The 72,089-nt window shown below is 41.8% G+C and overlaps 2 long non-coding RNA genes across 2 annotated transcripts; one reads left to right on the top strand and one right to left on the bottom strand.

Moving 5' to 3' along the window:
• Positions 1–21,359: 21,359 nt before the first annotated feature.
• On the top strand, positions 21,360–43,217 carry LOC116376255 (uncharacterized). The gene is made up of 4 exons (XR_004211656.1): positions 21,360–21,473; positions 21,575–21,882; positions 42,086–42,285; positions 42,771–43,217. It is a non-coding gene; the product is annotated as an uncharacterized LOC116376255 (long non-coding RNA).
• A 177-nt stretch (positions 43,218–43,394) lies between these two features.
• On the bottom strand, positions 43,395–44,361 carry LOC116376254 (uncharacterized). Its single transcript, XR_004211655.1, has 2 exons — positions 44,161–44,361; positions 43,395–43,774 (listed from the first exon to the last, which is right to left on the bottom strand). It is a non-coding gene; the product is annotated as an uncharacterized LOC116376254 (long non-coding RNA).
• Between the last annotated feature and the right edge of the window lie 27,728 nt (positions 44,362–72,089).

The raw sequence follows: 72,089 nt of genomic DNA, 5'->3' as shown, positions 1-72,089 counted from the left end.
GTGGTTAGAGCGTTGGACTAGTAACCGAAAGGTTGCAAGTTCAAATCCCCGAGCTGACAAGGTACAAATCTGTCGTTCTGCCCCTGAACAAGGCAGTTAACCCACTGTTCCTAGGCCATCATTGAAAATAAGAGTTTGTTCTTAACTGACTTGCCTAGTTAAATAAAGTAAAATATATATATTTTTTAAAATATGGCCATCAGCTCCACCATATATACAGCCAGATTATCTGTAATACATTCCCTGACTGCCACCCCACATTCCTGCATTACAAATGCTAATAGAGTACGTCCTGTCCTTGGATCTTTTGAACCACAAAATCCTGATACACAGTATCCAGACGTCTCTTAAGCAAATCAGATGGATCAACACCCGTCCTATTTTTCCGTAGTCTCTTCCAAAACTTCCAGATCAACTACTGGAGGCAGGAGTAGCCATGGTGGGTTTACAGGAATAGCTACCGGTGGACTAAACTCCCTTCCATACAGTCCCATCTCCCGCTCCTGGGTATTACCCACCCACCTAAAGCTTGTGTTGTTCTGTCCTCGCTCATGTTCCCAGCATGCCTGTAAAATCTCTTTCGCAGGATGAGACACCCCATGTCCCTGTAGGCTGACCCAATAATTAATTGCCAGCTGCTGTCTCCTAATCTGAAATGGCATATCACCATCATCACCTGCAATGCTGACACTGAGGAGGTCCAAAACGTCCCACTACATATTATATTACATAGTCCTTGCTCTTGTATGACATCTACCCTTACCAATGAGGTCTGTGCTGCCGAATCATATGTTATACTGCAATAGGTTATTACAGATCAGATCAATGCAAAATACATGGACCTCAATGAGTGTCATGCCCTGGCCATAGAGAGGCTTTTATTTTCTATTTTGGTTAGGCCAGGGTGTGACTAGGGTGGGCATTCTAGTTTCTTTATTTCTATGTTTTCTGTTTCTATGTTTTGGCTAGGTATGGTTCCCAATCAGGGACAGCTGTCTATCGTTGTCTCTGATTGGGAATCATACTTAGGTAGCCTGTTTTTCCACCTTAGTTGTGGGTAGTTGACTTTGTTAGTGGCCTGTATAGCCCTAGGAAGCTTCATGTTAGTTTTTTATTGTTTCTTGTACGCTCACCACGCTGCACCTTGGTCCGGTCATTTCCCTGACGACGTTTGTGACAATGAGGAAGGTCCATCCCCCCACTCCTTCCCCGTCAGACAGCACATCTCATGAAGCTCCTTATACCTTCCCACCACTCTCTCAATGTGTTCTGCCCAGGTCAGTCTGATGTCAAAGGACACGACAATGAACCTGAAGGCCACCACTCTCTCCATGTTTCTCCCATATAACCTCAAGCGTACCTCTCCCACCTTCCTCCTGGCAAATAAAACCGTCTGAGTTTTCTCTATAGGGAACCCGAATCCCCACATTAATGCCCACAGCTCAATTGCTTCCTGTACCTGCCTGACTATGTATGCCACATTTCTTCCCCTCTTCCATAAGGCCCCATCATCTGTAAATAACAACCTCCCAATATTACATTTTTTATTGAACCTTGATTTAACTAGGTAAGTCAGTTAAGAACAAATTCTTATTTACAATGATGGCTGTGCTTGAGAGTAAACATCATTGATCATGATTGAGAACAACAAGGGACTAATCATGCTCCTGCGGTGTGCCTTTGTCCACCAAGTAGCTTCCTGATAGAGACCTCCCCACCCTCACCTGGAAAATCAGGAAATCCTTTATCCAGTTGTACATTCTTCCTCCTACCCTTATAATATCAAGCTTGATTAACATCCCTTCCTTCCACATCATATCATACACTTTCTCCTCATCAAAAAAGACAGCTACAACAGTCTCTTTGTTCACCTGAGCCTTCTGGACCTCTGCTTGTAAGCAGAGCACTGGGTCCATAGTTCCCCTCCCCTTCCTGAACCCACTCTAATGTGGCGATACTTGCCCCCTGCTCTCCAGTAAGTAAGTCAGCATCTCCGTAATCATACGTTCCATAATCTTACATACATGTGATGTTAAATAAAGCTATTGACCGATAGCTTGTTGGCCTCGTTGGGTCCTTCCCTGGCTTCCGAATTGTTACCACCACTGTCTCCTTCCAGCTGCCAGGAAGTTTTCCCTCCTCCCACTCTCGGTTGTATAACACCAATACCTTATGCATTGACTCATCACTAAGATGGACCAACATAACATAGCACACCTCATCTTTCCCAGGTGAAGTTAACCCAGCCTTACCTTTTTCCCTTTTCATCTTAGCCATGGTAAATTGTGCATTCAACGCATCATTTACATCCTCCCTCCTATTCAGCACTCCAGGGTGCTCCTCTCTAGTTCTCTCTCTCTCTCCCCCACTGCCCCTCCTTTGATAAATTGCAGCCATGCACTTGGACAAAGGCTTTGGCCATCACCTCTGCCTTCTCCTCATCTATTACTGACATATCCTCCCTACTCGTCAACACGAGATAATCCCACTCCCTTCTGACCCCACTTATTCTGTTAATCATCCCCCACACTTCTCCCACAGGTGTTGTCCTTCCAATGGTGTCACAGAACTGATGACAACATGCCCTTTTTGCCTGACGGATAGTTCTCCCCACCAGTGCCTGAGCCTACTTATACTGAATCGGATGTTGGAAGTTATGCGTCCTTTTCACTACTCTAAATGCCCTGTTCCTACTGCCCCGTCCACCATGGGACTGCTTTCCTCCTCCTCCCTGAATTCTTAGGAATAGCCTCAGTAGCTTCCCCCACCTGAGCCATCACCTCCTCACTCAGCTACTGAAACTGATCCCACTTTGCCCACCTGCTTACTCCACTGACACCTCCAGCCTACTGTGCATACTGTGGGGTAATGATCACTTCCTACTGTTGACTTCAACCATACCACCCACTCACAGATTTCTGCCATCACACTAGATACCAGTGTGAGGTCCAAGGCAGACTCTTTCCCTGTGGCTACATCAATCTTGGTCCCTCTGCCATCATTCAGGCACACCAGATCTTTCATTTCTATCAGATTTTATATCACTTGGCCATTTCAATCCATCCGTTTCACCCCCCCAGAGCGTGTTGTGGGCATTTAAAATCCCTTACACCATATTATCTTACTTCTATCCTGGCCCTCCACCCTCTCCAGCACTTCCAGGTCCAATAACTGACAAGGATTATAGTAGTTCACTACCACTAGCAACTAGCAACCCTGTGTTTGAACACCTCCACTACCACATATTCTTGTTCAATACCTTTGCCTATCATCCTGTAAAGAAGTCCTTGCTTTATGAAGGTGGCACATCAGGCTTAGCTGGCATATCCACAATGAACTGCTTGAACTCCTACCCGTTAGACAACAGGCTTCAAGCCTTCCATTGTAGTATTACTACCATAACTAAGATCCAGTAATACATGGCTCCAGCCCTGGCTGATTGAGGCCTTCTCGAACCTCTGCCCATGTCAACCCTGTCATACTCAGATGTCTCCCAGCCGCATTCACTATTAGATGAATCCTCTCTGTTTTAGACTTTACTTTAGCTTTGCTATTGATAGCTTCTGCTATAAATGTCACCAACTTTCTCTTATCTATGTATACCATATCGCCGCCCACCTGCTCCGTAATCCCCGGTCTAGATGATCATACCCATCTCTCCCTTGAACCTGTGTTTTCATGGACCTGGACCACCATCACTGCCTTAGCATATGACAACTTTCTCTCCACTCTCACTGCCTGCTTCATTGCCTCACACCCACCATATACCACACTATGAGCACCCCCACAGCTGCAGAACTTTGGTTGTGCACCATCCCTACACTTCCTATACTCATGGTCCCTTCCACACCTGGCACACCTCTTTTTCTCTTTACAGGCTGTTGCCACATGCCCAAACCTCTGGCAGTTGTAATGTCTTAAAGGCTTAGGTACATAAGCCCTCACATAATAACTCATACAGTGCCTTCGGAAAGTATTCAGACCCCTTGACTTTTCCCACATTTTGTTATGTTACAGCCTTATTCTAAAATTGATTACATTTTCAAAAAAATCCTCAGCAATTGCACTGTCCTTGAAGTGTAAGAGAATAGACGGGCTATCTACCCTAACTCCATCCCTTGTTGCTTGCAACCGCCGCCACACCGAGTAAAGTTTGATTGTTTGCTTATCAACAAATGATACCGGAGCTCCGAGTTTAAGTTTTCAAAGCCCACTTTCAAGGTAGTTTCCCCCACCCAAAAAAACGATCCTTCTAATTTTCTCATTTCAGGTTCTCTTGAAGTCCATCGGGATCCACAATACGAGACAGTTTGGTCAAACATACATACACACACAGTGAAACGAATCCGGCAGCGTAAGCATACACAAAACAGCGGATTGGAACTATTTTCCTGTTTGATCGCTTGATTTTATGGGTATTATGACTCATACTGTGCACTCTAACATCAGCAAACCGCTCACCCACACAAAGCCATACACGTGGTCTGCAGTTGTGAACAGAGTGCACATTTTAGAGTGACCTTTTATTGTCCCCAGCAGAAGGTACACCTGTGTAATGATCATGCTGTTTAATCATCTTTTTGATATGTCCCACCTGTCAGCTGGATGGATTATCTTGGCAAAGGGGAAATGCTCACTAACAGGGATGGAAAGAAATTTCAGAGAAATAAGCTTTTTGTGCAAATGGAACTGGGATTTTTATTTCAGTTCATGTAACATGGGACCAACACTTTACATGCTGTGTTAATATTTTTGCTTTATCCCTTTTCCAATTAGTAGATACAGTCTTATCCATCACTTATCATCACTTGCATGTGCCCCACAAGGAGTCGCTAGAGCGCAATGGTACAAGGAAATCACGGCTGGCCAAATCTTCCTCTAATCCAGACGACGCTGGACCAATTGTGCACCGCCTCATGGGTGTCCTGGTCATGGCCAGCTGTGACACAGCCTGGGATCGAACCCTGGTCTGTAGTGATGCCTTAGACCACTGCACCAAATAGAAGGCCATACATTTATATTTTTGTTCAGTGTAAAATTCCCTATGGGAAAACGATTGGAACCATTTCAGTTTTACCGCTAGGTTTTATGGGTATTATGACACCTCCACTGTGGGGCGCTATAGACGTACAGTCACTGTCCAGAATTCAGTTTCCATTAAAAAAACAACATCTGAACAGTAGGCTACAGTTCCTTAGACATGCCATAGGTCTATTTGAAGTCCCCATATAGCGCCTCACAATAGTCATACATAAAAGCCGGCACAGCTATCATCCTCCTTTACCCTTTCACCAGATCTTTCCCAAACATACATTATCTGGCCCTCCCTTCTTCTCTTTATTTTCAACTCTCCATTTTGCAGCTTTTCTCTTATTGAATTAAATGCAGACATTGTCCTTTTTGCCTCTGTGGATCGTTAACCTTTTCTACTGGTTCCTAAAAGCATTTGGCGATTGACGTGTAGGATATTACAGTTACCCCTCGATCACACCAACAGTGTCATTGCATTTTGGTACACCAGAAGTACATTTGTGATGCTGCACTGTGTGCTGTTCAATATTTTCAGCTGGTGCATTGCATTACCATGCGTGTGCTGGTACAAATTGAATTTCATAAAAGTTCCCCATGGCAGGGGTGGCACCATGGAGAGGCCAAATGATAATGACTAGTGTGTAGTTTGAAATGAGAAGATGCTGTTTGAACAACTGGAAATGTATCTCTGGTAAAAATGACACTGGGACAATTCATCATTACTACACTTGGGTAGTGTGCCCTCTTGGATAGTTTTCACGAAACCATCCAACACAACTGTTCTGTGCATAATATAGCATTGCATCATGCAGGGCAAGCTAGTAATTTGAAAGCTGAAACTCTAGCCTTTAGCTCAGTGAGGATGTTGCCTGTAATCCATGGCTTTTAGTTGGGATATGTACGTACGGTCACTGTGGGGACGATGTCGTCGATATACAGTTGAAGTCGGAAGTTTACATACACCTTAGCCAAATACATTAAACTCAGTTTTTCACAATTCCTGACATTTAATCCTAGTAAAAATTCCCTGTTTTAGGTCATTTATGATCACCACTTTATTTTAAGAATGTGAAATGTCAGAATAATAGTTGAGAAAATAATTAATTTCAGATGTTATTCTTTCATCACATTGGTCAAAAGTTGGTCAAAAGTTTACATACATTCAATTAGTATTTTGTAGCATTGCCTTTAACTTGTAGCCTTCCACAAGCTTCGCACAGTAAGTTGGAGGAATTTTGGCCCATTTCTCCTGACAGAGCTGGTGTAACTGAGTCAGGTTTGTAGGCCTCCTTGCTCACACATGTTTTTCAGTTCTGCCCATACATTTTCTATAGGATTGAGGTCAGGGCTTTGTGATGGCCACTCCAATACCTTGACTTTGTTGTCCTTAAGCCATTCTGCCACAACTTTGGAAGTATGCTTGGTGTCATTGTCCATTTGGAAGACCCATTTGTGACCAAGCTTTAACTTCTTGACTGATGTCTTGAGATGTTGCTTCAATATATCCACATAATTTTCCATCCTCATGATGCCATCTATTTTTTGAAGTGCACCAGTTCCTTATGCAGCAAAGCACCCCCACAACATGATACTGCCACCCCCATGCTTCATGGATGGGATGCTGTTCTTCAACTTGCAAGCCTCCCCCTTTTCCTACAAACATAATGATGGTCATTATGGCCAAACAGTTATATTTTTGTTTCTCTGAAAAGTACGATCTTTGTCCCCATGTGCAGTTGCAAACCGTAGTCTGGCTTTTTATGGCGGTTTTGGAGCAGTGGCTTCAACCTTGCTGAGCGGCCTTTCGGGTTATGTCGATATAGGACTCGTTTTTAACTGTAGATATAGATAATTTTGTACCTGTTTCCTCCAGCATCTTCACAAGGTCCTTTGCTATTGTTCTGGGATTGATTTGCACTTATCGCACCAAAGTACGTTCATCTCTAGGAGACAGAACACGTCTCCTTCCTGAGTGGTTTGACGGCTGCGTGGTCCCATGGTGTTTATAATTGCTTACCATTGTTTGTACAGATGAACATCCACAGGTACACCTCCAATGGACTCAAATGATGTCAATTAGCCTATCAGAAGCTTCTAAATTCATGACATAATTTTCTGGAATTTTCCAAGCTGTTTAAAGGCACAGTCAACTCAGTGTATGTAAACTTCTGACCCACTGGAATTGTGATACAGTGAATAATAAGTGAAATAATCTGTCTGTAAACAATTTCTGGAAAAATGTCTTGTGTCATGCACAAAGTTGATGTCCAAACCGACTTGCAAAAAATATAGTTTGTTAACAAGAAATGTGTGGAGTGGTTGAAAAATCAGTTTTAATGACTCCAACCTAATTGTATGTAAACTTCCGACTTCAACTGTACTTATTAATGCAGCCGGTCACTGGTGTGGTAAACTCCTCAATGCCATCGGATGAATCCCGGGACAAATTCCAGTCTGTGCTAGCGAAACAGTCCTGTAGCTTAACATGCCCTTTATCGGACCACTTCCGTATTGAGTGCTTCACTGGTACTTCCTGTTTGAGTTTTTGCTTGTAAGCAGGAATCAGGAGTTATGGTCAGAATTTCCAAATGAAGGGAGAGGGAGAGCTATGTATGTGCGTGTCTGTGTGTGGAGTAATGGTGATCAATATTTTTTTTGCCATTAGTTTCACAGGTGACATGCTACTAGAAATAAGGTGAGACAGATTTCAGTTTTCCTGCATTTAAATCATCGCCCACTAGGAGCACCGCCACTGGGTGAGCATGGCCTAGTCTCGCATTGCCATACCTCCAAAATCACGTTGTGAAATCTGTGCATCGAGCAGGAGCAGAGGACACAGGGGAAAACATGCTTTTCGACATGTATCACTCAGAGACACCCGGGCACATAAAACTGCACATCAGCGCAGCCTTGAAAGATGAGTCATCTAATCTCAGAGTTGTGATGACTCCTTCAGCACTGGGAATGGTGGTAGACTTTATGGGTGTCCATGTATACATTCAGTTACACAAAACTATGGACCACCACAAGACCTTGAGTCCTACATGCAGGCATATGGAAGAGCAGGGAGGGATGGAACAATCTTACTTATACTGTACAATAGAAGACAGCTTGTTGGAATTTCATATAAAATGAGACTGTATGTGTCAAACAGTACCAGCTGCAGGCGGGTGAAACTGTTACAGCTCTTTGATGAGTTCACACAACCAATATCACCCAAACACGACTGCTGTGACTATTGTGCTACCTAATGCAACTGCATGGACGTATGTTAGGGCAATTAAAGTCCTATGAAGAAGCATGCAGGACAACTATTACAACCAAGACATAGGCTGGCCAGTGAAGAGCATAGGCAATACCTGAGAGAGAAATGATATTACTTTGCACTTGAGAAGGCGCACACAGGTGTTCATGGGAATGTCTCTGTTTATTGCACATCAGCCAATGAGGGTAACCCTAAAAAAAGAATCCAAAACATTCGGAGGGCAATTCCTTTACTTTTCTGAATTGAGGACATTTTTTCTGCTCTGCCCATTACTGACAAGAGACATACAATAGCCCTACTGTCTATCATCACTCTGCACGGTTGCATGCACACAATAATGTGATAATTGTGGATAGGATAATATAAGTTTGCTTAAAATGTTACATGCTTTGCAAGAAGAATGATTTCCCTAATAATCCTGCTTACATGGACACATCTGAAATCAGGCTACAGATGGGACATTTGATACATGCAGAAAATCGGCAATCAAAATAAACGTTCTACCACAGTGACCATGTTATTTTTGCAAGGCTATTTGATTCTGAGTTCGGACATATAAAGTTTACATGTGAACTATTTATAAAATGCATACTTGAACTCACTTCACTCACGCATAAAAGGTGGGTTTACGCTACCCGGTGATGTCAAATGCACATATCAAATACACATCTAGAACATTGATTAAGTTATTTACATGTACTAATACATCGAAAGATTGCGCAGAAAACCAGGTGTTTTAATCGACATATGCTTACGTCGATTATGACCTTACGACAATTAAGATAAGTAGAGTAAGGTGTTTGTATGATTAATACCATACTCATTCTTCTACCACAATCAGTTTAATATTGAATTATTAGTCTGCATGTAAACATACATAGTGTTCATCATCCCCCAAAACCTGAGTGATGATGATTAGGATGATGATTCAGTGTTGGGACAATTTGGGGCTTTTGCAAACATGACCATGTATACATGAGGACTTTTAACATGCTGTGTTGACTAATACTGTTTCATCTTCTTAACAAACAAGACTTACAGTATGTAGTCTAGAGTATTATTGTTGTGGAAACAGGCCCATTTACCATTGAGCTGTATGGAAAAGTATAATGTTTGCCATACTCACTGTAAATAAATAATTTAGCTTAAAGGCTTGTTCTAATAGTCATTTTCAGTTATCTAAAGTATAAAGTGAGCCAAGATGTGACCTGTCACCCATAGTTACTTGTTCATAGTCAATTGACTTCAATAAATTATCCAGATTTGGAAACGTCAATGCTTAGTGGATTGTCTGACTTTATTGTAAATGAACTTGTAGTTGCCATATTTGGATGAAATAGGTAACAAAGTGTACTACTAAAAAAACTTTAAACAATTTTCAAATTAGAACAAGAGTGGGCTTTCCCCTCATTGTTGGCCCAGATAATTGGGAAAAGGCTATAGCAGTTGTGTTACTGCTCATGCACGGTGTACACATCACAGCCAATAAAACGTATTCCTATATAAAGTTTCAGACAGTAAAAACAGGAAGAATGTTAACAGTGCATAACATTGTAAGTAGAGCTGGGGCCACTAACCAAAATGTTGCTGGTTTGAATCCAAGAGCCGGCAAAGTGAAAAATCTGCTGTTCTGCCCTCGAAAAGGCAGTTAACCCCCAACAACAACTGCTCCCCGAGCACCGATGATGTTGATTAAGGCAGCCCTCCACACCTTAAATGCGGAAGACACATTTCGGTTGAATTGCATTCAGTTAAACAAAATTCTAATTCAAACACATAATTACACAAAAAAATGGTATATAGAATATTTTCAGTTTAAAAAAAATCACAAATAAATTAAACAAAGAATGTAACGTTATAAAAGTAAATACACATGTTTTGTGTACATTGTTGACTTCTTTCCTTACTTTTCTAACTATGGCATTTAAGATAACAATTTCCATCCTAGGATCTCAGTACTGCAGCTAAAATGAACTGTCAACGTTTGTGTCTCCGTGAGATTGTTCTTCTCATGGTGTAAGTTCAGTTTGTGGTTGCTGATCCACAAAACTAGTTACTCATAGTTCAATTTGTGAAACAGGTTTATTTGGATGCTCTGGAAGCTTGGGTAGAGCCTGCCAGATGTCAAAGTGAACACCTTCTGATCAAGAAGCACACTGTATGGTTGATGTCCTCATATCCACTTGAGATTGAGTGCTTTCCAGACTCTGCCTTCAGCTCACAGTCTTTATCAAATCGCTACATGAGGTCTGTCTGCTATCCAATGGTCCTGCTGACTTTCTGTGGAATGTCAAACTGGACATGGGCCCCTTGATGTTGGATGAGGTCTTTTGTGAGGCGTACACGTTGTTCACAGTTCTTGCATCAAATACTATTGTTTCTGGGCTTTAAAAAATATATATTTTACCTTTATTTGACTAGGCAAGTCAGTTAAGAACAAACTCTTATTTTCAATGATGGCCTAGGAACAGTGGGTTAACTGCCTGTTCAGGGGCAGAACAGGCAGATTTGTACCTTGTCAGCTCGGGGATTTGAACTTGCAACCTTCTGGTTACTAGTCCAACGCCCTAGCCACTAGGGCGTTGGACTAGGCTACCCTGCAGCCCCAGCTTATTAACTTGAAGATTATTTTCAATGGACCTGTTAGTATCCGTGACTTTGTACCAGAAGTAATGACCTTAAATGAAAAGAAAATAAGGTTTACATATCTGAGACTGCAGTCATACAGTATGCAGCACATTTGCAATGATAAACTTTGTGTGTGTGTAAAACAGAAAGGAAAACGCTGTGCTTTGCTGCTCATGCACCCAGGTGATATTTATTTATAACAACGTTTCGACCCTTAGGTCTTCATCAGGCATCAAACAACTTTGTGTATGTGCCACATAAAATGGGCTTTATCAGTTACTTAATTGTCAAGGGAAAAAACTAACTACAGTATGTATAAATGATCTAGGCTATGGACCTCGTAGGGTAATAGTTGAGTACCCCTGGCCTATTGCATTGACAAAATTTAGCTGTAGATAGCTGTGTTGTTTGAAGGTAGAGCACCTTAACTATGCAGTGATCACTTTCATTACAGTCGATGATACACCAAAACCCGGTGCTTGTAGCAGGTGAATTCATATATCTGGCGGCTCGTCATCTGGAGCTGGGTCCCTGAATAGGCCTCGTTTCGCAAGACTCTTGGTGCTTTCCTGAACAGACACTGCGGTACATCTTTTTGTTCTAGCTGGGACCATACAACATGCCTCAGATACCTCTTTTCCCGCCTCCCACACATGCAGTGACCTCACCCAGCTTAACTAGTGCGTCCAGAGATGCAACCTCTCTTATCGTCACTCAACTCCTAGGTTTACCTCCACTGTACCCGCACCCTACCATACCCGTCAGTACATTATGCCCTGAATCTAATCTACCACTTCCAGAAATCTGCTTCTTATATTCTCTGTTCCCAACGCTCTAGAAGACCAGTTTTGATAGCTTTTAGCCATACCCTCATCCTACTCCTCTATTCCTCAGGTGATGTGGAGGTTAACCTTTTCGGGCTAGGGGGCAGTATTTTCACATCCGGATGAAAAGCGTGCCCAAAGTAAACTGCCTGCTACTCAGGCCCAGAAGCTAGGATATGCATATAATTGCTAGATTTGGATAGAAAATTCTAAACCTGTTTGAATGATGTCTGTGAGTTTAACAGAACTGATATGGCAGGCAAAAACCTGAGAAAAATCCATCCAGGGAAAAAAAATTGAGGTCATTCTCTTTTCATTTACTTTCTATGGGGATCTAGATTTCTGTGGCACTTGCTTGCAGTTCCTATCGCTTCCACTGGATGTCACCAGTCTTTAGAAATTGGTTGATGTTTTTCCTTTGAGAAATGAAGAAGTAGGGCAGTTCAGAACGAGGGTTGAGTGAAGTGTACTAGGGGCGCGCGACCTGAAAGCTTGCACCACTTTGTTTTTATCCGCTATTGAACGCAGTATATTCTGTCTTAAATTGTATTGATTATTTACGTAAAAAAATACCTAAAGTTGTTTGAAATGTTTGGTACAAGTTGTTGCGAGAGTTGGAACCGGTGAGATTCTGGATCAAATAAATTGACATTTTGGAGCTATAATGATGGAATCGAACAAAAGGACAATTTGTGATGTTTATGGGACATATTGGAGTGCCAACAAAAGAAGATCTTCAAAGGTAAGACATTAATTATATCATTATTTCTGCGTTTTGTGTCACGCCTGGCGGGTTGAAATGTGAATGTCATGTGTTTGTTTGGTGGGGTGCTATCCTCAGATAATTGCGTGATTTGCTTTCGCCGTAAAGCCTTTTTGAAATCTGACACGTTGGCTAGGTAAGCTAGTTGAGAACAAGTTCTCATTTACAACTGCGACCTGGCCAAGATAAAGCAAAGCAGTGCGACACAAACAACAACAGAGTTACACATGAGGTGTTGGCTTTGGGGATGATCAGTGAGATACACCTGCTGGAACTTGTGCGTGTTGTTATCGTGACCAGTGAACTGAGATAAGTCGGAGCTTTACCTAGCACAGACTTATAGATGACCAGGAGCCAGTGGGTCTGGCGATGAATATGTAGCAAGGGCCAGCAGACTAGAGCATACAGGGTCGCAGTGGTGGGTGGTATAACGTGATTTGGTAACAAAACAGATGGCACTGTGATAAACTGCATCCAGTTTGCTGAGTAGAGTGTTGGAAGCTATTTTGTAGATGACACCGCCGAAGTCGAGGATCGGTAGGATAGTCAGTTTTACTAGGGTAAGTTTGGCGGCGTGAGTGAAGGTGGTTGGAGTAGCCTGCTATTGCAATCCGCCACAGGATGTTTTTGTGCTGGTCAAGGGCAGTCAGGTCTGGAGTGAACCAAGGGCTAGATCTGTTCTTAGTTCTGCATTTTTTGAATGGGGCATGCTTATCTAAGGTGAGAATTACTTTTAAAGAATGAACAGGCATCCTCTACTGACGGGATGAGGACAATATCCTTCCAGGATACCCGGGCCAGGTCGATTAGAAAGGCCTGCACGCAGAATTGTTTTAGGGAGCGTATGACAGTGATGATGGGTGGTCGTTTGACCGCGGACCCATAGCGGATACAGGCAATGAGGCAGTGATTGCTGAGACCCTGATTGAAAACAGCGGCGGTGTATTTGGAGGGCAAGTTGGTCAGGATAATGTCTGTGAGGGTGCCCATGTTTACGGATTTAGGGTTGTACCTGGTGGGTTCCTTGATGATTTGTGTGAGATTGAGGGCATCTAGCTTAGATTGTAGGACTGCCGGGGTGTTAAACATATCCCAGTTTAGGTCACCTAACAGAACAAACTCTGAAGCTAGATGGGGGGGCGATCAATTCACAAATGGTGTCCAGGGCACAGCTGGGAGCGGAGGGGGGTCAATAGCAGGCGGCAACAGAGAGAGACTTATTTCTGGAGAGGTTAATAGGTTTTAATTAGAAGTTCAAACTGTTTGAGTATAGACCTGGAAAGTATGACAGAACTTTGCAGGCTCTCTCTGCAGTAGATTGCAACTCCTCCCCGTTTGCAATTCTATATTGACGGAAAATGTTGTACCTGGGTATGGAAATCTCAGAATTGTTGGTGGCCTTCCTAAGCTAGGATTCTGACACGGCAAGGACATCAGGGTTGGCGGAGTGTGCAAAAGTAGTGAGTAAAGCAAACTTAGGGAGGAGGCTTTGATGTTGACATGCATGAAACCAAGGTTTTTTCGATCACAGAAGTCAACAAATGAGGGTGCCTGGGGACATGCAGGGCCTGGGTGAAAATACTGCCCCCTAGCACGAAAAGGTTAACCTCCACATCACCCGAGGAACAGAGGAGGAGTAGGATGAGGGTACGGCTAAAGGCTATCAAAACTGGTCACCTAGAGCATTGGGGACAAAGAATAAAAGGTGCAGATTTCTGGGCTTGGTAGAATAGATTCAGGGCATAATGTGCAGACAGGGGTATGGTGGAATGCGGGTACAGCGGCGATAAGCCCAGGCACTGAGTGATGATAAGAGAGGTTGTATCTCTGGATAAGCTGGATATAATGGGTTAGGTCACCGCATGTGTGGGACGTGGGACAAAGGAGGTATCAGAGGTATAATGAGTGGAACTAGGGGCTCCATTGTAAACTAAAACAATGATAACTAACCTAAACAATAGTATACAAGGCATATTGACATATGAGAGAGACATACAGCGAGGCATAAAGTAATCACAGGTGTTGATTTGTAGAGCTGGCTAAGACAACAGCTAATCAGCTAAAACAACAGGTAAAATGGCGATGAATGGGCAGAGGGTCGGTTAACGACACACAGAGACTGAGTTCGCGGCTGGGGCCGGCAGATGAAAAATAAATGAATAAACAGAATGGAGTACTGTGATTAATGGAGGTATTGTAGTTGTAGTAATTTAGTTTTCTATCTGGGAGATGCGCCTGGCTCACGGCTAACTGGTGCTAGCTTCGGGGCAGGGGCGTTAGCCACTATAGCCACTCGGTAGCAGCGGTGATCCAGTGTCAAGGTCCAGAGCTTACGGCAAGGATCCGGTGGAGTAGTGTGTTCTAGCCGTGTTTGGGTGGAGTCCGGGTGAACAACTGAGTAGACCGGGAGGTGGGCCTCGGGGATAGCTTCGATACTGGGTAACTCGGTGGGTGCTAGCTAGCTGTGAATATCAGGAGAATGGTCCAGGGAGAGACAGTCCGTTACTGGTAGGCTGGCGAGTATTATCCAGGCTAAAAAAATAAAAAAAGTTGGTACTGGTACCTGTGCAGAAGGTAAAGGCCGCTAGCAGTGGCTAACAATGACTAAATAGCTTGTAGCTAATTAGCTGGTTAGCTTCTGATGGCTATGTGGTTCTTGCGATAAGGTCTAAAAGTTACAAATAATAGCGGTTCCGTATCACATTGGGTGAGGCAGGTTACCCGAAGGTATAATTGAACTAAAATGGAGAAGAGATGGAAAATAAAATTGAAATATATACAAAAAAGACGAAAAAATACAACAGTACACGAAAGGACGAACAAAACACGTCTGCACTGCTACGCCATCTTGGAGCTGGGGTCTGACTCATTTTACTCACAGCCCTAATATAAAACAATATATAATAGGATTCACACTGAGTGAGTTAATATTCAAAGTACTACGCTGAAGACTCTAATAACAACCAAATATTTATCAGATTCGGCCAAGTGGATAAAGATTGGATTTCTGAGTGTGGTAAATGAGAGAGGGAGGAGAGGGATTTCTTAATGAAAGAAAGAGGAGAAGGAAGGGAGAGAGAATAAGAGAGACTAAAGAGAGAAAGATGAGGAATGAGCGATTAAGGAGAGATAACATAGGGATTTTAAATGATAGAGGAGAGTGGAATGAAATAATGACCAGGAGAAAGAGAAGGTGTAATGAAAGAGAAAAGAGAGCGGAGTGGGATCGATGAGAGGTAAGCTTAGCTTAACTGAGTAGGTATCAGAGCAGACAGTTCAGAGAAGCCTGGGATAGGAAGGGGATTTCACACTACTACACGCACACTCAGACTCATGACCCAATGTGACCTTCTCTGTCAGTCTATATGTTCACAGCAGAAGCGACAATGACAGAACATTGATCCCACATCACCTGTATATTATCTGAGAGTAATAGACTACCACCATGTGAGTGACAATAAAACTGATTGACTATTAGCTATATTGAATTCAGTGTATATAGTCACAGATGGCTGACATTGTTATAGTGTAGCTCTGAGTTATAAAGCTGTCAGAATAATTCAAACAGACAGTTTTGACAATGTGTTACCCTGTTGGCAGTCCATTGCCAAACGAGTAATCGTTTCTAGCAGAGCATTATGTATAAGCGGCATAAACTCCAGTGGATTATGTTCTGACCAGGCGTTATTAGAATGGATTGTCGTTTAATTTCTATTGAAATTTCCAACCGTCCACTAGGGCGTTGCAGATGGAGGTGAGGATAGGCTAAAACCGCGAGCTACAGCTCTGAACATCACAGGTTCAATTGCAGTGCTAGGCACTCATTTTTGTGTGTGAAGTTTTCTGTTTTAACCATAACCAGTAGAAATGAATGTATAAACTTAATCCTAATGTCTAAATTTAAATCATGCTACAGAGTATTGAAAACTCCCTCATTTTTTAAACCACCCATTTTGGACTCAAAGTTTCAATGTATAGTCCAGACATGAACCATCTGTAGTAATCTCCTATCATATAAAGCCACAAAATCCTTTCATACAATTCTTAAAAGATTTTGTTTACACAAGTTCCTTCATTTATATCATAACCGCCATCCATAAAAGTCAGTACTGTGCAGCCGTCTTCATCGATCTGGCCAAGGCTTTCAACTCTGTCAATCACTGTATTCTTATCTGCAGACTCAATAGCCTTATTTTATCAAATGACTGCCTCTCCTGGTTCACCAACTACTTCGCAGACAGAGTACAGTGTGTCAAATCGGAGAGCCTGTTGTCCGGACCTCTGGCAGTCTCTATGGGGATACCACAGGGTTCAATTCTCGAGCTGACGCTTTCTCTGTATATATATCAATGATGTCGCTCTTGCTGCGGGTGATTCCCTGATCCACCTCTACGCAGACGACACCATTCTGTGTCCATCTGGCCCTTCTTTGGACACTGTGTTAACTAACCTCCAAACAAGCTTCAATGCCATACAACACTCCTTCCGTGGCCTCCAACTGCTCTTTAAACACTAGTAAAACCAAATGCATGCTTTTCAACCATTTGCTGCCCACACCCGCTCGCCTGACTAGCAACACTACCCTGGACGGTTCTGACCTAGAATATGTGGACAACTATAAATACCTAGGTGTCTGGCTAGACTGTAAACCCTCCTTCCAGACTCATATTAAAGATCTCCAATCCAAATCTAGAATTGGCTTTCTATTTCGCAACAAAGCCTACTTCCCTCACGCCCCCAAACTTACCCTCGTAAAACTGACTATCCTACTGCTCCTCGACTTTGGCGATGTCATCTACAAAACAGCTTCCAATACTCTACTCAGCAAACTGGATGCAGTCTAGCACAGTGCCATCCGTTTTGTTACCATATGCCACCCACCACTGCGACCTGTATGCTCTCGTCGGCTGCCCTCGCTACATATTCGTCGCCAGACCCACTGGCTCCAGGTCAGCTGGGTAAAGCTCCGCATTATCTCAGTTCACGATAACAACATCCACCCGTAGCACACGTTCCAGCAGGTATAGCCCACCTGTAACGGTTCTCGTTGGTGGAAGGAGAGGAGGACCAAAATGCAGCGTGGTAAGTGTTCATCATGTTTTAATAGAACAAACTGAACACTACACAAAATAATTACGAAATACACAAAATAATAACAAAATAATAACGAAGAGAAAACAAAACAGTTCTGCCAGGTGAACAGACACTAAACATAAATTAAACACCCACAACCAAAATGGGGAAAACAGGCTACCTCTCAATCAGAGACAATGAACGACACCTGCCTCTGATTGAGAACCATATTAGGCCAAACACATAGAAATATAACAACATAGAAAAAAGTACATAGACTACCCACCCCAACTCACGCCCTGACCAACCTAACACAAAGACATTAAAAAGGAACTGAGGTCAGAACGTGACACCACCCAATCTACCTACCTCATTCCCATACTGTTTTTATTTGATTTACTTTTCTGCTCTTTTGTACACCAGTATCTCTACATGCACATCATCATCTGCTCATTTATCACTCCATTGTTGATCTGCTAAATTGTAATTATTGCCTCCCTACCTCATGCCTTTGTGCACACTGTATCTAGACTTTTTTCTACTGTGTCATTGACTTGTTTATTGTGTTATTGGCTTGTTTATTGTTTACTCCATGTGTAACTCTGTGTTGTTGTCTGTGTCACACTGCTTTGCTTTGTTTTGGTCAGGTCGCAGTTGCAAATGAGAACTTGTTCCCAACTTGCCTACCTAGTGAAATAAAGGTGAAATAAAATAAAGATGAAGTTGCACTTAGACACTTATCTAAGATCTGTTTTGGAGGTTAAGCTGATTCAAGACCTGTGCCTAATGCCAACTGGAACAGTTGAAGTTCCTCTAAGCCTTCACAGTATTACTCAACCTGCAATTGTAGTGGGTGGTAAAACTAGCTTGCCTTTTAGGAGTTCCTCTCAATACTCTATTGCCCTGGACGGCTGAGATAGCAAAGGGCTCTTGGTCCCTGCCCCCAACACCACCTAAATCTATTCTGTACGTGTGAGTGAGGAAGGCTCACTGTAGTAGGCTTCTGTAGTGAGGAAGGCTTCATGATTTTTAGCTATCACAGTGACAGCCTGAAGTAAGATAGTGTGTGTACTAGCAGGTCTGACAAACCTACCTAGTGACCCCTCCCTCATTAAACCTTACAGAATAGGTGAGAAACCCCTACTCCAGGTTAACAACTCAATGTTATTTATAAAACCTCTGTATTTATTTTCAATTATGAAGTTTGACAGAATAAAGAAAATGGTTAGTTTACTTGTAAGCATCAATGTTATTTTCATTTATGAATATCCTCTAAATACCTAATGCACATTTCTCCTCAATAAGACAAATGATAAAATGTCTGTTTAAACCTTTAAACAGATTCAATAACGCTTTCCTTTCATCACAAGTATTTCAACATCACCCTTTAAACCTAGTGATGTCACGTTCTGACCTTAGTTCCTTTGTTTTGTCTTTGTTTTAGTATGGTCAGTGCGTGAGTTGGGGTGGGCAGTCTATGTTCTTTTTTCTATAATTTGGGATTTCTGTGTTTGGCCTGGTATGGTTCTCAATCAGAAGCAGCTGTCAATCGTTGTCCCTGATTGAGAACCAAACTTAGGTAGCCTGGTTTCACCTTTGTGTGGTGGGTGATTATTTTCTGTTCAGTGTTTTTTGTATTCACCGTTCAGGACTGTTTTGTTTCGTTCCCGTTATTTTGTGTTCATGATAATAAATTATCAATATGGACACTTACCACGCTGCGCATTGGTCCTCCTCTTCTTCCACCAACAACGGCCGTTACAAGTGATCAACCTTAAGAGGTGTGCTGAGGAGTCGGACAAAACAAGTATCGTAATGGATATGGGCAATTGGGCAGTTGTTAACTTTGTACAAGTGACAAGTCATGCTCTGAGAGAGGTCAGAGAGCGTGTCAGCCTGCTGGAACCGCCCCTTTCCTGCAAACTGTATAAATGATGGGTAAGAAATTAACATAGCAGAACAGAAATGAGTGAAGCTGCAGCTACACGTTTAAAGAGGTTTGAACTTTGAATCTCAACATGAGGTAGCAAAGAAATGTGGCAAAGAAATTAACGTCATGTCCTGAATACAAAGCGTTACGTTTGGCGCAAATCTAACACAACACATCACTGAGTACCACTCTTAATATTTTCAAGCATGGTGGTGGTTGCATCATGTTATGGGTGTGCTTGTCAACAGCAAGGACAAGGGAGTTTTTTAAAAATAAAAATAAACAGAATAGAGCTAAGCACATGCAAAAGCCTAGAAGAAAACCTGGTTCAGTCTGCTTTCCTACAGGCACTGGGGGACAAATTCACCTTACAGCAGGACAATAACCTATAACACAAGGCCAAATATACATTGTAGTTGCTTACCAAGATGACACCAAATGTTCGTCAGTGGCCGAGTTACAGTTTTGACTTAAATTGTCTTGGAAATCTATGGCAAGACTTGAAAATGTCTGTCTAGCAATAATCAACAACCAACTTGACAGAGCTTGAAGAATGTTTTAAAGAATAATGTGCAAATAATGTACAGTTCAGGTGTACAACGCTCTTAGATGTACCAAGAAAGATTCACAGCTGTAATATCTGCCAAAGGTGATTATAACATGTATTTACTCAGGGGTGTGAATACTTGTGTAAAGGAGATATAAATACATTTGCAAATATTTCTAAAAGTTAGAAGCACAGGGTCAGTCACAATGCAATGCCCCTTGAGCAGTGCCTTGTTCAACGGCAGAGAACAGCACCTGGAGTCTGAACCACCAACACCCTGGTTACTGTTCAGTGGTCCATCTTGAGATTCATTGCAAGAAGTAGAATGGACACAATCAGGAAGGGACAAGGAACTCACTTTAGACTATTGATTTACAACTGAGTTTTGACAGTTGACAGAGACTGAGAGAGAGATCTGTATCGTGTGTTTTTTTAAATTTCACCTTAATTTAACGAGGTAGAGAACCAGCTAGTTGAGAACAATATCTCATTTACAACTGCAACCTGGCCAAGATAAAGCAAAGCAGTTCGACACGTACAACAGCACAGAGTTACACATGGGATAAACACACATACAGTCAATAATACAGTAGGGGAAAAAGTCTATATACATTGTGTGCAAATGAGGTAAGTTAAGGGAGGCAAGGCAATAAATAGGCCATGGTGGTGAAGTAATTACAATATAGCAATTAAACGCGGGAATGGTAGAATTCAGGCTGGAATTTATAGATCAGACAGTCAGAGTCTCTGCCTCCACTGCGTTATGTGTCCACTACTATCACTAGTGGTGATTATTACAATTTACATTACCTCCCATTTTCTTGTCTTTACTTGTGTTGTACAATGTTTCACTGTTGCATTAATCCTCATTTGAAATATTGTTGAGTGGGATAAATGGGATAATGTAATATGGACTTGATATTGGAAATCAATTTTCAAAGAATAACGTCTATTTAAATTATTTCCATTATTCCCTATATCTAAGGTTCAAATCTGAAATTGGTTTATGCCCTGAGATTATCTCAGTGCGCTGCGCCTGAGATGCTCGTGGTCCATTGCCCTGTGGTGGTGAACTTCAAAAATATGATTATGTCGCTGTCTGCTTCAGTGGTGCTGAATCTCCAATCACCGCTATTACAGCTGATTTGTTTCCTTACACACAATCGGATATTTTGCTCTACTGACAAAGTCAATACAGATTTAGAGGCTAAATATTTAAGAATCGGATTGTTGTTGTTATTAAATCGGAGGTGATCGGAGGTGTTGCCGAATTCATCAAACACACCTGAGGTAGTGAGGTCACCACCACGTGCACCGCGCATTCTCACATCGAGATGATTCAGCCACCACGGTAACCACGCGCTCCAGCCACTCACTCCCTCAGCTCAAGAATACACCAACATTCCGAACTGGTACGAGATAGAATGGCTTTAGTGCGCTTGCTTGAATCAGTCTGGTTCTCAATCGCTCGACAATCCTAGTGTGAGTGACTGTGTGTAAATGTGTGTGTTAGCAGGCAACAGGCGGGTGGAGAGATCGGGGAGCCAGCTTGGATAGCGGAGAGCGCACACCACCAGCGCAGTCGAGACTAAAACGGAAATAACGAATTAACTACCAAAGGGATTGTCATTTCCTTAACATCCTATCAACCGTTAATGACAGACACATCGTTAAAGGAGGCAAAACGAAAAACACAACAGAGATTGATTTATTATCCATAGTTTACCGTTCCAGCGCGTGGAAAGATGAAGACTAAAAACCTTGAGCAAAGCTTGTCTGATTCCAGAGAATTGGATGGATCGTATGACCAGCTGACTGGTGGTGAGTGATGGGCTTTCGCAGCCCCGGCTTTATTAGACGGGTTAAAGATGCCGTATGACTTGAAAAAGTGAAATAGTTGGTTAGCCAATATAGCTTAAAACTGTTGCCTATACAATTGTTTGTGAAGCTTAGGCTACTTAAGATGCTTCACATTAGATAATGTAGGGCTATATCGTTTTAAAAAGCGAGCAGCCTATAGTAATCATGTCTTATCACACAATATATGAATTTATATATGTCATATTGTATATTTTATTGCTAGTATTTGCGTGCATGTTGATGTGTGACGTCTGCAGCCTGATCACTGGAAATAGACTTCGATTTAGGATGTTTGAAAAGGTCATTAGAAGGTTGTCATTTGCCTTCCTCAGTGCTCGCAATTATTTTTTATTAAAAATGCTTGCCCAACACTGGGCGCGAACTCGTGATGCTCGGAGCTGAAGCTGCTCAGCCACGTATGATTGCATGGCGATGGAATGTGTGCGAGGCGCGGAGTTTTGCTGACTTGGCTTTTCTACAGGAGTCCATTGGCTGTCATGTTGAGATGCCCAAAGCACATCTGGATTAGAGACGTTGGTGCTGGACTGAAGTCCTGGTGATATAGCCTAAAATTAAACGAGCCATATTAGTGAAAATGTGCATTTTCGAATCACACGATCCAACATGTATGTGCTTTCTCCTTTATAGGACTGTTTTGCTAAATCGTTTTGGACTGAATTATCTTGGATTCTACATTTAGTGTGCTGCACAATGAGTTTCTAGTGCGATTGGTTTTTGCCACGTGCCTTTGCTAATGTGTGTGTCCATCAGGATTTTAGAATGTCATGCAGATGGAGCTAAATGTCAAGACATTTTCAATGAAAAACAAATACCGAATTTGGTGTGTGTGTGCAGAATGTCAGTAAAACCAAATATAAATGGAGCACAGCAGAGGAACTGCAGACAATTAATATTATTGGTCCATAATTAATGGACAATATGTGAAAGTGCGTGTGTGTGCGTGAGCTGTCTTCCTTAGTTCCATTAGATCAGTGTTGTTACTAGATGTTTATTAAGATATGTAATTAGATGCTGTTTGTGACGTTTGACAGAGTACCATGAAACACCATTTGTCTGTTTAGTGCTAGTTACAGATTAAAATGATAGCATTGTGCCCAAACACATTGTTACTATACAAGAGGCAAGCCTTGCACTGGCTGCCTGACACACACACATGTAGAGTATGAGCTGTCATTCTTCCAGCCAAGCTCTGGAATGATTAATATGATTTTTCCTTGATGCATGAGAGCTATTATTGTTGACTGGGCTGTATTGTGAACATGATGTGACATATTGAACATGTGACATCTACATTGACATATTGCATATACAGTACATTGATGTATTGACAACACAACTAGGCCTATCATGATGCACTGCAACACAGGATCTATGCACATGTTTAAAACCAGTCCCTAGATGGGCTTTTAGGAATTAGTAACTGAAAAATGGAACCTGTGTCCTCCGCATGCCACACAACTGTGCTAGCCTGCTGAGCTAAAGCCTATAAGGACAGTGCTGGTAGACAGTAATGTGGTGTGTTTTAATGGTATCTGTTGAGATGTGTTTTATGTATATCAGCTTTCTGTGGTGAAGCAATAGATGAAGATTAGCTACTGATCTCCATACCTGAGTCTATTAAAGAAACAAACACACTAAATAGGATTTGACGGACTGCTGTGTGTGTGTGTGTATGTTTGCCTGTATTATTTGCCTTTAAAGGTCAACTGCCCCTTAGAACCAACTTCTTTGGTTTTAAAACGGACTATGTGGCATCGAAATAAGCCAGAAATATGAATTATTGTGTCAGAATTGACATCAAAGTGTAAATAGGATCATTTTTTTCTATTAAATCAGTCTGGTTTAAAACTGAGCTTTGTAAGTGAGTTCATCACTACTTACTGAAGGGTTTGCTATGGATTACTTACTTACCCACTTTTGCCAATGATGCTCAATTGCTCAGAGACAACACGTTGTGGTCCACCCCAGCTGCCATGTGGGCATTTGTTGTCCAGTGTACATATGGGTGCAACGTACACGTTTCCCTCTGCAAATAGGAGTGAAAATGGGCTTCCATAAAGTCGGTACAAACTTCCAATGCATTTCAACAATATTGCCAGATGGCCAGGAATGGATTACATCCGACATGATCACTTCTGCTGCCTGTCAACTGTCAAACAACTGGTGTTGGTGAGTACGTTAGCTAAGTAGATAGCTGGTACTAGCTAGCTAGTAGCTATTTTTGGTTATACAACATTGTTTGATAATGCTAGTGAGTCAGGCTAGCTATATGATACCATAGATGAAAGGGGGATGATACTGTAGCTAGCTTAATGCATCAAGACGCACCTCCAACATCACATAAAACCTCACATACATGTAATTCTGCCCATAAACAATGCCAATTTCTCTCATCAGTGGCATATGGGCTTTTTAGGTGAGCGCTGTTTCCGCCCTGTGATAAGCAAGGCCCACTTTGTCAAAGGCAGGGATGCCAAATATTTATCTTATCCATTCCAAGCGCGCCTCTCCAGGGTGCTGTTGGAGAAATGTATCGCTGCAGCGCTCCACCAATGTCAAAAAATCATGTAGCAGAAAAAGTATATGGTAGAAAGAGTAGCCTATGTGACCTTTTTTATAGCCTACAGGCTGGAGATAAAATGTATGACAATATAATGAGACAGAAACCTTTTACATCGGGTTTCTCAGATCAAATGGCCTAACCTAATTGGTGCCCAATCAAATAAAAAATGCTCTTACACGTTATCAAACAACATATCATTAAACAGGACAGGCCAAAGTAAAATGGACAATATGGAATGGATAATCAGGCTAATCACAGTCCAGGAGTTTATTCCCGTGGGCTAATTTGTCATGATCAGTGATTTCAAGTTTGTATCCTTACAATGTTTATGAGCTGATCACAGCAAAAAATAAAATACTTCTGCACTTCCCACTGTGTGAACACATTGCAAATAGGCTCAGGATAACTCCCCCTGATAAAGTTGGGTAACTGAGCTTTAATAGCCAAATTGATTAGTCACAGGAATCGGGACTAATAAAGCAAATGCAATGGCCTTTTTAAAAATTGTATTTATTTGTATTTATTTATTTTTACAAGCGGTACGCCTACCACATGGATGGGCATTCATAAAATTCCATTGCTGGCCGGCATGGTAGGCTACATCCAAGTAAGCATGGGCTGATATCTTTCGGACGTCTTTTTTTGGCAGTCTTTTTTTGGTGTTTTGCAAATGGTAGACCTACATGGGCATTCCTAAAATTATATTTCAGGCGACACTGTAGGCTATACCTCAGTAAGCATGGACTGACGCTGATGTCTTTTGGACATCTTTTTTTGTTCTTGTCCGGAACGGTCTTAATTTCCATGTCCACAGATGTTGGTTTATGGTCCAGTTCGGACGAAATCTGAAACGATCCATGATGTCTATGTTTGGTTCAGTATTTTGTCCGGTTTGGACCAGCCTTGATTTGGCCCAAACATTGATGTCTATAAATGACGTCTTTTCAATTTTCATCCAGAACTGAAAATGAACCAAATTTCACCATCAGGATAATACGTATTTTCAACGTCCAGAAAATACCTCAACTGTCATTCAAAACCAAAAATGAATCTGTTTTCAACATTTGGACAAGACATCTTTTTACCTTTCATTCAGAACCTAGAGTGAACCTAACTTCAACGCCTGGGAAAATACCTGGTCTTTTCGACATCATTCTGCTTACTGGGACTATTCTACTCGTTTTTTTTGTTGTCTTGCCTAGGGTGGCACAAGAGCCAGGATCGGCCCTGGAGGAAGATGTGCATAGCTCACATTAGCTTTTGATAGCAAGGTATCTAGCTAACTGTAGCTCATTTCCATTTAGGGTCAATCCAGGGCAGGCACTTGGATACTAGCCTGCTAGCTAATCGTAGGATGTAGCCAGCTAGCTTTGAATAATGTTTCAAGCAAACTGGCTAGCTAACGTTAGCTAGCTAGCCAACTGATTTTAAACTCTGACAAAGATATATCTAACCCAGATTTGCAAGTTAGGTAGCTAGCTTGCCTGTTCTCATTTAAGTCGTACGTGTATTTTCTAGGGCAAAGGTAAATTAAGGATGGTACTTGTCTACTTGTACTCTACACACAACTTATTTTTATTTATTAGGTAAGTGTATGCATGCTGTCTTCATAAGCACATCAATGTGATATTTACAGCATTAAATGTGTTGTCTTTGTAACACAACACAATCATCGACTTTTGTTGTTGATAAATGTATCTACACTCAAGCTGGCCGATGTTTGTGCAATTTTCACATGTAGCCTACACCTTTTGTAGGGATATTAGCAGTTCTGGGATTTGTCTCATGGGAAAGATCTAACAGCGAACATAAAGAGAGATGAGATGAAACAACTAGACATATAGAATATTGTGGTGTAGAACAGCTGAGCTGACTCAAAAACAGCATTCACCTCGCAGATGATACCACGGTAACATGTATTTACATGACGTGATGAAATGTTGAAACTAAGTTACAAGGTCTTATGAAACACATTCCAGACACTGGCTGTTGCTATCTTGCCATAGCTGATTTGATGGAGAAATATCAGCTAGATAGGATAACCAGTTAGGATAACCAGAGGGGAGAAGTCCTAAACTTCAAACTTTGTTCTCTTCATAGCAAAGATAGCTTAGCTTACCTTGCTGTACTCATTACTGGACTTGTTTGTTGTGATTGAATGGCAAAGGCACACTCAAGAAACATCCACATCAAACTACACCCCCAAGACAACTGTTGTTTGCCTTCAGTCATGGACACCAGCATTCCTTAATGAATGAAAGAGTGCATTTTTGGGAAGAAGGAATGGTGAATCCTTCTCTTAATGTGCGTAGTCTGTGTGTGTATTTGTGTAAGTGATGTGATGTCTCTTGAGTATTGTATATGTGGCGGAAGAGCAGAATTACCGTATATAATGTTTCTGTAAATATATTTTTTATTATATATATATATATATTTTTTACATTTACCCCTTTTTCTCCCCAATTTTGTGGTATCCAATTAAGTTAGTCTCATCGCTGCAACTCCCGTATGGACTCGGGAGAGGCGATGGTCGAGAGCCACACGTCCTCCGAAACACGACCCAACCAATCCACACTGCTTCTTGACACGATGCCCACTTAACCCGGAAGCCAGACACACCAATGTGTGGGAGGATACATTGTACACCTGGCGATCGTGTCAGCGTGCATGCGCCCGGCCCGCCACAGGAGTCACTAGAGCGCGATAGGACAAGGACATACATGCCGGCCAAACCCTCCCCGAACCCGGACGACGCTGGGCCAATTGTGAGCCACCCCGTGGGTCTCCCAGTCGCTGCCGGCTGCAGCAGAGCCTGGACTCAAACCAGGATATCTAGTGGCACAGCTAGCAACTGCGATGCAGTGACCACTGCTCCACTCGGGAGGCCAATGTTTCTATAATTACCTCTCGCCTCTCAGCTAGGGCTCTTAAACACAAAGGGGAACACGACCACACACGCAAAAATGAACACAAGCACGCAAACACAGTCATCACTGATCCACTATGCGATGTCAACAGTCTACCTGGCAGGCAATATTTGGTACATGGCGCTATTATTACGTCTTTTAGAACATCTTGGTCAGATTGAACAATGGTTGTAGAAGGAAATTGTAAAAATACATCTTTATGTGACCTTATACCAAGGCATTGTTGAATACTCATTTCTTATTGGCTTGAAGGGCATTCTAGAGATTGCATTATTTCATAACCAACTCGGGCTTTATGCATTCTCTGGAAAATAATGCAACTCCGTGGAAGGTCAGTTCCTCTAGCTCCGGTATTCCCAAATTGCGGGGGTACGAGGAATGCCGTCGGGGGTACCCCCAAATCTATATTTGGGTGCGTTTTTTTTTCTCACCTGAGTAGCCTCGTTTCACTGCCAAACTTTTTTTTAACCATCTAGTGTTCAGCGAAATAACAACACAATGTCAAATACAGGTAGCCTAGTCAAATAATTAACATCCAATCACATTAAACGTTACTCTCTCGCGGGAAACCTTCACTCTTGCACAGACATTTAAAAACGAAACGTGAGAATTTGAAAATAGACCACAGGAGTTTTTTGAGCGAGAATAAAGACTACTTTCGAGTAGTAAGACATGTATGAAAGCAACAGATACCATTAATAAGAAGGGTCTAGAAGCGTATTATACGGTGAGCTAACGAAGTGGCTAGGACAGGCAAGCCACATACTATTGTGGAGGACTTAATTATTCCTGCTGCCATGAATATGGCTGGGGAAATGCTGGGGATAAGGCCAGAAAAAACTATACAGACAATGTCTTCATCAAACAACATTTTCACGACGCATCAGTGACATGGCAAGAGATTTTGAAACAATTACTGCTTCACAAACAAGACAGTGAATTATATGCGTTACAGCTGGATGAGACAACTGACGTGGTGGGCCTGGCACAGCTCCTGGTTTATGTCCGTTATGTTTATGGGGGGTCAATTTAAGGAAGATATCCTCTTCTGCAAAGCACTGGAAACCAGGACAACATGAGAGTATATTTTTTAAAGCACTGGACAGCTTTGTGACATCAAATGGATGTCAAGATGCGTTGGTATCTGTACTGATGGTACAAAGCAATGACAGGGAGACGTAGTGGAGGGGTAATGCACGCGCAAGCAGTTCCTCCCGACACCACTTGGGTACACTGCAGCATCCACCGAGAGGCTCTTGCTGCCAAGGGAATGCCTGACAGCTTGAAATACGTTTTGAACACTACAGTGAAAAAGGGGTAACTTTGTTAAAGCAAGGCCCCTGACCTCTCGTGCATTTTCTGCATTATGCAGTGAAATGGTCAGCGACTATATAACGATTTTACAACACACAGAAGTGGTTATCAAGGGGAAAAGTATCAACACGTTTTTTTTTAATTGATAGACGAGCTTAAAGTTTTATTTACTGACCATAATTTTCACTTGTCTGACCACGTACATGATGACGAGTTTCTCACACGACTTATCTGGGTGATGTTTTTTCTCGCCTGAATGATCTGAATCTAGGATTAAACGGACTCTCCGCAACTATATTCCATGTGCTGGACAAAATTGAGGCTATGATTAAGAAGTTGGAGCTCTTTTCTGTCTGCATTTAACAAGGACAACTCACAGGTCTTTCCATCATTTGTATGATTTTGTTGAGTGCAAATGAACTCATGCTTACGGACAATGTCAAATGTGATATAGCATAGCACCTGAGTGAGCTGGGTGTGCAAATACGCAGGTACTTTCCCGAAATGGATGACACAATCAACTGGATTCGTTATCCCTTTCATGCCCTACCTCCAGTCCACTTACTGATATCTGGACAAGAGAGCCTCATCAAAACTGCTACAAACATTTCTGTGAAAATTGAATTTAATCAGAAGCCACTGCCAGATTTCTGGATATGGCTGCGCTCAGAGAGTCCTGCCTTGGCAAATCGCTCTGTTAAGACACTGATGCCCTTTGCAACCACGTACCTATGTGAGAGTGGATTCTCGGCCCTCACTAGCATGAATACAGTCTGTGGGGAGTTATTCACAATTTTTGATGAACAAAAAATATTCGATTTATAAGATGGCTTAATAAAGAGCAAAATGTTTGATTATTATTATTTGTGCCCTGGTCCTATAAGAGCTCTTTGTCACTTCCCATGAGCCGGGTTGTGACAAAATTCACATTTATTTAACATAAAAATGAGTGTATAGTGTGTGTGTGTGTGTGTGTGGCAGGCTTACATTGATGGCAAAAAACAACATTTTGAGAGTGCGCTGACCCTGGTGCTAGAGGAGGTACACAGCTGGAGGTTGAATGTTTGAAGGAGTACAGTACTGCTCTAGCGCATCGTGCAACACACCTTTGACGGCATTTATTTTTTTCCATGGAACGCATAGCCCCTTGTTGAGTATCCCGTTTGGTAATCTGACCAGATAACACCCAGAATGTTACTTCCCCATGACTTCTTTACCTTGTTGTTATAGAGACCATGACAACAACGAGAAAATCAGTTCACAACTGTGTGACAAATGTTTCTATAGGAAGGGGGTTCCACTCTTCCTTGTGTCCATCTACCTCTATGAAATTACTGGATAACCTGCAAATGTCACGTGCACCCCATTTGACCTCCTTTTTCCTCTCCATGGTGTATTAGAGCTTAAACCAATACTCACACTCTCCTATCTTAATGCTTTTCAAGCGCATGACACACTCTCTGTGCCTATAACACATAGGCCTATCACACCCTAAAGGCTAACAAAGAGACATGCCTTGTGGAAAGACTGAAAACAGTGCAAGGTGGTTGTTTTTTTGTATAGCATGTGTTTATGCATTGTTTTAGGAAAGTGTGTACTTCATTCTATATGTGAGAAAGAAAGGGGTTTGGGAAAAAAGACAGTGTGTGTGTGGGGGAACTTGTTAGTCATGTAGTGTGTACCTCTGTATGAGTTATCTTGTTTGAGTGACTGAGTGGGTGTGTGCAAGTTAAGTGAGTGTTCTTTACGCACATTAGTTGTGTGAGAGCATAAGTAGGATGTTGCTGACTACAGTGGATGGTGGGCAGTTTGCTTTCTCTGCCAGACACGAATATCCAATTAATTTGAGAGCTGGACTTGACCCTTCAACCCACCAACACACACACATGCATGCACGCACACACATGCTCAAACACAGACTATTAGTCTCTCGATTCTCTTAATCTCCTTCCTCACACTTTGTTTGTGTGCATATGTGTGGCAGACCCTCAGCAGTGGTCTGTTGAGCTAAATGCCAGTTTCTTATATTTCATTATGTGAATTGTTTGCCATTTTTGAGTCAGAGGCGTAGGCAGACATAACCGTGTGGCTGGGGCTGAGTAACAGTGACTGCCAACATTTTCCAGCAAAAATACCCAAACATCAGTGGTGTAGTCATGGTGCATGGAGAAGTGGGTATACTGTAATTTTGCCAATCATTTTCCAATCTGCCTGCCTGGCAAAATGAAAGGCGACTTGTGTGAAAAATTCTATGAGAAACAGATGTAGGCTACTCTGAATGACCTAAAATCATGGCAATGAGAAATACATCCACCATTATATCCAGAATTAAATAATAGACCTAGCACTTATGGCTGATATGTTAAGCTAAGGGACCAGATAAACACGGACGTAAGAAATTGAACAGATTTCCGTGGTGGTGTGTTACATGAGAACGGGGTACTCAAGGGGTTCCTACACTTTCCCAGCAGCTGAATGCCAGTTGGATGCCAGTTGCTGCTGATCTCTGTATTGTGCGTTTTGCTACAGGAGGTTTATGGGTTACAAAAAAGGCCTATCTACATTCAGTTCCATACTCCATGGTTTCCACATATTTCTACCCTAACTTTTCTAGGCTGTAGTCTGATTTCTGTAGGCCGAGGCTAGTGATCGCCACCAATCAAGTCAGCGCCCTGGCATAAGCCTCATAGCCTGTCCCTAAAGCTCTTCTATCGAGAAGCAAAATAAAGAGGCTAAACTGTAGAACTCATGAGATGACATGGGAATAAATTCACAATTCTTGTTGTGACTGCGAATATCAGGAGTCAGAGTATAGAGCGGAGTGCGGAACTGTCCATTGCTGAAATCTTTATGATATTCACGGGCTCAGCCAGCGCCTGCCAAGTCGCATTACCTGCCCCTGGTACAGAATAATATAGGCATATGCTATATTGCCAATTATAAACTGGGTGGTTCGAGACCTGCATCCTGATTGGCTGAAAGACGGGGTATATCAGACCATATACAATGGGTATGACAAAACATAACTACAATGGTAACCAGTTTATAACCGCAATAAGGCACCTCAGGGATTTGTGATATATGGCCAATATACCACGGCCAAGGGCTGCGTCCGTGTTGCGTCGTGCCTTAGCCGTGGTATATTGGCCATATACCACACCCGCTCGGGCCTTATTGCTTAAATATTTCACGTGATTTGTGTTTGTGTAGGCTTCTTTGTGCATGATTTCTCTATTGTATTGCATAATTGATACGTCATATACTTCCACTAAACTACCTTGTTATGCATCAGTGGGGATTAAGATTAAGATTTATTTATGTGAAAATTTGGGCAATAATATTGCATCATTTAACACAACACAAGAGAAATATGACCAAAAAACAACCAATTTTGCCATTATTATTAAGTAGGCAGCGGAAGTGTGCAACTAGACAACCGCTTACAACGACACCACTGACAAAACAGGCTGACAGTCCAAGTCAGACAGTAAACAAACAATGAAATACACAACATGTCTATCACCTACATTTTCAAAGAGAGAGAGAGATTATTCAGCAGCAGACAAGTGCAGTGATAAAATTGTACTGTCACAAATGGATGAAGTATCCAGTCTGTCATGTTGCGAGCTCATCAGATCTACCACTCAAATGAGTGATCTACAGTACAGGCACAACAGGTGTATTCAGGACCATGGTAAGCGCATCGGCCGGACACCAGCTCAGCACTGGATTGGAATATGTGCAAACAGCTTATCGCACTATTGCACAAAGAAGCAAAGAAGAATAGAAAGCCCTGTAAATGTTTTCATTCCAGAAGAGCCAGAAGTCCAGAAGAGCACACACAGTATATGGGATTAATTAAGAAATGCACCTTAATTAATTTGATAAATATTATGGTTTCTATTCCAAGAAAAACTAAAAACTAAACCCTCAGGAAAATATGGCACTGTGCAACATGACCGGTCGGGAGTAGGCTACTAAGTGACTGCGAGTGAAGAGCAAAATAATCCTAACATTTCCACACCCTAATTGTAGGCTAACCAATATGGAGATTCAGTGATAATAAAACATCTCATTGATTTATCAAGACCAGTCCCCATGCTGGTCTCAGAGCAGCACGAATGGTGCTGAAATAGTTGACCACACGCGGGTAGGCTATTGCTTCAAATCCTATTATAGCAAATGGATGATTTTGGGTGTTCCAGTAAGCAACAATTTGCAAAAGAACTCCAGCACAGAGAAGAGAATGGAGCCTTAAATATTAATACTTTTCATTATCTTGATCTGTCTCCCTCTTGAGTCATTTGTATGTCTTATTTGATCAAACAGTGTGCTTAAAGCATCCAACAAACTCAGTGCATATAGTTGATTTTATTCAAACACATAGGGTGTGTCTATATATCGAAAAATACATGTTTTAAAATTTTGACCAATTGATGGCTCAAAAGAACAGACAGCTTTCGGTCGCACAATTATTGTCTGGGACAGCCTTAGAAACAGAAGATAGGAGTGTCCCACATAGTAGAGAAGGCCCTACAGTACAGCAATAACCATAGACTTTGGTCCAGTGTTACCTTCTGGGTTGTTCCACAAAAATAGTGCCTTTTAGATATTTTAAGTAGAAAATTGTGGACCAATTATTGTATCTTAATACATGAATTGCCATTTAATATATACCACATGGAGAATTCAAGAAATATGCTTTTTGTATATGAATAAAGGCTTGCTAAAATGCAGCATTTTGACATGTCCCTCCAAACCTGTGTCACTTCTAGGAAGATTTTAACCCTCTTAATCCCCAAATGTTTCAATCATTGTAAAGCCCTAGGGCTGGGCGACATAGTTCTAAATATGCTTTATGAGCAGTGCATGACACTAGGGTAGCAACATATACAGTGCCTTCAGAAAGTATCCATAACCCTAGACTTATTCCACATTTTGTTGTGTTACAGCCTGATTTTTTTATCAGCCTACACACAATATCCCATAAATGACAAAGTGAAAACACGTTTTTAGAGATTTGAAAATGAAATACAGAAATATATCTAATTTACACAAGTTTCACACCACTGAGTCAATACATGTTACAATCACCATTGGCAGTGAGGTTCTCTGGTTAAGTCTCTTAAGAGCTTTGCACACCTGGATTGTACAATAATTGCACATTATTGTTTAAAACAATCTTCAAGTGCTGTCAAGTTGGTTGTTGATCATTGCTAGGCAGCCATTTTCAATTTTTTCCCTAGATTTTCAAGCCGATTTTCAAGTCAAAACTGTAACTCGGCCACTCGGGAACAATCAATGTCGTCTTGGTAAGCAACTCCAGTGTATATTTGGCCTTGTGTTTTAGGTTATTGTCATGTTGAAAGGTGAATATAGTGGGCACTTTGAATACAGTGTTGGAAAGCAGACTGAACTATGTTTTCCTCTAGGATTTTGTCTGTGTTTAGCTCTAGTAAGATTTGTATGAACAAACTAGGATAAAGATGATCATGAGCACTCACTTCAACTTAGCTAACATTTTCCCATCCTAATTGTTACCAAGTATCCAAAAGGAGATTCAGTGGGGGAAAAAAAATCTGGAAAAACTCAAGGTTTGAATACTTTCTGAAGGCACTGTATATTCTAAGTGTTTTTAACAATTCTGATTGAACAATAATAAACAATCATTTATACAGTTCAATTGAACTTCAACCAAAAGTTGGAATATAGTGTTTTTTGTTTGACATGTAAACAAATGAAAAAGACAAGGAGGGATTATTATGACAGGCTGTTGTTCAGTGTTTCCAAGTGGACCCTAATTAGATGTTATATTAAAGGTTTTATCTTACCTAATGTAGCTTTGATGTAGTTAAAATATTCATGCTTCGCCTATTCCTCTCTGATTTAGTATATACCATTGCATAAACAACATGCCGATCTAAGCTTACACCAGTACTACTATCAGTCTGTATTAGCTAGCTACGTTTGCTCTAAGTAAATGTAAAAAAAAAATTGTGTGTGTAGGGCCCTGTGAGTGTGCATAGAGAAAGTGCAAAAATAAAATACAAGGGTCAACTCAGTCTGTGTAGCCATTTTGTTAGTCTGTGTAGCCATTTTGTTAGCTATTTAGCAGTCTTATGTCTTGGGGATAGAAGCTATTCAGGGCCGTGTTGGTGTCAGACTTGATGAACCGGTACTGCTTGCCGTGCGGAAGCAGAGGGACCAGTCTATGGTTTGGGTATCTGGACTATTTAATGGCTTTCCAGGCCTTCCTTTCACACCGCCTGATATAGAGGTCCTGGGTGGCAGGGAGCTCAGCCCCAGTGATGTACTGAGACTTACAATCAGAGAGAGGCGAGAAGGATCGGAGGACCAATATGTGGCGTGGTAAGTGTCCATGGTTCTTTGAATAAGAAAATCTCAACATCTCAACACAACTACAAAACAAGAAACGTGAAAACCCGAAACAGTCCCTTGTGGCACAAACACTGACACAGGAAACAATCACCAACAAAATACCCAAAGAATTTGGCTACCTGAATATGGTTCCCAATCAGAGACAACGAATAACACCTGCCTCTGATTGAGAACCACTCTAGACAACCATAGACTTACCTAGACAACTAAACTGAACACAACCCCATTAATCTAATAAACCCATAGACAAGACGAAACACAAATCACCCATGTCACACCCTGGCCTAACCAAAATAATAAAGAAAACAAAGATAACTAAGGCCAGGGCGTGACACTTACGCACTACCTTCTGTAGCGCCTTGCGGTCAGAGGCCGAGCAGTTGGCATACCAGGCAGTGATGCTCTCGATGGTGCAGTTGTATAACCTTTTGAGTATCTGAGGACCCATGCCAAATCTTTTCAGTCTCCTGAGGGGGAATAGGTGTTGTCGAGCCCTCTTCAACACTTTCTTTGTGTGTTTGGACCATGATAGTTTGTTGGTGATGTGGACACCAAGGAACTTGAAGCTCTCAACTTGCTCCACTACAGCCCCGTCGATGAGAATGGGGGCGTGTTCAATCCTCTTTCTGTAGTCGACAATGCAATCGAGGGCGGAAATATGTAATGTGTGGAGTATTAAAAAAATAAATATGTGTAGGCTAGGCCTAATATCATAAAAAAATAAAAAGGACATTTCCCCCCTCCTGTTGGCTCACTCACGCCTTGCTCCAGTTGTTGCCAGTCACTAGGCTGATGCCAACTGTATGTCAGTAGGCTAAATGATGAAGCCTTCAAGGAATTGCAGTGTCTTGTTGCAGCCAAGGATGCATCACAAACATTAACATTAGAGCCAAGGAAAGAGCAATGTTTTAGCTAAATTTGATGGAGTGATGGAGTTCTCTTTGACAAGGAAGGAACAGAGTACACTTGTAAAAAAAAAAAAATGCTGCGATTGAATCAAATAGGCTACCTACCAGAGAGCGGGACAAGCGGCATAGGTGCTCTACTCCTAACAACTTTACCCACAAGCCCGATTGTTTGTGTATTTAACTAAACCATGCAATCTGAGGTGAAGAGTGAAATAAAAATTGATTGACTTATGCATTACTGCCGTTCAGATTTTTTTTAATGTTCATGTTGTAAATGTTCATATGTGCGCAGTGCTCAGCTGTAGGCTACAGCCGGTGATCAGGCCTACCACATCGTGTCGTCAGCAAACTTGATGATGGTGATGGAGTCCTGTATGGCCACACAGTTGTGGGTGAACAGGGAGAACAGAGGGGACTAAGCACACACACTTGTGGGGCCCCCGTGTTGATGGTCACCATGGCGGAGGAGCTGTTGCCCCGTGAGGAAGTCCAGGATCTAGTTGCAGAGGGAGGTGTTCAGTCCCAGGATCCTAAGCTTGGAGGGGACAATGGTGTTGAACGCTGAGTTGTAGTCAATGAACAGCATTCTCACGTAGGTATTCCTCTTATCTAGGTGGGTGAGGGCAGTGTAGAGTGCATTTGAGATTGCTTTGTCTATGGATCTGTTGGGACGATATGCAAATTGGAGTGGGTCTAGGGTGTCTGGGATGATGGAGTTGATGTGTGCCATAACCAGCCTTTCAAAGCACTTCAAGATTACAGATGTGATTGCTACAGGGCAGTACCGTCTTTGCTACAGTCTTTGTGGAATGAAGCCTTAGTTTTCTTGGGAACAGGAAAGGTCTTACAACATGGGGATTACAGACTGGCACAAGGAGAGGTTGAAAATGACCGTGCCTTAGAATACCGTCAGGCCACGTGGCCTTGGAGAGCGAGAACATCCATTCCTCTGGGTTGGTGGCGGCCCCTCACACCCGGCACAATGTTGTTATTGTCGAAGCGTGTATAAAATGCAGTGAGTTTGTCTGGTAGAGAGGCATCGTTGGAAAGATCGCGGCTGGGTGTGAGAACCACCTATAGGTCTTCTATTAGAAATATTTCAATCATAGTCTACAGTTGCTGAGACCCGATAGTTCGGCGTCCCGTTGTGACATAGCTACGCGCCCCTGAGACTACCATCTGCGGGGGACACACTGCCTGAACGTGCACTTCCACACAATTCCCAACCAACGCATCCTTTATTAATTTGAATGTGTTAACAGTTGGAGAAATTGCTTGGGCTGCGCTGAGAATACGAAAAGTATGAAAGTCAACGGTCCAATATTCTAGAACACTGCTGTGCATACGTGTGCACGTTTTGTACTCTGATAGACCCTTAATGGGTTAACAAAACAAACATTGAAATACCGTTATACAATGTAAAGTAAAAACCCAAAGTCTGTCCATCAATACCGGTATATTATATACCGCCCAGCCCTATAAAGCTCAAGTTATGTTGTTGCTTTGACAGTCATTTCTGAAGATAATATATGTTAAAAATGTGTGTGACCATTTAATATTTGATTTGTTTTAAAGGGATCATTTGTGATTTGGTGATTTTCGGGTAATTTCCTACTTACCCAGAGTCAGACAAAGTCATTGACACCATTCGTATGTCTTTGCATGCAGTTTGAAGGAAGTTTAATGTAACATACAGTGGGGCAAAAAAGTATTTAGTCAGCCACCAATTGTGCAAGTTCTCCCATTTAAAAAGATGAGCGAGGCCTGTAATTTTCATCATAGGTACACTTCAACTATGACAGACAAAATGAGAGAGAAAAATCCAGAAAATCACATTGTAGGATTTTTTAATGAATTTATTTGCAAATTATGGTGGAAAATAAGTATTTGGTGAATAACAAAAGTTTATCTCAATACTTTGTTATATACCCTTTGTTGGCAAGGACAGAGGTCAAACGTTTTCTGTAAGTCTTCACAAGGTTTTCACACACTGTTACTGGTATTTTGACCCATTCCTCCATGCAGATCTCCTCTAGAGCAGTGATGTTTGGGGCTGTTGCTGGGCAACACGGACTTTCAACTCCCTCCAAAGATTTTCTATGGGGTTGAGATCTGGAGACTGGCTAGGCCATTCCAGGACCTTGAAATGCTTCTTACGAAGCCACTCCTTCAAATCAAATCAAATCAAATTTTATTTGTCACATACACATGGTTAGCAGATGTTAATGCGAGTGTAGCGAAATGCTTGTTGCCCAGGCGGTGTGTTTGGGATCATTGTCATGCTGAAAGACCCAGCCACGTTTCATCTTCAATGCCCTTGCTGATGGAAGGAGGTTTTCACTCAAAATCTCACGATACATGGCCCCATTCATTCTTTCCTTTACACGGATCAGTCGTCCTGGTCCCTTTGCAGAAAAACAGCCCCAAAGCATGATGTTTCCACCCCCATGCTTCACAGTAGGTATGGTGTTCTTTGGATGCAACTCAGCATTCTTTGTCCCCCAAACACGACAAGTTGAGGTTTTACCAAAAAGTTATATTTTGGTTTCCTCTGACCATATGACATTCTCCCAATCTTCTTCTGGATCATCCAAATGCTCTCTAGTCAACTTCAGACGGGCCTGGACATGTACTGGCTTAAGCAGGGGGACACACCTGGCAGGATTTGAGTCCCTGGCGGCGTAGTGTGTTACTGATGGTAGGCTTTGTTACTTTGGTCCCAGCTCTCTGCAGGTCATTCACTAGGTCCCCCCGTGTGGTTCTGGGATTTTTGCTCACCGTTCTTGTGATCATTTTGACCCCACAGGGTGAGATCTTGCGTGGAGCCCCAGATCGAGGGAGATTATCAGTGGTCTTGTATTTCCTAATAATTGTTCCCACAGTTGATTTCAAATCAAGCTGCTTACCTATTGCAGATTCAGTCTTCCCAGCCTGGTGCAGGTCTACAATTGTTTCTGGTGTCCTTTGACAGCTCTTTGGTCTTGGCCATAGTGGAGTTTGGAGTGTGACTGTTTGAGGTTGTGGACAGGTGTCTTTTATACTGATAACAAGGTCAAACAGGTGCCATTAATACAGGTAACGAGTGGAGGACAGATGAGCCTCTTAAAGAAGAAGTTACAGGTCTGTGAGAGCCAGACATCTTGCTTGTTTGTAGGTGACCAAATCCTTATTTTCCACCATAATTTGCAAACAAAATTCATTAAAAATCCTACAATGTGATTTTCTGGATTTTTTTTCTAATTTTGTCTGTCATAGTTGAAATGTACCTATGACGAAAATTACAGGCCTCTCATCTTTTTAAGTGGGAGAACTTGCACAATTGGTGGCTGACTAAATACTTTTTTGCCCCACTGTATCGTTAGCTTAGTGTAATTGCTGAAAGTCAATTGTTGTGTACTTGCCACCTCCTCTCAAAAGAAGAGCAATAGACCTTCTAACTACTCCAAAGCTTTGTGGCTAGCACTTTGTACACTAAGTATTATTTACAAGTATATCTAAAATCCTAATGTTTGGATTATGGTTATTTTGAAAGCATTTATTTTGACATTTTTTAATCGGAACTACACACTTTAGTCATTCGCTGAGACAGTGGACACAAGGTTAGGCTGTGCTGGAGTGTTAACATAGTTGGCCAGCTGAGACAGTTTTGACCGAGTTCGCTAGATATCAAGTAAGCAAAGTGTGGGAAGAGTACATCAACAGACTGCACTTCAAGCGAGAGTTCCTACCACGAAATCTATCCCTATATACACAGCGGGAATATGGTGCGGTTTGGACAAAAGTTGGATTTGGATGTTTATTTGATAGCGAGGGACACATTTCACATTATGTCTGGTAAGTACAGTTCCTAGAGATTATAAATATGCCTTTGTGGACAGGAAAGGTTTTGGGGGTGAAGCCTGCTATATTGTGGTATGGTTATTTTCTGTCGCCACCCACCAGATCAATGCACAAGTCCAACCAGTACACAGTGTTGTCCAAAAGCAGTGGGCATTCTATACACGTCAGAACAAATACTGGGAATAAGTGTGAAGTCGATCTAACATTATCTGATTGATTGATTGAATAGCAGCTGTTCTCATGATAAAATGTGGTAGGACTGTCAATTTTCTTGTGGATAAGCTGTCCATGTCATACAGTGTGTGTCACAACTATTTGGATGCAGTTTCTGTTGCAAATTCAAATTGCAAGTCACACCATCTCATGCAAATTTGCTGATAAAAGAAGCAACTAAAATGCGATTTGCTTGCAGCATCCAATCCTGTCATACAACACATCTTGGTTCATAAATTGTTATTTTATCTAATGGCACAAATCTGTCTATATAAGGACCCACATTTGACAGTGCATGTCAGAGCAAACATCAAGCCATGAGGTCGAAACAATTGTCCGTAGAGTTCCAAGACCAGATTGTGCCGAGGCACAGATCTGGGAAAGGGTACTAAAACATTTCTGCCGCATTGATGGTCCCCAAGAACACAGTGGCATCATCATTCTTAAATGGAACCAGTTTGGAACCACCAAGACACTTCCTGGAGCTGGCTGCCTGACCAAACTGAGCAATTATGGGAGAAGATCCTTGGTGTGGGCGGTGACCAAGAACCCAATGGTCATTCTGACAGAGCTCCAGAGTTCCTCTGTGGTGATGGGAGAACCTTCCAGAAGAACAACCATCTCTGCAGCACTCCATAAATCAGGCCTTAATGGTAGAGTGACCAGACGGAAGCCACTCCTCAGTAAAAGGCACATGACAGCCCGCTTGGAGTTTGCCAAAATGCACCTAAAGGACTCTCCTACCATAAGAAACAATATTTTCTCTGGTCTGATGAAACCAAGATTGAACTCTTTGGCCTGAATGCCAAGCGTCATGTCTGGATGAAACCTGGCAACATCCCTACGATGAAGCATGGTGGTGGCAGCATCATGCCGTGGGGATGTTTTTCAGTGGCAGGGACTGGGAGACTACTCAAGGTCAAGGGAAAGATGAACGGAGCCAAGTACAGAGAGATCCTGGATGAAAACCTGTTCCAGAGTGCTCAGGACCTCAGACTGGTGCAAAGATTCACCTTCCAACAGGACAACAACCCTAAGCACACAGCCAAGACAACAAAGGAGTTGCTTCAAGACAAGTCTCTGAATGTCCTTGAGTGGCCCAGCCAGAGCCCAGACTTGAACCCGATACAACATCTCTGGAGCTGACGCTCCCCATCCAACCAGACATATCTTGAGAGGATCTGCAGAGAAGAATGAGAGAAACTGCCCAAATACAGGTGTGCCAGGCTTGTAGCATCATACCCTAGAAGACTCGAGGCTGTAATTGCTGCCAAAGGTGATTTTAAAAAAGTGCTGAGTAAAGGTTCTGAATACTTATGTAAATGTGATATTTCCGTTTTTTACATTTCTAAATACCTGTTTTTGCTTTGTCATTATGGGATATTGTGTGTAGATTGATTAGGGGGAAAAACAATGTAATGAATTTTAGAGTAAGGCTGTAACGGAAAGAAAATGGCAAGCCTTCAAGCTTGTTCACATAAAGGTTAATAGTCGATACTGTCAATGTCTTATGTTTATTCAACATACAACCTTTGTCTTCCAGCTAGACAGTATTGAATTAGTTGATTAGTCTCAATTTACTCTGCCATGCCATTTTTCTCTGTTGAAAAATAAGACTGAAGAGGAAATTGGTGGCTCTGGCCAAACACAAAGACCTTATGCCTTGGGTGAAGAGTATATGCATTCATCTGTGTTGGAGTTGTAGCTCATGTGGAGGAGATGGAGATAAATACATAAATCAATAGTGTAACTGTAGAAAAACAACCCCACCCATGTCTCACTCCCCTCAGTTGGTCTCAGACCACGTTGAAGTGTTTGTGACAGGTCTAGGGACATAAATCTGCCCTGTTATATCATGAGCCAACAACTGAGATGAGAGTGAGAGTCCCCACTCTTTCACCACTTAACAGTGTGCAGATATCAGCAATGCTTGTCTGTTGAACTCATGCCTGTTTGTGATCAAATGTCATTTTCTGGAGTTCAAGTCAATGCTCCATCAGATCTGTTGGGTCCATCGCTGGTAAGAGGACGGAGTGGAATGCCACTGTTACAATGGATCAGCAGAGGAAGTAGAGGTGGCTACAGGAAGATTCATCAACCTACAAAGCACTGTACTCTGTGGTCATGGACAAACACCTGCAGAAGGATCTTGATCAGATGGCACTGTTTAAACACACAGGTGTGTTCCTCATTGAATTAGCATGTATATCAAATGAAACACACATATAACCTTTCCTTTTCACTGATGAGAAATTCTTTCTTAGAATCCTATTATTATTGTGCTCTGATTTGTGTGTAGGTGTTCAAAAGCAAAATACTTAATGTCTATTTGGCAACCGTCATATTGGCATGGGAATTCAATCATTGGCCTGTCCAGACAGATCTAGTCTAACATAAGGACAGGTAATACCCCCTCCAGGATAGTTTGGTTGGCTTGGGGAAAGTGGGGGGTTTCCTTGGGGGATGGTGCTCCCTTTCAATTGTGCTCAGGGGCACCCTTTTTTCCTCTGTGGGGGATACTGGGGCCTGACTATCTCCACTACACTAATCACTACACTTATCTGATCATTTGCATCCAGCCTGAGTGGAATGTAGGAAACCAAGAAGTGTCCTTGTGTTTATATTGTATTCACTGGTTTATGTTCCTTTCTTTCCTAATTTCAGGCACTCCAAGATGCATTGTTTACCCTAAACAATTAAAACAATGGATTGCCTAGCCAATATATCGCCCATCACTCAAAAATTCAGGAATGACCTGAATAATTGAAATACTAGGAGCCAAAATCTGTTGGAAAAGGCTGTGGTCTGGTTGACAACATGGCCCCCATCCCAACATGGTCCTCCTTGCACTACAACCTAATACAAACACATTATATTGTAACGTAATTTGTTAGCCTCTGGTCCTTATCACTCTGCATCTGTAGCATTTGAAAAAAATCCATTCAATGTAGGCTGCTACTGTACATAAAAGCATATCTAATTTATACTGTCTATTTTATTGTATATTTGACCTTTTATTGATATGAATTTTAAGAATGCCTTGTCTGCACTGTGTATTGTTCATTATACAGACCCCAAGTCTGTGTTGTAAAAAATCTATAGCGGTCTTTGCCAGTTCATCGATTGTTGTCATTACATAGGTATACTCTGATGTTTGGGGTTTTACCAATATAACTTCAGTATTCAAATGTTACTGATACATTGATCTGACTGCTTTATTACATACACAATACTATCATGTGGCATACTGTAATAAATCACTAATAGTAGATAGTAACAAAACAGGTGTTACTGGTTCAAATAATGTCATTTATTACTGTGATTGTAAGAAAATAGAATGTACTGGTTTATTGGAGTGATTTAACAAAATGTGTTGTTTAGGCAATGTCTGGCTGACAAGCTGAGTCATCGTAGTGTAATTACTATAGGCCAATCACATCATCTGCCTCTTTGAATCCCACGTAGATTCCTGTCGGCAAGGGATATTTGCGTTGAATAGCACAAACAACACATGAAGGCAAGACCCTCCGTGCTTGATACAATTTTTTAAAAGATTTACAGAGTGCCAGGTCTCTCTCCATTCAAAGACATCAGTATCAAGCTGTCTGTCAGTCTGGACTTCATCACATCATCTTGCAAGTCTCCATGTACTGGCTCCATACATGTTTCTGTGAACCCATACACAGATAGTCAATCATCTATTGTCAATGGCAGTTAGGATAGGTAATATCTGATACACGAACAGGTACTTTGTTGAAGGTTGAACAGGTAATTTAACCTCTCTGCGCACCGAACCCGTTAGCGGGATTAAATTCGACAACATACGGTGATTGCGACATAAATAGTCATATTAAACATTCATGAAAATAAAAGTGTCTCACATGGTTTCGAAAGCCTAGAATCTTGCTAATCCAACTGCATTGTCAGATTTAAAAAATTATTTATTGCAAAAGAATACGCTGCGATTATCTGAGCACAGACCCCATATCAAACTACTTATTCAACCAGCACTTGTGTAACAAAATCATAGTTTGCATTGAAATAAATTGTTTACCTTTTGAAGATCTTGCTCTGGTTGCAATCCCAAGGCTCATTGTTACACAATGAATGGTCTTTTGTTCGGTTAAATACATTTTTTATAGCCTAACACGAAACCTTTTGTGAACGCTTATCTTGTTGAATTTCGTGTCATTCAATTTTCGACGTAACATCCAACGTAAAATAGACAGACTTTCCCTGACTTTATCCAGTCATGTTTGCAATCAACTGTTTGTTTGTAACACAACCAAACTTGATGGGTCATTTTGCGGGACGTATTGACCCGGAAAAAACGATTGGAAGACAACAAGTGACGAGCTCATTGTGCACCAATTATATGACCACTGTCTCGTTGATTGACTGTATTTAACCCAATGACCACTGATCGTCTTGAAATCTAGCTGGGTAGATAGCCAATGAGCAGAGGTAAACGGCAATATCCCATGGTTCTTTGCTAGTCATTTTTTTATGCGCATGGCCTTATTTCTATTACAGATATTGGATGACTGTTATTCATAATCCATTCACCCAGCTCAATGTAACATCGATAGGTTCCCTATACCCACTGTGAGATTGCTACAACAAAGCCTATGAATGAAAGTTTACAACGTAGGTGCACGGGTCGAGAGAAATTTGAGTAATCAAGGTGACAGACGTTGCCCCATTCAATACCGCCTTGCACAATCGTCCCTGCATCTAGCTAATCTAGGGTGTAATCATTAGTCCAACATTTGCAAACAAGAGTTTCTATTGGACAAATTCAGGTATGTTTATACATGTTTCGTTCTGTTTGTTTCCGTTTAAGAAATGTTTTTCAACAGAATGATCACACGCAAACACAGTTCACTTTCATAGCAGCCAGATCATTGTATAAATCCTTCTCGCAACTACGCGCTCTCATCCTCTCCCTTTTCCCCGTTGCATGTGGACTTCAGTGCACAACACACCAGCTGTCTGTGACCAGGCGAAAAAACTTTCCAAGCAAACCTTATAACCGCTAAACGTTACACACAGCCTACATCGTTGTCACCATATTAGCTAACGTCAAGTCAACATCAACATAGCTACTAGAACTAACACATTAGTAAACCCGCTACAATCATGCAGTACAGTGTACAGATAGCAAGAAGTTTAACAGTTACACCGGTGGCAATAAATTAATAACATAAAAAGCTTACCTTGACTTGGAAGAGTTCCAGTGTTGGATAGTCATATCCAGCTAGGTAACATAGCATCCCTCTCTGTTTGAGCTGGGTGTTTGAGTAGTAAAAATGAAAAAACTAAGCTACTGTATAATTTGTTATCTCTCTCTTGCTTCTCCTTCCTTTTTGTAGAAGTTAATTTATTAAAAACTGTTCAAAAAGCTTCCTTCCCTCTTCTGAGTCAACTACTCACCATATTTTATACACTGCAGTGCTAGTTAGCTGTAGTTTATGCTTTCAGTACTAGATTCATTCTCTGATATTTTGATTTGGTGGACAAAATGTCAGTTCATGCAGCAAGAGCTCTGATAGGTTGAAGGATGTCCTCCGGAAGTTTTCATAATGACTGTGTGAGCCTATTGAAGGTGGTGAGAACCAAGAGCCTCCTAGGTTTTATATTGAAGTCAAAGTACAAAGAGGAGGACGGAAGCTAGTTGTCTTACCATGGTGCTACCCTAGAGTGCTGTTGAGGCTACTCTAGACCTTAATTGCAAAACAGCGTGTTTTAATCAATTATTTGGTGAGTTCAATTATTTGTATAGTTTTATCTCAAGGATCACTTTTTTAATGTTTCAGTATTTTCATTTTTTATAAATTCATTGAGGAGGATGGTCCTCCCCTTCCACCTCTGAGGAGCCTCCACTGGTATAATTACACTTCTGATACTTACAGGGTAGCTGAGGTGTTTATTAACCACTGTATAATGTGACAATGTGTAATGTAGAATGGTAGACTTCTACTCTGGGATTCTCAGTGAGTGTGGTTACATGCACACAATAATGTGATTATTGTGGATAGTCTGATTAACATGATAGTTTTATTAAAACGTTTACATGCTTTGCAAGAAAAAAGATTTCCCTAATAATCCTGTTTACATGGACACATCTGAAATCAGGCTACCTGATGACTGAAAATCGTCAATCAAAATAAACATTCCACCACAGCGAACATGTTACTTTTGGGGAGCATATTTGATTCTGAGTTCGGATGTATACAGTTTGTATGTGAAAACCACTTCTAAGATTCAGTGTTCCAAACACACTTCATTAATGCTAAAGTGGAAGGCTCGCTTGGCTGGTGCTAGCACATCCTGTAACGGCGTTCTTCGTTTGTTGAAAGAGAGGACCGAAATGCAGCGTGGTGGTTACTCATGTTATTTAATGAAAAAAGTGACACATGAAATAACTAATAAATACAAAAACAACAAACGGAACGTGAAACCTAATTACAGCCTATCTGGTGAAACTACACAGAGACAGGAACAATCACCCACGAAATACAAAGCGAAACTCAGGCTACCTAAATACGGTTCCCAATCAGAGACAACAAGAATCACCTGACTCTGATCGAGAACCGCCTCAGGCAGCCAAGCCTAACTAAACACACCCCTAATCATAGCAATCCCAATCCTATAAAACCCCAATGCGAAACACAACACGTAAACCCATGTCACACCCTGGCCTGACCAAAATATATAACGAAAACACAAAACACAATGACCAAGGCGTGACACATCCACAGATCAAATACACCACTGGAACAGCAATTAAGGTGTTTACCTATTAATTCAAAAGATTGCTCAGAAACCCAGGTGTTTTACTCAATGTACGATTACTTCAATTTTTACCTTATGCCGATTAAGATAAACAGAGTAAGGTGTTTACATGGCTATTGCATAATCTGCCTACTGCCATAATCAGTTTAATATCAAATTATTAGTGTGCATTTAAATGTATTCAATGTCTTCATGTTATCTTGATAACACTATGTGATAGTGGACCTTATCACGGCTCTGGGCTGAAGTTGACCCAGGCATATATCTAGGATCAGCTTCCCTTCCCACAATCCTAACCTTAACCATTAATGGGGATCATGCAAAACTGACCCATGACTAGTGTTTTGGGGAAACTTCACCCTACACATTGACGCAATGGCCATGAGCGTTCAATATCACAACTAAGGAGGTAGCAAGCTATTTTGAAGTCAATGGAAAATCGTGAAAAACTTGAATTCAGGAAGCCAGCGTATTGGGGATGTATGTGAAACCACAATAAGCAGCTCATTTTAATACACCAAAGGCAATGTCTTATTCTCTTACCAAATTTAAAGATGCACTATACAGAAATTGCTCTGCCATTTCCTGGTTGATAAAATTCTAATAGTTTGGCTAATTTCAGTTTATGTGAGAACACAGGCAAGTATAGTGTAGAGAATCATTGTACCATCTAAAAATCTGTGAAATATACACTACATGATCAAAAGTATGCAAACACCTACAAGTCAAAGAACTCATTCCAAAATCGTGGGCATTAATATGAAGTTGGTCCCCCCTTTACTGATATAACAGCCTCCACTCTTCTGGGAAGGCTTTCCACTAGATGTTGGAACATTGCTGCGCGGACTTGCTTCCATTCAGCCACGAGCATTAGTGAGGTCGGGCACTGATGGTGGGCGATAAGGCCTGGCTCGTAGTCGGCGTTCCAAATCATCCCAATGGTGTTTGATGGGGTTGAGGTCAGGGCTCTGTGCAAGCAGGTCAAGTTCATCCACACCGATCTCAACAAACCATTTCTGTATGGACCTCGCTTTGTGCACATTGACATGTTGAAACAGGAAAGGGCCTTTCCCAAACTTTTGCCACAAAGTTGGAAGCACAGAATCATCTAAAATGTCATTGTATGCTGTAGCATTAATTGATGTTCCTTCACTGTAACGAAGGGGCCTAGCCAAAAGCATGAAAATAGCCCTAGACCATTATTCATCCTCCACCAAACGTTACAGTTGGCACTACTCATTAGGGCAGGTAGCGTTCTCCTGGCATATGCTAAACCCAGATTCGTCCATTGTACTGCCAGATGGTGAAGCGTGATTCAACACTCCAGAGAATACGTTTCCATTACTCCAGAGTCCAATGGCGGCGACCTTACATCACTCCAGCCGACGATTGACATCGCGCATGGTGAACAACTTACGGTTGCGTGCGGCAAGGAAACCCATTTCATGAAGCTCCCGACAAACAGTTATTGTGCTGAGTTTGCTCCCAAGGGCAGGTTGGAATCGGTAATGAATGTTGCAACTGAGCACAGATGATTTGTATGTGCTACTCACTTGCACACTTTGTGGTCCCGTTCTGTGATTTGTGTGGCCTACCACTTCGCGGCTGAGTCGTTGTTGCTCCTAGATGTTTTGACTTCACAATAACAGCACTTACAGTTGACGAACTGACTTGTTGGAATGGTGGAATGTGCCACGTTGAAATCCACTAAGCTCTTCAGTAAGGCCATTCTACAGCCAATGTTTGTCTATGAAGATTGCATGGCTGTATGCTCAATTTTATACACCTATCAGCAACGAGTGTGGCTGAAATAGCCAAATCCACTCATTTGAAGGGGTGTCCACATTCTTTTGTATATATAGTGCATTTTCCATAACCAAAAATGGATTTTCACCTGTTTAAAGCTAGTGTACAAAACCAAAAGTAAAAGATGCAAAAATGAAACTTAAAAACGGGAAGCATAGAAATAGCATACATGGAACAGATCTACAGCTTCCTCAGTATTTGAATAAATCTTTCCAACACGCACAAACACACCAGCCAGAAGGAAATTACAATCACGAGAGATTATTCAAAAACATGGCTTTCAATTAAGAAAATGTGTCTACTGTCAGAAACAACTACTCCTCTATACCACACCTTTCTTTCCTCCCAACCACCTTCTCTACCTCTCTCCAGTCTTTACCTCTTTCCCCTTTTCACCCCCATCTCTCTCTCTCTCTGTCTCTCTCTCTCTCTCTCTCTCTCTCTCTCTCTCTCTCTCTCTCTCTCTCTCTCTCTCTCTCTCTCTCTCTCTCTCTCTCTCATTATATGTATGATGGCATGTTGATGTTAATGTCTTTGGCTGCTGCTCTACTCCAAGTCTGGCCCGATTGCATTGCTGTCTTGTCAGCCGCCTCACCAATCAATCAAAGCTTCGCTGTGAGTGTGTCTATGTATCACTAGTGTTTGTGTGTTTATTTGTGCGTCAGTGTGTTTGGAGACTCCATTAAGGCTTATCATATTCCAGCGCAGTGAACCTGGTGCCTTGGGATACCAACTCTTCGAACGGTGGAACATGGTGTGTGTAATCCATTTAACAGACCCTGGGGTTTTGGAAAAATAGGTTTCCCAGTGCCAATCCCAGAACCCAGAGCGCCGGAGCGTGGTGTCGTGCTGTTGGCTGTACACATGATTAAAGTAAAAGGATTTACAAGCTGACAAATAATTTCCCTGGGGTTTTCTTGTTTCTTTTGCCTGTTAAAAGCATTGATTTGCTTTTAAGGTTTGACTGACTGTGTTGTAGAGATGGGAGTACTTTAGTATCACAGTCAAGTCAAGATTCACACATTCTAGGCAGGTCTGTGCAGATTACATTTCCTTGAAAAGGCCCTAGAGAAGTGTTTAACTTGTCAAGAGCCATGTCAATATCATATAACGATCTAGCCATGTTATACTGTGCCTCAAAGTATCCTGGTATTGTTGTTTGAAGCTCTATAATTTGTATTATGTTGCAGGATGGATGTGTAGCATTTTATCATACCTTCACATCACACAGCTAAAGTACAAAGAAAACTGCACCTTGGGTATCAGATCACAGAGCACATATAAGCGTATCATATGTGCTTATTACGAGTCTTGATCATGTGCTTGAAGTAAAGTGTTACCAAGTTTTATTTTCCTCTTAACTTCTTACCATGGCTTTTGCTGACCCCAGCATTGCTCTGAAAGGGGATGAGCAGGGTGTGTATGTGTGTGTGTGTGTGTGTGCAGTGTGTGTGTAGTACTGAGCTCTCAGTCAGAACATACAGTATCTCCTATGGCAACCTGGCCTGAGGCTGACAACTGTGATTGAAGCCATTTTGGAAAAGATACACACACTGTTCTGCCCCCTGGCAGTACCAGCAAGGCAGACAGAAACACAACAGAGATAGGAATGGTTGGTTGTGCCAAAATTACAGTTGGTTTGCAGTTAGTTTTGAAACATTAACTTCTCAACATTTGGGTTGCTTATTTTGAGGGTCACAATCGCAGGGTATAAAGTCCACAAACTATTATCACTGAAATGGAGATTGTGGAATGCTGAAAGCAACAACAGAACAGCGAGTGTTGATACATTTGTTACATTGTGAGATGTTGTGAGTATTCTAAGAACTGCATGAAACAGCTGACTCAATATTCCTTTTGCAGCAGCAAGTGTTCTCATATTTCCCACTGACACTTCTGCTCATTGATGAAACGAGTGTGTGAATTGTGTATGCGTCAGTGTGTGTAAATTCTGTGTGTACTATCTGGGTCACATTAATATTTGACTGTCTTAGTTGTTTTAGTTTGGTGTGTATGGATAACGGTCATCAGTATACTGTTTTCGGTCAAATGGGACCCAGGGTGATTTTTCCTTAAACTGTAACCTCCTTTAGAGTCCACTTTTTCAACTACATTTAACCTATGTAGGATGCAAACTACAATCATTCATTATACAGCATCACCTGAGCTATTAAGGGTGAATGACCAGTGTGGCTTGGACCAGCAACCCTGCGGTTAAAGGGCAGGCTCACAACAACCTTGACATGATATGTTTGAGTGGGCTATGAATTACTTTGGGGGAAAAGTTTGTTTATTCTGTTTATAGTGACAAATGACTGAAAGACTGACAGTTTGACTAGAACCTGTCCACTTTAGTGTGTGTTTGTGTGTGTGTTTGGTTCAGATATTGATTAGAGCTGTTCTCCTGTCTAAACTAACTGACTGAATGACTACCAGTCCACCCACATTGTTTCCCTGTGGCACTATCTTTCAGCTTTCAACAGAACGTGTGTGTAGGTAGGGCTGTGGCGTTCATGAAATGTTGTCAGCTGGTTATTGTCATGGAAATGACTGCCGGTCTCATGGTAATTGGCCGTTAATTAACATAAACATGTTTAGCATCACTACGCCTCCACGCATACAAGTCGCTGATGCATGCCTTTTGGAACGGCAACATTTTCCAGATATAAGTTTCTAATTTTTATTGCAAGTTATAGCATACGGTTTGTTAGCTAGCAAACGTTAGCTTGCTGGCACGTTAACTAATGTTACATGTATGATCTGTGTTGTAATATTATTCTAATCAGAAATCCATTTGCATTGCTTAATGTTAGCTAGTTAACATTGAACCTAGTTTGTTAGCTTTACCTGCAGATTCCACTCCTACAATTCCCTCCGTCGGAATATAATGGCACCGGTGGAGCTGGCTGCCGTATTACTGGCTCCTAACCAATTGTGCTATTTTGTTTGTTTTTCCGCATCGTTTGTAACTCATTTTGTACTTAATGTTGCTGCTTCCGTCTCTTATGACTGAAGAGCGCTTCAGGACATCAGAACAGCGATTACTCACCTTGAACTGGACTAAGATTTTTTTCTTTAATGAATCCGACGTGAAGGATATACTGCTTTGTCAAGACAAGGCCCAAATCCCATCATCAGCGTGAAGAAAATGGGGAGGAGGAGGGGGTGCCTTGTAAGAATTCGCCGCCGAGTAGGTAAACCACCACTTCCCTCCGTCTAATTTTCCAACGTGCAATCATTCATAAAACAACCTGGACAATCTACGATTAAGACTCGCCTGAGGTAGAACACCTCATGATAAGCTGTAGACCACACTATCAACCATGAGAGTTCAAATCTATATTATTCATAGCCGTTTATATACCACCAGAGACCGATGCTGGCACTTAGAGCGCACTCAACAAGATCAAATCAAAATCAAATCAAATTTTATTTGTCACATACACATGGTTAGCAGATGTTAATGCGAGTGTAGTGAAATGCTTGTGTATAAGATGTATAAGATGTATAAGGCCATAAGCAAACAACAAAATGCTATTTCAGAAGGAGGCGCTTATAGTGGCTGGGGATTTTAATGCAGGCAAACTTAAATCCGTTTGCCTTAATTTCTACCAGCATGTTACATGTGCAACCAGAGGAAAAAAACTTCTAGACCACCTTTACTCCACACACAGAGACACATACAAACTTCTCCCTCGCCCTCCATTTGGCAAATCTGACCATAACTCTATCCTTCTGATTCCTGCTTAAAGCACGAAGTACCAGTGACTCGCTCAATACAAAAGTGGTCAGATGATGTGGATGCTACGCTACAGGACTGTTTTGCTAGCACAGACTGAAATATGTTCCGGAATTCATCCAACGGCATTGAGGAGTATACCACCTCAGTCACCGGCTTCATCAATGAGTGCATTGACGACGTCTTCCCCACAGTGACCGTACGTACATTTCCCAACCATAAGCCACGGATTACAGTTAACATCCACACAGAGCTAAAGGCTAGAGCTGCCGCTTTCAAGGAGTGGGAAACTAATCCGAACACTTATAAGAAATCCCGCTATGCCCTCAGATGAAACATCAAACAGACAAAGCGTCAATACAGGACTAAGATTGAATCCTACTACACCGCCTCTGATGCTCGTCGGATGTGGCAGGGCTTGCAAACTATTACGGACTACAAAAGGAAACCCGCCCGCGAGCTGCCCAGTGACGCAAGCCTACCAGACAAGCTAAATGCCTTTTATGCTTGCTTCGAGGCACGCAACACTATAGCATGCATGAGAGCACCAGCTGTTCCTGATGTCTGTGTGATCACGCTCTCCGTAGCCGATGTGACCAAGACCTTTAAACAGATCAACATTCACAAGGCCGCAGGGCCAGATGGATTACCAGGACGTGTACTAAACGCATGGGCGGACCAACTGGCAAATGTCTTCACTGACATTTTCAACCTCTCCCATACTGAGTCTGTAAAACCTACATGTTTCAAACAGACCACCAGAGTCCCTGTGCCCAAGAAAACGCAGGTAAGCAGCCTAAATTATTACCGCCCCGTAGAACTCACGTCGGTAGCTATGAAGTGCTTAGAAAGACTGGTCATGGCTCACAACATCATCATCATGCTGGAAACCCTAGACCCACTCCAATTTGCATACCGCCCCAACAGATCCACAGATGACGCAATCTCAGCCGCACTACACACTGCCCATTCCCACTTGGACAATAGGAACACCTATGTGAGAATGCTGTTCATTGACTACAGCTCAGCGTTCAACACCATAATGCCCACAAAGCTCATCACTAAGCCTAAGGACCCTGGGACCCTGGGACATCTCCCTCTGCAACTGGATCCTGGACTTCCTGACGGGCCGCCATCAGGTGGTAACGGTAGGCAACAACACATCTGCCACGTAAATCCTCAACACTGGGGCCCCTCAGGGATTCGTGCTTAGTCCCCTCCTGTACAACTGAACAGGCCCCCATTAACATCGACATGGCTGAAGTGGGCCGGGTTGAGAATTTCAAGTTCCTCGGTGTCCACATCACCCACGAACTATCATGGTCCAAACACACCAAAAACAGTTGTGAAGAGGGCACGACAACCCATTTTCTCCTTCACGAGACTGAAAAGATTTGGCATGGGTCCCCAGATCCTCAAAAAGTTCTACAGGTGCCCCATCGAGAGCATCCTGACCAGTTGCATCACCGCCTGATATGGCCTGATAACTGCTCGGCATCTGACCATAAGGCCGTAAGGGTAGTGCGTACGGCCCAGTGCATCACTGGTAAAAAAAAGTTTGGACACACCTACTCATTCAAGGGTTTTTCAAGGGTTATTTTTACTATTTGCTACATGGCAGAATAATAGCGAAGACATCAACTATGAAATAACACATATGGTAACCCAAAAAAGTGTTAAACAAATCAAAATATATTTTATATTTGAGAATCTTCAAAGTAGTCATGCTTTGCCTTGATGTTAGCTTTGTACACTCTTGGCATTCTCTCAACCAGCTTCACCTGGAATGCTTTTCCAACAGTCTTGAAGGAGTTCCCACACATGTTGAGCACTTCTTGACTGCTTTCCTTTACTCTGCGGTCAAACTCATCCAAAACCATCTCAATTGGGTTGAGGTCAGGTGATTGTGAAGGTCAGGTCATCTGATGCAGCACTCCATCACTCTACTTCTTGATCAAATAGCCCTCACACAGTTGAAAAACAAATGATAAACAAATATCGCTGCAGAATGCTGAAGTAGCCATGCTAGTTAAGTGTGCCTTGAATTCTAAACAAATCACTGACAGTGTCACCAGCAAAGCACTCCCACACCATCACACCTGCTCCTCCATGCTTCACAGCGGGAACCATACATGCGGAGATCATCAGTTCACCTACTCTGTGTCTCACAAAGACACCGTGGTTAGAACCAAAAATCTCAAATTTGGACTCATCAGACCAAAGGACAGATTTCCACTGGTCTCATGTCCATTGCTCGTGTTTCTTTGCCCAAGCAAGTCTCTTCTTATTATTGGTGTCCTTTAGTAGTGGTTTCTTCGCAGCAATTCGAACATGAAGGCCTGATTCACACAGTCTCCTCTGAACAGTTGATGTTGAGATATGTCTCTTACTTGAACTCTGTGAAGCATTTATTTGGGATGCAATCTGAGGTGCTGTTAACTCTAATGAACTTATCCTCTGCAGCAGAGTTTTGCGATTATACTGTGGAACTTAGTTAGAGCACTGATTATGCTTTTGGGTCCCAAGGCGCTTCTGTGTCTCCACTGACAATGAATGGGCAACATAAAGCTAAATAGAAACAGATAAATTGTACACGACTTCAGTGTTACTTACTAAGACTGTTGTTACACTAAGGTTTTTATTCTAAGAGAAACTTAGACTACAAATGGGATGTGGAAATGTTAGGATTATTTTGTTCTTGCTGTAGTACTGTAGTCTACTCCCGACCGGTCATGTTGTACAACCCCTGAGTGGCGCAGCAGTCTAAGACACTGCATCGCAGTGCCAGCTGTGTTTAAACAGATGCTAGTTCAATACGCGTGCCGGTCTCGACTGGGAGACCCATGAGATGACTGTAGGTTTTTGGTTTCTCTCCCTCTCAAAAAATAAATAAATCATTCTAAATAACAAACTGGCTTTATTTACAAATTATTAACAATGTCTTACCCCATGTTCAAGAATGTCCTTTTTCTCACTCAAATCATCTCCAAAATATTATTCTTTTTTAAACAAAGCTTTTATTATTAATAATTTAGAATTATACAAAAGCCACTTGGATATTCTCACAGATATATTATTAACCCTGTTATTTGCTGGACAATATATATTGGTCATATTGGTCATGGCTCCTGAGTTGCGCACAATGGGATTGCCTTGCAGTTCTCCAGCTGTATCCACTGAAATAGTGGTGGGCGTGCGAGGTTCAAGTCACGAGGGCCCGGGGGCATGGGATGGGCCACAGAGCCGCGCACAGAAGACATACCTAGCCCATGGGAAGGGGGAAGGGGGGTGGGCTCCTATCCCGCCCCACTGGTTAGCACAGAGCAACACTTTAAGGGGAATTGCACTAATAATGGCGCTGACTAGAGAAACATTTCCGCTGTTCTTAGTGTCAGTCTGCACGTTCAAACTAAAACAATGTAACTAATAATGCTGTGAAAAGTGCCCCTTAAATATACATTTGGAGGGCAGATATTATTAAATATTAAAGCATTACACCTCTCACTAAAGGTGTCAGTCAAATGTATACTTCAATCTGAAAAATGACATGAAAAGCACACATGAAAAGCACACATTTGTATACTAATTGGAAAGGTAGATACAGTTGAAGTCGGAAGTTTACATACACTTAGGTTGGAGTCATTAAAACTCATTTTTCAACCACTCCACAAATTTCTTGTTAACAAACTGTAGTTTGGCAAGTGCATGACAAGTAATCTTTCCAACAATTGTTTACAGACAGATTATTTCACTGTATCACAATTCCAATGGGTCAGAGGTTTACATACACTAAGTTGACTGTGCCTTCAAACAGCTTGGAAAATTCCAGAAAATGATGCCATGTCTTTGGAAGCTTCTAATAGGCTAATTGACATAATATGAGTCAATTGGAGGTGTACCTGTGGATATATTTCAAGGCCTACCTTCAAACTCAGTGCCTCTTTGCTTGACATCATGGGAAAATCAAAATAAATCAGCCATGACCTCAGAAAATAATTGTAGACCTCCACAAGTCTGGTTCATCCTTGGGAGCAATTTGCAAGCACCTGAAGGTACCACGTTCATCTGTACAAACAATGGTACGCAAATATAAACACCATGGGACCACACACTCAGGAAGGAGATGCGTTCTGTCTCCTAGAGATGAACGTACTTTGCCGCGAAAAGTGCAAATCAATCCCATAACAGCAAAGGACCTTGTGAAGATGCTGGAGAAAACAGGTACAAAGGTATCTATATCCACAGTATCCACAGAGTCCTATATCGACATAACCTGAAAGGCCGCTCAGCAAGGAAGGTGCCACTGCTCCAAAACCTCCATAAAAAAGACAGACTATGGTTTCCAACTGCACATGGGGACAAAGATCATACTTTTTGGAGAGATGTCCTCTGGTCTGATGAAACAAATATAGAACTGTTTGGCCATAATGACCATCGTTATGTTTCGAGGAAAAAGGGGGAGGCTTGCAAGCCGAAGAACACCATCCCAACCGTGAAGCACGGGGGTGGGAGCATCATGTTGTGGGGGTGCTTTGATGCAGGAGGGACTGGTGCACTTCACAAAATAGATGGCATCATGAGGCTGGAAAATTATATGGATATATTGAAGCAACATCTCAAGACACCAGTCAGGAAGTTAAAGCTTGGTCGCAAATGGGTCTTCCAAATGGACGATGACCCCAAGCATGCTTCCAAAGTTCTGGCAAAATGGCTTAAGGACAACAAAGTCAAGGTATTGGAGGGTCCATCACAATGCCCTGACCTCAATCCTATGCTAAAATTGTGGGCAGAACTGAAAAAGTGTGTGCAAGCAAGGAGGCCTACAAACCTAACTCAGTTACACCAGCTCTGTCAGGAGGAATGGGCCAAAATTCACCCAACTTGTTGTGGGAAGCTTGTGGAAGATTACCTGAAACGTTTGACCCAAGTTAAACAATTTAACGGCAATGCCAAATAAAGGTTATGCCAAATCAAATACTAATCGAGTGTATGTAAACTTCTGACCCACTGGGAATGTGATGAAAGAAATAAAAGCTGAAATAAATCCTTCTCTCTACTATTATTCTGACATTTAACATTCTTAAAAGAAAGTGGTGATCCTAACTGACGTAATACAGGGAATTTTTAGTAGGATTAAATGTCAGGAATTGTGAAGAACCAAGTTTAAATGTATTTGCCTAAGGGGGATGTAAAACTTCCGACTTCAACTGTAGATTTAGTGATTGTAAAGATTGGAAGAAGTATTTTTTGACACCACACTCCACAATGCAGTGGAGCTCTAGTTATATCTAATTTTTATTATTGTCAAGTACTGCAAAGAAAGACCTAGTTAAGCTGCAGGTGGTCCAGAATAGAGCTCCATGTCTTGCTCTTCATTGTAACTAGTAGATGTGCACACACACACACACACTCCATGTTAATGTTTTAAAATGTAAGTCAATTGTGAATTATTTTGTCTTTCATTATTATTATTATTTTATACAAGTGTACAATGGCTAACTGTTCGTTGTTAGCATTTCCTGCCTAAGTTTGTCCACTTTGCCAGTAAAGTACTCATTAAAAGAATTGGCAACATCAAATGGTTTTGTGATTCGGTGAGAGAAGGAGTTGAATTTGTCTTTCTCCCCATAATTTCATTTAAAGTACACCAAAGTTCTTTATATCATTGATCTTGGCTTCATAATACAGTTTCTGCATCTTTTTGTTGAGTTTAGTCATATCATTTCTCAATTTGCAATCAGACTTATTAGCCACTCCTTTTGCCTCATCTCTTTCAGCCATACAGTTTTTCAATTCCTCATCAAGCCATGGCGCCTTAACAGTTCGAACAATGAATTTCATGAAGTGCAGCATCTGGATGCTCCTTATTAATCACACTAGACCAACAAATATTTTTTAACATTATCCACGTAAGAGTCACAGCAAAATATTTTGTACGAACTCTTATACACTATTTTAGGCCCAGCTTTTGGAACTTTGGCTTTCCTGGATATAGCCACTATATTATGATCACTGCATGGTGGTCACTGTCCTACAGTATTAGTAGAAATGTGATCAATATATGTGAATTATCTTGTTCCTTTGGTGTTTGTAAACACCCTGGCAGGTTGATTAATAACCTGAACTATATTACAGGCACTGGTTATAGAGAGAAGCTTCCTCTTGAGCGGATATCTTGATGAAAACAAGTAAGTATTCTGGCACCAAGAAAGTAGACCTCTGTTTTAAATCGCATACACTATCAAGCATTTCACAAATATTGTTAGCACTTGGTGGCCTATAGCAACACCCCAAAAGAAAAGGCTTTAGATTTGCCAGGTGAGCCTGCAGCCGCAACACTTTGATAACACTTAACATTAGATCTTCTCTAAGCATTACGGGGATATGGCTCTGAATATATACAGCAATACCTCCCACATAAGCATTCCTGTCTTTTCTATATCCTTGTATTGCTACTACTGTATCATCAAGTGAATTATCTAAGTGAGTCGCAGAAATGGCTAATATATTAATGTCATCTGATTTTATCAAGTTATTGATTTCATGAACCATATTCCTAAGGTTACATAGGTCATGACGTGACTATCATTAATCTTATGATAGTTTTATTAGAAAAATAACTATGTTTAATTGTTACTCGATTTAAATTAATCATGTAACAATTAACTCATTAGGAATTTGGGGTAACATGGGAAGAGTTGTTTAACGCGTTACTATCTCCCGACTTAAACTCTAAAGATATATAGATATCTGTTACATCAATAACAGTCACTTATTAATCATTACTACCGCATCAGTCTCATTCTGAACGTTGCATAATCCTTGGATCTGCAAGAACCCTAGCCCTTACTGATGAATCAGCAATACACAAATTGGCTTAATTATTTATTTACTAACTAACCAAAATACTATAACACAGAATGCACATACACACTTACATGATATAAAAGTCCCTAGTGGACACAATATGATGGCTTATTACACAATGGAAAGGGGGTAGGGAAAGATGTTTTATTTATTGAATTTTATTCCACCTTAATTTAACGAGGTAGGCTAGTTGAGAACAAGTTATCTTTTACAACTGCAACCTGGCCAAGATAAAGCAAAGCAGTGCAACACAAACAACAACACAGTTACACATGGAATAAATGAACACAGTCAATAATACAACAAAAAAGTCTATATACAGTATGTGCAAATGAGGTAGGATAAGGGAGGTATAAGGCAATAAATAGGCCATAGTGGCAAAATAATTACAATATAGCCATTAAGATAGGAGAGACAAAGAGAGTCAGCTTACCGTACATACATTTGGAAACTACGCTCACAGTATCCAGAATACTTAGCACCCTAACCACCTCTCATTCGGATTAGAAATGCAATATATATTTACGTGTAGCTGTCTTTCTCTGTTGTCTCTCTGTTGAAACCAATCGATCCATCTATGGGTAAGTAGCTCGATGTAAGGCTCTGGTAGTTCACCAGTGTTTGGTCTTGGAGTGTTTGTTAGAATAGATACTTCTGATGTACCAACAGTTGTCTGGGAGGATTTCTTCCTTCCTACCTGTCTTTTAGTTCTAGGAGCATTTTGTACATCCACAGAATGCAGACTGAATGTTTCTGGTCTCCTAGGTGAGGTTATCTTCAGAGTTTCACCACTTCAAACATGTAGACTACCGTCCCACATTTTCTGGTCTGTAGAGTTTAAACCATTTCGTAACGTTCAGTTCACGCTGTATGTCAGGCTGGTCTCAGTACAACGTTTCTAACCATTTCAACGTGTGGACCACGGCCTCACTATTTTTGGTTTGTATGTTCATTCTTAGCGAGTTCTTTTAAGCACTCTGTGCTAAGGGGGCATTCTGTAATTTTGACAAACTCTGAGCCCCCTTGGGGCATGGCTACTGAGTGGGCACAAGTTGAAATGAAAAGCAATTATCTAATTTAGAAGGCTAAAATCACATTGATATCTTCACAAAATTATTTTCATATTTAATAATATATTTGATACATTTAGATGTAAACTTGATACATAGGATGCGTACACTTTCAGAGTTACAGTTACTTTGTCATACTGTCCTCAACCTATTCAGTCGTGAGTTCCAAATATCTCTAATGGCTGCCCTAGCATGAGATGTTTCATGCACGTGATGTCAGAATGCACTCACTGTTCCAAAATGTGATTAATACGCAACAGGACAGTAAACACGCGCTGCCTGCTAATTATCTATAGGCTGTTTCTCACAACAGTTTGAATTGAGGTGTGATCCGCCTCCTCATTAATTCACATAGAAGTAGCCAATTTCAGCATTGCAGGAGAGCCCACCTCACTTTACTTATGTTTGCACAGATCAAGTATGCATATATTTGTGTATTTTCTTGCTGGCGCTCGCTTTGCCATCCATATTGTTTTCCTTACAAATAATAACTGGATATGTGTGCGTTCCTATAAAGTAAGTTCCTTATTTTCTGTATATCTGTAACGATGTGTGCTGAGTCGGGAAGCAAATTAAGGGAAGAGTGAATTAATCAATAAACGAAACAAGAAACAAAAACAATGCACAGATATGAAACTGAAACAAACAATGACTCTTGGGGAAGGAACCAAAGGGAGTGACATATATAGGGAAGGGGCGCGTAACGATGGTGACAGGTGTGTGCCATAATGAGCAGCCTGGTGACCTAGGGAGCACACGTGACAGTAACACCTCCCCGACGCGCGGCTCCAGCAGGACGCCAGGAGCGGACTGGTCACCTCTGCTGATGCGCTGGAACATGTCACCGGCTGGAAAGCAGGAAACTGACAGTCCTGCTGAGGCGGGGGAGCATGCATTCCGAATATTGCATATGTTGTAATGGACACCTATGATGTGTGTAAAATACTTTTTTGAAGGTTGTACTGATTATAATGAGCAAAGCTATTTGCCAGCTATGTGTGGCGCCAATGCATTCTGGGTGTCACATAATCTGTCAGACCAAAGATGTCATAATGAGGTGAAGGAATGGTTCACTCACCTTTCAGGCAAACTTCCGGAAGTGAATGAAGGGCAGTGGATTGTAGACAATACACCCCCTTCAAAATGCATACTATAAACAGACCAAACTCATCTTGTCTCCTCTTATTATCTTTCAAGCGAAATGCCGGTACAAGGACAAAGTGGAGTTGCAATTCAATGGCTCAGACACGAGACGTACTGTACGTGGGAGGGTCTTCAGGACATCACAGACTACAAAAAGAAAACCAGCCACGTCAAGCTTCCAGACAAACTAAACACCTTCTTTGCCAGCTTTGAGGGTAATACAGTGCCACCGTCGCAGCCCGCTAAAAAGGGCTGCCCTCCCCCTCTCCTTCTCTGTGGCAGAGTAAAACGTTTAAACGTGTTAACCCTCGCAAGGCTGCTGGCCCAGACGGCATCCCTAGCCGCGTCCCCAGAGCATGCGCAGACCAGCTGGCTAGTGTATTTACGGACATATTCAACCGCTCCCTATTCCAGTCTGCTGTCCCCACATGCTTCAAGATGGCCACCATTGTTCCTGTTCCCAAGAAGGCAAAGGTAACTGAACTAAATGACTACCGCCCCGTAGCACTCACTTCTGTCATCATGAAGTGCTTTGAGAGACTAGTCAAGGATCCTCCACCTTACCTCCACCTCACCTCCACCTTACCGGCCACCCTAGACCCACTTCTGTTTGCATACAGCCCCAACAGGTCCACAGACGATGCAATCGCCATCACACTGCCCTATCCCATCTGGACAAAGAATACCTATGTAAGAATGCTGTTCATTGACTACACCTCAGCATTGAACACCATAGTACCCTCCAAACTCATCATCAAGCTGGAGGCCCTGGAGGCCCTCAACCCCACCCTGTTCAATTGGGTCCTGGACTTTGATGGGCCTCTCCCAGGTGGTGAAGGTAGGAACCAACATTCCACACTGACCCTCAACACTGGGGCCCTACAAGGGTGCCTGCCCAGCCCCCTCCTGTACTCCCTGTTCACCCACGACTGCGTGGCCATGCACGCCTTCAACTGAATCATCAAGTTTGCAGATGACACATCAGTGTGTCATCATTGATTCCCAACAATGACGAGACAGCCTACAGGGAGGACGTGAGGGCACTCGGATTGTGGTGTCAGGAAAACAACCTCTCACTCAACGTCAACAAAACAAAGGAGATAATTGTGGACTTCATGAAACAGCAAAGGGAGCACCCCCTATCCACATCGAAGGGAAGGTAGTTCGTAGATAGTTTTAAGTTCTTCGGCGTACACATCACAGACAAACTGAAATGGTCCACCCACACAGACAGTGTGGTGAAGAATGCGCAACAGTGCCTCTTCAAACTCAGGAGGATGAAGAAATTGTCGCCCATAACCCTGACAAACTTTTACAGATCAAGAGCATCCTGTTCGGCTGGATCACTGCCTGGAACGGCAACTGCTCCGCCCACAACCGCAAGGCTCTCCAGAGGGTGTTGCAGTCTGCACAATGCATCACCGGGGGCAAACTACCTGCTCTCCATGATACCTACAGCACTCATTGTCACAGGAAAAAGGATCATCAAGGACAACCACCACCGAGCCACTGCCTGTTCACACCGCTTCCATCCAGAAGGCGAGGTCAGTACAGGTGCATCAAAGTTGGGACCGAGAGACCAAAAAACAGCTTCTATCTCAAGGCCATCAGACTGCTAAACAGCAATCACTAACCCAGAGAGGCTGCTGCCTACATTGAGACGCAATCAAATGTTTATAGATGACCCTGCTGGTCATCTATAAACATGTGAACATCTTGGCCATGTACTGTTATAATCTCCACCCGGCAGAGCCTGAAGAGGACTGGCCACCCCTTATAGCCTGGTTCCTCTCTAGGTCTCTTCCTAGGTATCTGCCTTTCTGGGGAGTTTTTCCTAGCCACCGTGCTCTACATCTGGGTTTCTGTATAGCACTTTCTGACATCGGCAGATGTAAAAAGGTGTTTATAAATACATTTGATTGATTGATTTTAAGTGTGGGTGTGGGCTGCGGGGTTGAAGCTACGAACCAGCTGTATGGTGCTATTGCAAAAAACAAAACGTGCACCCCTTGTGGAGTCTGGGAAACCCTGTGATAGAGGGACAATAAAGCATTAAGTAGTAGCCCATTAGCGACCTAACAGTCGTTAGTGAATTGGGTACTACCAACGTACGTCCAAAGTGCATAAAAAAGAGAATACCATGACTCAATGGTCACGTGGAAATTAACTGCGGTCATGACTCATGACTGCTGGTGTGGGTCAGTTCGTAATGTAATGAACATTTTATTAATTTGCCCAAGTTTATCATAATACATGAACATAATGCATCAGTGATTCGTATTTCCGGAAACTTTCTGAAGAGGCAACAGGAATTCCCCGTCTGTGTATGCGTGTCTACCACTTTGTGTAGCCGTTAAAAGATTTTTCATTAGCATCATTACTATCTTTCCTAGAAACCTTCTCAATTAAATATTAAAGAGTGACTGCCTCTAAATACCAACTAATCCGTTTAAAAAGGGCCTGAAGCATAATTTATTCAAGTGCCAAAGATCATTTGTAAAAATCGAAATAACTTCACATATCTTCATTGTAAAGGGTTTAAACACTGTTTCCCATTCTTCTTCAATGAACCATAAACAATTAATGAACATGCACCTGTGGAACCATTGTTAAGACACTAACAGCTTACAGATGGTAGGCAATTAAGGTCACAGTTATGAAAACTTACGACACTAAAGAGACCTTTCTACTGACTCTGAAAAACAAAAGAAAGATGCCCAGAGTCCCTGCTCATCTGCATGAACATGCCTTAGGCATGCTGCAAGAAGGCATGAAGACTGCAGATTTGGCCAGGGCAATATATTGCAATGTCCATACTGTGAGACGCCTAAGACAGTGCTACAGGGAGACAGGACGGACAACTGATCATCCTTGCAGTGGCAGACCATGTGTAACAACACCTGCACAGGATCGGTACATCCGAACATCAACATCACCGGCAACAACGTCGCCTATGGGCACAAACCCACTGTCAATGGACCAGACAGGACTGGCAAAAAGTGCTCTTCACTGACGAATCACGGTTTTGTCTCATCAAGGGTGATGGTCAGATTCGTGTTTATCGTCGAAGGAATGAGTGTTACACCAAGGCCTGAACTCTGGAGCGGGATTGATTTGGAGGGTCCATCATGGTCTGGGGCGGTGTGTCACAGCATCATTGGCCTGAGCTTGTTGTCATTGCAGGCAATCTCAACACAGTGCGTTACAGGGACGACATCCTCCTCCCTCATGTGGTACCCTTCCTGCAGGCTCATCCTGACATGACCTTCCAGCATGACAATGCCACCAGCCATACTGCTCGTTCTGTGTGTGATTTCCTTCATGACAGGAATGTCAGTGTTCTGCCATGGCCAATGAAGAGCCCGGACCTCAATCCCATTGAGCACGTCTGGGACCTGTTGGATCGGAGGGCTAGGGCCTTTCCCCGCAGAAATGTCTAGAAACTGGCAGGTGCCTTGGTGGAAGAGTTGGGTAACATCTCACAGCAAGAACTGGCAAATATGGTGCAATCCATTAGGAGATGCACTGCAGTATTTAATGCAGCTGATGGCCACACCAGATGAGGTGTTACTGTTACTTTTGATTTTGACCCCCCCTTTGTTCAGGGACACATTATTCCATTTCTATTAGTCACAAGTCTGTGTAACTTGTTCAGTTTATGTCTCAGTTGTTGAATCTTATGTTCATACAAATATTTACACGTTAAAACATACACAATTATGGTCTCCCCATAAAAAGACTGAGGCTGCCGTCTGGCAAAATTCCATCTGTAGAAGTAAGGTCTGCCTCAACTGCCTATCAGTGACACATGTAATGAAAAGGGTGTTGCGATTACTGGACATTTGTATTATTAGTAATCACCTCATTGTGTTGAGTGCCAGGTCTCTGCATCTCATGCATCTGTTAACACACAGGGATAGGTGATATCTGACACACAAAAACGTCCCCTCACTGTCAACTGCGTTTATTTTCAGCAAACTTAAGGGAACACTTTTTACATATTTAGGATGTATACTTAGTAAAAAGTAATTAAAGAGTTTAATGATTATAAATGACGCTGTGAATCCAGGAAGTGACATTTGAGGATGTGTCTCATACCTGGCTGCTAATGCTGTTACTTGCCATGCTTATTTTGGAAAACTATTCTTCGTTTAGAAAACGTTCTACAATCAACAATCGTACTTCACAACCTTAAAAAACCTCTTGAAACTAGGGGGCACTTTTTAATTTTGGGAAAAATAACATTCCCAAAGTAAACCGCCTATTTCTCAGGACCAGATGCTAGAATATGCATATAATTGACAGCTTAGGATAGAAAACACTCTAACATCTCCAAAACTGTCAAAATATTGTCTGTGAGTATAACAGAACTGACATTGCAGGCGAAACCCTGAGGAAAATCCAATCAGGAAGTGCCTCTTATTTTGAAACCGTTGTGTTCCTATGTACCCCTATTGGCCATTGAAAGGGATATCAACTAGATTCCTTTTTCTACGTATTCCCTAAGGTGTCTACAGCATTTTGTAGTTTCACGCCTTTATGTTGAAGAATGAGCGTAAACGACTACATTGCGTAAGTGGCCAGCTGAAGGCTCTCAGAGTGATTCTTGCGTAAAAGACAGAGGTAGTGATTTTTCCTCTCGCTCCTACTGAAAAGCCAATTGTCCCGGTTGATATATTATCGAATAGATATTTGAAAAACACCATGAGGATTGATTATAAAAAAACATTTGCTATGTTTCTGTCGATATTATGGATATAATTTGGAATGTTTTTCGGCGTGGTTGTGACCTCTATTTCCGGTGGATTTCTCATAATAACGTGACAAACAAACAGAGGTATTTTGGGTATAAAAATAATCTTTATGGAACAAAAGGAACATTTGCTGTCTAACTGGGAGTCTCGTCAGTGAAAACATCCAAAGATCATCAAAGGTAAACGGTTCATTTGATTGCTTTTCTGATTTTCGTGACCAAGCTTCCTGCTGCTAGCTGGACATAATGCTATGCTAGGCTATCGATAAACTTACACAAACGCTTGTCTTGCTTTGGCTGTAAAGCATAATTTCAAAATCTGAGATGGCAGGCTGATTAACAAAAGGCTAAGCTGTGTTTCACTATATTTCACTTGTGATTTCATGAATATTAATATTTTCTAGTAATATTTTTTGACCGTTGCGCTATACTAATTAGTGTAGTTGATGACAATTCTCCCGGATCCGGGATGGGTAGTTCCAAGAGGTTGTTTAAAGGCAACGGTAGGTTGTTGTAAAGAGATGTGCATCAAAGTTGTATATTTAATGTTATGTGACATTTTCTGGCAAATAATATATCTTGTGAACTTTCAGTGAAAGTTTTCAGTTTGGACAGGCTCAGCTACATTTATCATAATGTCCCATTATGTCAGTCATACCCACTGGCAACACACTGGGTTTGAACGTTGATGTTATTATTGAAAAATCAAGTCCTCCTGTGTTGTGTGTCTGTGTGTGTGTGCATGCCTTTCTGTGGGGGGAAGAAAAAGTGAATGTGTGTGTGTCCCTGTCTCTCATCCCATTGATATTCTTCAGTGTTATTCAGAAATTAGACACTTGTTACAGTTTGACAGGGGAGGACAAGGGTCCATTGCAGCCTTTTCTCACCCTTCCCTCCACCCTCATCACCCTTTCCACCCCTACCTCCTCCCTTCTTACCACTACTCTTCTGTCTATGATGTATAATTGTTTTTAGGAAAGACTGCTCTGATGACTGCATTCTCCTTCCCTCACCCATTAGATAAGAGAGCTGCTTGGTGATTAAACTCTATCTAAAGAGTCAGCTCCCCACCACTCCCTGACCCTTCCCCTCACCCCTCCTCAGATGATGCCTGTGAGGTGATTAGGCTAAACTCTGTCTGTAGTTAATAGTGTCAGGGGTATCTGTCATGCCTGGACGGTCTGCTGTCGTTTGGGGACCGAAGGGGCAGTTGATGGAGAGGAATGGATAGAGGATGCCATCAGAGTGTGTTTGTGTATGTGTTTTACGATGCAATCTTAGGTGAGACCCATTAACAGAAGCATTACAAGGAGGCCATGCAGGGAATCGGGGCTCCAAGCTATAGTTTTGTGATATGGTATTATGAACACCAGAGATGCTTATTCCATCTTTATGACACTGTTGATGATGGTGAAAATAACAGGCCAGTCTAGTGGATTATGGTGTCTTTAGACATATTTGAAATGGTGAAATCATGGCATGGACTGGCATTCTATTTCCATGGCAATTTCATACCGTCCACTAGGGGAAACATGAGCGCCTATTGCCATCTAGTAGGCTCGCAATGAGCTAGGGCGTTGGAGATGGGGTTCAGGATGGGCTTTAACTGCGAGCTACGGCTCAGATGATAGTGAGTACAATCGCAGTGCTAGGCACTCGTTTTGAATTAGTTTTTTTGGGGGTTTAACCCTATCCCAAACATTAACCCTGACCACTCTGAATTATTGTCTAAGGTTAACCCTAATGCCTACATTTGACCAAAATCTCGGAATTAATGCCTAAGCTTAACTATCCAGGTTAGTTTCAGTTCCACTTTCGTGCAGTTTGATTGATAGCAAACGTACGGCAAAACATACCATTATTCAAATGGTAACACACTCCATAATCTAAAGACGGTACCACAGACACGCCATAATTCAAAAGGGTCAGCCATGCCGTATCTCTGCTACTGTAACGTCGACGCAGGGAGTCAGGAAGCAGGTGCAGTTAGTGAGTTTAATATTAACGAACATAGAACGATGCAAAATAAGAGAAACTTCTGACAAGGAAACAACCCATGCCTGAGGGGTAAATACAATAGAGTACAAGGAGGAGGGCCCCGGGAGTGTGCCAGTCCGGACGGCAAAGGTGGAATTCTCGGATGATGTTGGGATCTAGAATGTCGTCCACCAGAAGTCAGCACCGCACCCCTCCCAGTCCAACAGGTACTGGAGCCGACCCACACAACGTCGGGAGTCCAGGAGTGATCTGATGGCATTGGCGGGACTCCCCTCAATGTCCAAGGGAGGCGCAGGGGTGTCGAGGAGGACGGCATCAGCCAGGGGACCAGGAACCACTGGCCTGAGGAGAATAACATGAAAAGAGGGTGAGATCTGGTAGTTAGTGGGGAGCTGTAATCGGTATGTTACCTCATGACAGGGTTTACTACAGGGTTGACAGCTCACACCCTGTCGTAAATTAAAGGAAAGGTGATCCAGAGAACATCCCTTTCCAAATGAACACAGGAATGTTCCTTTTTCTCCAGAGAACTTTTCCCACCGAAACTCTAGCATATTCTAAAGTGAAGACTGTAGAAATATTCTTAACAGAGAACGTGGGGAATGGTAAGTGGTGATCTAAAGAAAAATAATGTCATATGAGATGTTATTTTGTGATGCCATTAAGTGTTATAAAGGAAATACCCTAAGTGGGAAAGTATATACACTACATGGACAGTCTCCATCCTTAACGTTGTATATGAAATATGATGAGAATATTTTGTTAAGATATATATATTTTAGGAGCCATAAGAGAATTAGTCTCTTAAACAGGAAAACACGCTTGTAAGACCTGACAAGACGAACTGGCAACAGACAAACAGAAAATGCAGGTATAAATAAACGGATTAATGGGTAAAAATAGGCAACATCTGGGTGGGGGTGGAGACAAGCACAAGACAGGTGAAACAAATCAGGGTGTGACAGTTATCATTTAGTTACAGTTTAGGTCAGAAGTTTACATACACAAAAACTCATTTTTCAACCACTCCACAAATGTCTTGTTAACAAACTATAGTTTGGACATCTACTTTGTGCATGACACAAGTAATTTTTCCAACAATTATTTACAGACAGATTATTTCACTGTATCACAATTCCAGTGGGTCAGAAGTTTACATACACCAAGTTGACTGTGCCTTCAAAAAGCTTGGACAATTCCAGAAAATTATGTCATGGCTTTAGAAGCTTCTGATAGGCTAATTGACATCATTTGAGTCAATTGGAGGTTTACCTGTGGATATATTTCAAGGCCTACCTTCAAACTCAGTGCCTCTTTGCTTTCATGGGAAAATCAAAAGAAATCAGCCAAGACCTCAGAAAGAAATGGTAGACCTCCACAAGTCTGGTTCATCTTTGGGAGCAATTTTCAAGCACCTGAAGGTACCAGGTTAATTTGTGCAAACAATGGTACGCAAGTATAAACACCATGGGACCACACAGCCGTCATACCGCTCAGGAAGGAGACGCATTCTGTCTCCTAGAGATGAACGTACTTTGACGCGAAAAGTGCAAATCTATCCCAGAACAACAGCAAAGGACCTTGTGAAGATGCTGGAGAAAACTGGTACAATAAAAATAAGTCCTATATCAACATAACCTGAAAGGCCGCTCAGCAAGGTTGAAGCCACTGCTCCAAAACCGCCATAAAAAAGAACGACTACGGTTTGCAACTGCACATGGGGACAAAGATTGTACTTTTTGGAGAAATGTCCTCTGGTCTGATGAAACAAAAAAAGAACTGTTTGGCTATAATGACCATCATTGATGGCTGAAGAACGCCATCCCAACTGTGAAGCACGGGGGTGGCAGCATCATGTTGTGAGGTTCCTTTGCTGTGGATATTTTGAAGCAACATCTCAAGCCATCAGTCAGAAGGTTAAAACTTGGTTGCAAATGGGTCTTCCAAATGGACAATGACCCCAAGCATACTTCCAAAGTTGTGGCAAAATGGCTTAAGGACAACCAAGTCAAGGTATTGGAGTGGCGATCACAAAGCCCTGACCTCAATCCTAAACAAAATGTGTTGGCAGAACTGAAAAAGCGTGTGTGAGCAAGGAGGCCTACAAACCTGACTCAGTTACACCAGCTCTGTCAGGAGAAATGGGCCAAAATTCACCCAACTTATTGTGGGAAGCTTGTGGAAGGCTACCCAAAACGTTTGACCCAAGTTAAACCATTTAAAGGCAATGCCAAATAAAGATAATGCCAAATCAAATACTAATCAAGGGTATGTAAACTTCTGACCCACTGGGAATGTGATGAAAGAAATAAAAGCTGAAATAAATCATTCTCTCTACTATTATTCTGACATTTCACATTCTTATAATAAAGTGGTGATCCTAACTGACCTAAGACAGGGAATTTTTCCTATGATTAAATGTCAGGAATTGTGAAAAACGGAGTTTAAATGTATTTGGCTAAGGTGTATGTAAACTTCCAACTTCAACTGTATACTCCCATTCCGGCCTCTGGCTTTCCGGCCTCAGTCATCAGGCTCCTGATTATCCCGCACACCTGTCACCATCGTCTCCATCACCTCCTTGATTATCTTCCCTATATCTGTCACTCCCCTTGGTTCTTTCCTTTGGTGTTATTGACTCTGTTTTCATGTCGGTGCGTTGTTTCTGTTTCGTGTTCATTAGTTCTTTAATTTATTAAAACACTCACTCCCTGAACTTTCTTCCCAACTGTCACCACACTTATTACACCTAGTTTGTCCTGGTTTGTCCGACTTGCCAAAACTATAGTTTGTTAAAACCTCTTAAAGCTAGGGGGCAGAATTTTCACTTTTGGATAAATAACGTGCCCAATTTCAACTTCCTGCTACTCATGCCAAGAATATAAGATATGCATATTATTCATAGATTTGGAAAGAAAACACTAAAGTTTCTAAAAATGTTTGAATCATGTCTGTGAGTATAACAGAACTTATGTAGCAGGCATAACACCAAGGACTAACTGTTCAGAATGATTTTTCCCCCCTCTCTGTTCACTATATTGTCTTTGCCATTGGATATTTAATAGGAACCTATTTTCAGTTCCTACCGCTTCCACACGATGTCGCCAGTCTTTGAAATATGGTTGAGGTTATTCCTTTGTGCTATGAAGTAGGCCAACTCAGAACTGGGGACACTTTTGTGAGTTGCGCAAGATGTGAAAAGCAGTGCTGGTTTCTTTTCATTCCTGTATTGAATACAGATTGCCCCGTCTACAATTTGATCGATTATTAACGTTTAAAAATACCTAACGTTGTATTACAAAAGTAGTTTGAAATATTTTGGCAAAGTTTATAGGCAACTTTTGAAATATTTTTTTGTGACGTTGCTTTTTGTAAGCTGTTTTTTTCTGGATCAAACGCGCTTTATAAATGGACATTTTCGATACATATGGACGAAATTAATCGAACAAAAATTGTGATGTTTATGGGACATATTGGAGTGCCAACAAAAGAAGCTTGTCAAAGTTAATGCATGTTTTATATTTTATTTCAGCATTTTGTGTAGCGCCTGCTATGCTAGCTCCTTTGTTTACTCCTAGTGCAGATGTTCCAGGCTATCAGATAATAGCTTCTTATGCTTTCACCGAAAAGCATTTTTAAAATCTGACATGTTGGCTGGATTCACAACGAGTGTAGCTTTAATTGAGTATCTTACATGTGTGATTTAATGAAAGTTAGAATTTTATAGCATTTTATTTGAATCTGGCGCTCTGCATTTCCCCCAGCAATTGGCCAGTACCGTCTCCCCTATCCATAAGAGGTTTTTAACAAGA

This window comes from Oncorhynchus kisutch, linkage group LG11 (genome assembly GCF_002021735.2).
Source record: "Oncorhynchus kisutch isolate 150728-3 linkage group LG11, Okis_V2, whole genome shotgun sequence".
NCBI lineage: Eukaryota > Metazoa > Chordata > Actinopteri > Salmoniformes > Salmonidae > Oncorhynchus > Oncorhynchus kisutch.
The sequence above is the reverse complement of the archived record's forward strand: the minus strand, read 5'-3'. Positions and strand labels throughout refer to the sequence as shown.